The sequence below is a fragment of the Theobroma cacao genome, chromosome 7 (genome assembly GCF_053813885.1).
Source record: "Theobroma cacao isolate CCN51 chromosome 7, ASM5381388v1, whole genome shotgun sequence".
NCBI classification, from domain to species: Eukaryota; Viridiplantae; Streptophyta; class Magnoliopsida; order Malvales; family Malvaceae; genus Theobroma; species Theobroma cacao.
The window spans coordinates 12,305,367-12,370,529 of NC_142645.1; the positions used below are offsets into that span (position 1 = coordinate 12,305,367).

Consider the following 65,163-nt stretch of genomic DNA (forward strand, 5'->3'; position numbering starts at 1 on the left):
TAAGTAAACGTATAAACATATTTAGTAAGTAATTTGAATTTTTATGATGCAGACAAATGGATCACACAAGTTACATAATTCTATCTAAAGTAAATATAAGTCATTTATGATCTTTTGTATGATCATCTAATTTTATGTTCGGGTCATTTTGAATCTAAATAATTTTCAAGTTTGAAATGGATGAATTCAAATTATTAATTTTTGGTAATTAGATCAAATTGGATTTGAATTCAGATCTTATAGTAAACATGTAAGGCTTTTATTATAAGGATCTTATACTAAACATTGGGACAAATTTTTTTTAACCATCAAAGATAAGGTATTTTTCAAAATAATATTTTTCTTAAATTTTAAGTGTTTTTAGCTTAGAGAAAAGATTTTTAGATAAAATTATCCTTAATAAAACTTTCTCATATGCAAGAGCACATGAAAAAAATATTGTTATATGTCATGTTGAAAAAAAAAGTTATCACACGTCATGTTGATAAAAAAGTTCTTATACGTCATGTTGAAAAAAAATTGGTACACGTCATGTTAGAAAAAAAGTTTTTACACGTCATGTTGAAAAGATATTATTGTTATACGTCATGTTCAAAAAGTTGTTACATGTCATGTAAAAATATTGCAATCATCTCCTAAAACCTTTACAGATAATAGAAAACATTTTTCCTACAAAGCTATTGAACATTATTTTTAAGAAATCATTAAGAAGTGACATAAAGTTTTACTATTCATCAACAAAATTATCTGGCAAGGACTTTTCATGAATTTTTTATGAGATTGTACCAAATCAAAGATGGATGGAAGCAACCAAAACACAAAAACCCTTTTTTTCCCTAATCTTCTGTTTCTTTTTTTTCCCACTTTCCCTTTATTTCAATTTTGCACCGAATTTGAAAAAATTGAAATGCTTTGTTTATTTCAAGATTGATGGAAAATCTTGAACCATTCTTTTCCTTTCCTCTGCAACCAAAATCAAAAATCATTTTTGTCCTTGTAGTTGTTTTTTACCTTTTTCTTGTTTATTTTTTCCCACATTATCTATATTTCAATTTTGACCTGTAGATTAATAACAATATGACGAGATGATAAGAAATAGGCAGAGAGAGATGGCGATGCTGGTAAAATTAAAGAGAGCTAGATAGTAAGAGAGAAAAATGAAAAGCACAGTAGACGAATGATGGGAGAGAAAAGTTGGAAGCATTTAATTTGTTCGAAATGGTTTTAGAGGTATTTTTATCCTTTCATGGCTAACATTGGGTAAAAATAGTTAATTTCATATTGAAAGCTATTTTTGAAATAAGCTTATGAGGGTGATCATTTTTCACAATTTCCTCAATAAACATATAAGGCTTTTAAATATAATGTATTGCTAAACAAAAAAAAAAAAAACCCCAAGTTAGTTCCTATATGATAGGTAATTGTTCAATTTAGTTCATATACTATTGAATTTTGTTCAATTTAATTCATGTACTATATAATTTTGTTTAATGTAGTCTTTATGACATGGCACAAAAAAAATTCGAAAAAAATATTTTGGGTTTGCCATTTTAACATTTTAGACCCATGTCATCATCATATCAACAAAGTATGAGACGTTAGCAAAGTAACAATGACATTGGATGGCGTTAGGAGAATGAACTCGATTGCACAAAATTTTAAAATAAAGGGATTAAATTGACTACTTTTAGAATAGAGGAACTAAATTAACAAAAATTTCATAATATAGAGAGTTTTGAGGTATTTTGACCATCATGAAATAAATGCTTTAAAAGTTGTTGATTTGGGCCTTGGGGAGGTTTTTTTTTATCACTTCGGCGGAGAAATAAGAAAAGCCCTAATCAAAAAGCTGTCCAACAATTGGACATAAGAAATTAAGAAATTTGACGCTTGGAAATACTTTTGGATTTCTATTCATTACATTTTTATCAGCAAGCAAAAGCAAAGTTTTTGTTCCCCAACAACTGCACATAAAAATTATACATGAATATATATTTTTTATTTTAAATAATAATTATATATAAAATACAGCTATTTCTAAAATGTAATACTACTTTATTAAATGAATACTATGAAGTGATTTGAAATGAAAAACTATTCATAAAATTTTTAAAAAAGAAACTTTTCTATATGATGCGACTACAATGAAAACCAGATTATTCAAAATCATGCAAATCAAAAAGTAAAAGATTTAGTCAAAATTAAATTCTTTTTAAGGGAAAAGTGATCACGATCACTTCATTATCATTTTTTAAATTTTGGCAAAATGATAAAAAACTTTTTTCATAAAAAACCTTCTTTTTCTTTTTTTATTTTTTTAATTCAAAGAAAAAGAAGGAAATGAAAGATATATCTCTTTTATTCTTTTTCTTTCTTTTTTGTCTTTTGTTTCTTTTCACGTAAAGAAAGAATTGAAAGAAATATCTCTTTTTTTTTCCTTATTCATTCATTTTTTGTGATAAAAAGAATAAAAAAATTCTCTCTTTTTTTTCTCTTTCTGTATTTTTTACGGAAAAAAGAACTAAAAGAAAAGAAAGATTATTCATGATTTTATACATGGTTTTGCAATTGGATTAATTCTACAATAATATTTATATCTATAGATCCGTGAAAATAGATTAATTCTTTATAGACATGGTAATAAAAATAAATAAATATTATAGACATGGATTAAGTAAATATTCATAATCTTTTTTTTTTCTGAGTTTCCTTTCGAGGTTGTGATATAACGACAATCCAAAACCCAAAGCAATGGCCAGCAGTGTTTTTTCTTCAAAAAGAATTAATCCATGGCAAATGAATATTATTATTTGCCATGTCTATAAATGCCATGTTTTTAATACTTAAAACATAAATCCGTGACAAACAGTACGTGGTATGAAAAAAAATGATATTTTAACTAACAATTAATCAACAGTTAATTAGAAAGAATTTAATTCAATGTAATAAAAAAATAAAAAATTATTTAAAATTTTCTAAATAGTTAACAAATACTTTTAGGTATGATGAAAAATAAAAATAATTGACATATTATTATTCAAAGTGATGATTTAGAGATGTTAGAAAGGTGATATGGGTGTATTTAAGGGAGTTATTAACAATACAGTTAAAAGAGTATTAGAATTTAGAGGAAAGGATTGAAAAGAAAATCTGGGGAGTTACGATGCAGTTTTACTTGTAAACAAAGGCAGAGAGAATGGGGCTAGTAGGGGTTTCTGCCCTCTAAAATTTTAAAATTTAATAATTCTTTGTTTTTTTTTTTCAAATTTTATAATTTTGCTCTTTATTTTTTAAAAAAAATTAATAATTTTGTTCTCACAAATATTGAATTTTTTAATTTTATTTTCTTAAATATGAAATTTAGACTCTACCACTACTTATAAATATGAAAACCATAGAAATTGTGAAAGGAAATTAAAAATGAGAATAGTTGGCCCAACACCAGCACCAACAGCATTGATTAAATAAACAAAGCAAGAAAACAAAATGGAAAACTCACCTAGAAAGCCTCAATTGTTTACTGTTTGTTTCAATGAATTGGCTTTACAATAATCCTTCCTGTTTTGTCTTGTTGCTCCCAAAACAAACACCCACTCTCTCTCTCTCTCTCATGCTTTACTATATAAGTATATTTAACTTTTCTCTCCCAATATCTTCTTGTCTTTATCTTTTGCTGTTTGTGGATTTGTTTGAGAAGGACTTCAACATAAATTCCAGTTGGGCAAGGCCCACCGACACAGTTGGTCCACACTGGCCTGCCCCAAATTAATCATGAGTTATGTTTCTTTTCTTTTAGTTCCTTTTTTCGTAAAAAATACAGAAAAAAAAAGAGAAAAATTTTTTTATTCTTTTTATCACAAAAAATAAATATTGGGTTCGGTGGATTTATAGACATGGCAAATAATAATATTCATTTGCCATGGGTTAATTCTTTTTGAAGAAAAAAAAATGCTCACCATTGCTTTGGGTTTTAGATTGTAGTTATATCACAACCTCGAAAGGAAACTAAAAAAAAAAAAAGATTATTCATGTTGTTGATGATTTAATTTCGACCCTTGAGTAATTTTTTAATTATTAATTAAAAATAATTAAAATAACAATTAAATAACAAAATAATCTCTTAAAAACGACGTTGCCACGCACCATTCCGTTTCATATTATTAGTTGCTATATTCTTACAATTAAGACAACAAGTAGAATATTACTATATTACTAACAAACTGTTGAAAAGAATAAGTAAAATATTCTTACAATTAAGATAGACAAACACAAAGATCTCATCAAAAGATGCGTAGATCTTAACCTTCAAATAGTCGTTCTCCCCTCCCTTTTGCCAATAATTCACTCAGAGCCATGACCGCATTCAACCAAGGTCACAAACCATTTGGGTTTTCCCATTTGAAGAGCAACCTATCCCATAGCCACTCCAAATATGAATCCAAATCCATAACCAATCAAAACCACTTGCAATCCCATACTCATCGCGCGAGTTCATATGGATGGTGGTGGTTGTCGTGGCTCAGCACTGCTGCAACGTATAGAGAGTGGAGGTCCACACAATCCCTTATTTCCTTCATATGAACCATTTCCAAAGGTGCTGAACTGCTTGCCTTGTGGTATAGGTCCAACAAGTTGATTATTAGAAACGTTGAAAAAGGAAAGCAATGTCAAATTCACCAACTCCCTTGGAATTTGTCCACCCAACTTATTCGACGAAAGATCTAACGATTCAAGTTGAGTCAAATTTCCAAGCGACGGTGGGATATGACCAACGAGATTGTTATGAGATAGGTCAAGTGCTCGGAGCGAACTAAACTCTCCAGTAACTCTTGGAATCTGTCCTTCAAAGTTGTTTCCATGAAACTTATTCTTCTTCAAATTCAACAATGACAGACTTTTGCCGAAGGTTCCAATACATTGTGGGATGATTCCACTAAAGTTATTATGAGACAAATCGAGAATCTCAGGAAACTTCATACTGCACACACCAGAAATTTCTCCAGCCAAGTGGTTGCTTGAAACTGAAAAGAATCTGATATTGTGGGGTAGTATTGGTAGATCACCTTCAATTAAATTGGAATGGAGGTCAAGAAACTCAATATCTTTCCATGGAAATTTGTAAATTTGGCCATAAATTCTGTTGTTGGAAAGATCTAAACTTTTCAAAACTTTTGACCCTTTTAGAAAATTAGGAAATTTACGGATGTTGCAAGATGATAAATTCACATACTCAAGATTGGGTAAAACAAAATTGACGCTGCTATTGGAGCTTATTAGTGAGAGGGCATTAGATGAAAGCTCAAGCCAGGTGAGATTTTGAAGCTTTGAGAACATGTCCAAACTTATTGTACCATTTAGACTATTTGAGGATAAATCAAGAAAACGAAGATTCACAAGTTTCGATATTGAGCTTGGAATTTTTCCTTGAAAGGTGTTATTTTTGAAATTTATATAATCCAAAAAACTTTGTTGGAATTCATTGATATGACCACTGAACTGGTTGTTTCCAAGATTTAAAAAATTTAAACTTGGATGAGTATAAAGCCAAGATGGTGTTGTACCGCTAAGTAAGTTATCAGATAAATCTAGAAAGCTGAGATTTGGAAATGCGTTTGGATTATCAGGAATGGAACCTTCTAGTCGATTATTACAAATCTGAAGAAGTCCCAGTTGTGTGAGGCTTGTAAGTGAAGAGGGAATCGTACCACTAAAATTGTTATATGGAAGGAATAAAAAAGTAAGGTTAGATAGATTTCCTAGTGATCTTGGAATTGATCCTGAAAAGTTACAACCAATGAGACTCAAACCCTGTAATGACTTTAGATTGCCAATTGATTCAGACAATTCTCCAGAGAAAGACGTAAGAGATGCATCCAAAAACTCAAGAGGACTACCCCAATTGGATTTTGGAAGCTGACCAGTGAGACTAGGATTGCTATCCAATGTGAGGTACTTGATGTTGGGAAGATTGAGAATGTTCTCTGGAAATGTTCCACGTAAATCACAACTAGTGAGACTAAGAGATGTGAGAGAATAAGATAGATTCATGAATGAGTTAGGATCAACCAATGACATGTCTATTCCCTCAAGAAAAATGTCTCTTACCTCTGTTAGATTCCGAACAATTCCGCTTAGAGTGGATTGTTCAAGTTTCAGAACTGGTTCAACTGCTGCAGAGAGAAGACCAAAAGAGGAAAGATCCAGGGAAACTAATTTGGATAGGTAGGAGATTTCATAGGGAACTCGGCCGGAAAACCAAGAATGGGAAAGGTCGAGGTGTCTTAAGCTTGCGAAGAGACCAACCTTGGATGAAATTTTGGATTTCTTAAAATCATTGAAAGATAAGTCAAGCCTTTGCAAGTGTGAAAGGAGGAAGAGGCTGCTGTTTGAAGGGAGGGTGCCGGAAAGCCAGCTGCAACTGAGGTCAAGGCTGATTACTTGACCGGTGATGTTGTCACAACTGACTCCATCCCATAAGCAGCAATCTATACCCTCCTTCCACGAGTTGGTCTTAGGATAAGATCTAATGTCATTAATCTCACAATCTTTGGAAGCAGTTTTGTTGATGGAAAAGAGGGCTTTGAATTGGATCAAGGCAGCACTTTGGTCATGAGAGCACAATTGTGTTGCTGAAGAAGAAGATGAAGAGGATGAAAGAGTAGCTTGATAACTTAGAAACAATAGGAAGCACAGTAACTGATAGAAGATTGGCGAGTATCTCATCTTGTTAATTCAAGGGTTATGTATAATTGTCATGAATATTTATAATAAGTATAGAAGACATGTTATGGCATCGAATAGAAGACTTGTTGACCTCAAAAGTCTTTAGCAAGGATAACATTTTGTCTCAAAGAAGAAAGAGGAAAAGCTAGAAAGGATTGTTCGGAGAAATGAGAGTAGACCTGCCGCTATCTTTCCTACAGTCTTGGGGTTGAATGAACCAAGCAAGCATTTTTCATTTTACTTTTTTCTTTTCTAACATGTAATTAGAAAATGCTCAAGTATTCCTATAACACAGCAATTGAACCACCTACCTCTGCATTACACCTTACAACAACGATTTTTGCTTGCTTTTGTGACTGGAATTAATGTTACGATTTTCCACTATGAATGCTAAAAATTTTAACGATTGTAAAAATTAAATCTTAAATTATTTGGTTTTAAGTTCTGTCCGAGTATCATAGCCGAAATCTTGAACGTAATTTGGAAGGACATTCTATATTTAGAAAATGTGGTATTCCAAGTTCAATGACTGAATAGACAGGATTGAAATTTCTTCATATGTCTTAATCTTGTGTTATGGATCTCCATGTCCAAAACAAGGTTCTTCTCACTTAAGTTTAGATTAAGATCTTTAATATTTTATAACTTAACATCTTTAAAGTGGTCTTTAGTCAAGCTAAGTAATATTTTTTATGAGATTATAACTTAACATCTTTAATCTTGTATACTCATAGGCTGCCAAGTCAAACCAAAGTCTTGCAATGCAGTAAGGATGCCAAAAGATTGTATTAGCACATTTACTATACCCTTTTTTTTAATATAATTTGTTTTTTCAAAATTTTAAGAATTAATTTAGTTGAGATTATAGGGTCCTGTTCTAATTCGTAGTGTAGTTGTGAGGATGAAGATAAAAGGACTTGCTGGGAAGCAGAAGACTCGTTGGCATAAAAGAGAAAGCCTTCAGCCAGAGAATTCAAATACAGGTTGTCAATCAGACAGGGCAAAGAAGTTGCGTTTTGGAGTCATGTGATAACAATTATAGCCTATTATTAAGCTCATAAATGAGTTGCATGTTCCTACAGTGTTGATATATCACTTACTTTCTATACCTTGGGGTTGGAAATCATGATTAAAAATTTTGAAAGTTTTACTCTAAAACTGATGGAGATTTATTTCCCTGGATTCAGAGATTATTCTCCCCCAAGACCAGGTCAAGTCATGTAATGTTAGAAAATTTGACCAAGACTTTGTGGTTTTTTGTCCAAGAATTATCATTGCGTGTGGCTTGGGGAAATTGGACGTAGGATTCTCCATTTAGAAAATTTGGCGGAATCCATGTTTAATAATCGAGTAGACAGGATTGAAATTTATTCATATATCTCAATCCTCTAACAGCAACCGCGAAAACGAGAGATTTGCAGCTTGCTTTTGTAATTGCGGGACCTTATCTAATATCATTGTAACAAAGTACTTTTCTGTGTTTAATTATCGGACCTCCAAAAATTTCTTTTCCTATAAGTCAAGCAAGTCTTTCAAAGGTTAATTTCTATTCCATGTGTGGGGCAGTGAAACAGAGGACTAACACAAAACTTTTGGCATTGAAATTACTTGTCCATACAGAAAATAAACGAAAAGCATTAAAACTAGCAAGAGATTTACAAATATAAATATTGTTAATAATGGTTAATTTTGAAGGTTTTACTCTGAAACCGATGGAGGTTTGTTTTCACGGATCCAGAGATCTTTCTCCCTCAAGTTTGACCAAGTAAACATGTCAGCTACAGTCAAGTTATGTTAGTTTGGGTTGAAACTTTAATTATCATTTATAATATAAAAAGAGTGCAATAGTAGATTTTGATTAATATTTATTTTCTTAAGAGTTGTTTTACAACGTAATATTATAAAGAGAATAACGAGAACAATTATAACAAGTGAAATATTATTTCATGTAAAATATTAAAATAGGTAAAGTACTATTTCACTCAGAACAATTAAAACAAGTTAAGTACTACTTAACGCAAAATAACTACAATAAGTGAAGCACTGCTTTACACAGAACAATTAAAATAAATAGAACATTACTCAATGCATATCAACTAATGTAAGTGGAACAACTACTTCACATAGTGAAAGCAATTTGGAATAAGTGATAAGGTTTACAAATTACTTTCATCTTAAGATGATTTAAAGAGTTTGGCTTGATAACTCGATATAGAGGTAATTAAGAGTTTAATTTGGTGACTCAGATATTTGAATTTTCTTCTCTATTGCTTTCAATAAATCATTTTACTTATTTACAATGCTTTTTCTCCCTTTCACGAAGAACCCCTTTACAAATACCGTAAGGACCGGGGTTAATTGACATGATCTGTCCCAACTGCCAATTCATTAGCAAAAATCTTGACCAAGACATTAAGGGGTCCATCCATTGCCGAAGACGATAAGGTCTATGGACATATATGTCGTCATTGTCACAACTCCCAAAATTTCTATTCCTATAAGTCAATCAAGTCTTTCAAAGATTAATTTATAAATCTTTGTGTATTGTTTTTAGTCCATTTGATGGGCTGTGAAAAATAATCCAGTCTGTTCTGGGCAGTTTGATTTCCTTTTTCTGATGTTTTGTGGTACTGGATGGAGTCCATGTATTATGTGTCTCCATATTATTCATCAATAAATTCCTGCTATTCAAAAAGGAAAATGCAAAGGACTAACACAACATTTTTGACATTGAAATTATTCATGCAAAAAGATTCTAGCTTGCTTTTGGGACTGGAATTAATGTTCAGAATTTCCATTATGAATGCTAAGAATTTCCATTATTAATTTTAGCAAACCTAAATGGTAGAGGCATTTTTAAAGAAAATTTTCCTTGACCATGCATTAAAAAGAAAAGACTTTATTTTTTTTCCTTTTATAGCAAAAATCTTGAATTAAAAAAAAGTGTCAGTAATGAAATAGAATAAAAAAGAATAGATTTTCTTTTTGGGTGTTATGTTGAAACCAAATAAGTCTTAACACGATTATTAATGAGAAGTTGGGGTTCACAATAAACAACACCATTATTTATTGTGATAGAAGTGACATTATTTGTCTCATTATTACAGTGCTAACTATAACAACTTAAATTAACTATAATATGATATATGAGAATTATCATATAAACTATCTGTAAAATTTTTAAATTTTATGAATGAGATTAAAAAGTTTATCCATGTCCCTATAAGTTAAATAGGTTTTTTAATAATAAATAGCATCAAATTAATTTTAACTCCAGTTGTACTTGAAATTAATTTTAACTCCACTTGAACATGAAATTAATTTTAATATTATGATCTTATACATGAAAAAAAAGAGGTATGACATGTGAACTGAAAATTCCTAAGAATATCAAACTTTTTTTTCTTTTGTAAATTTTTGTATGATTTATAAATCTAGACAGTCAATTTGTTCTTGTATAGAGTTATGATTCTCACCCATCAGAAAATTCATCAACAAAGAAAGAGAAAGATTCTAATACATCAAATCCTAACTATTAATCTAATTAATATTGATTTTGTTGTCAAATCATGTATTAAGAATTAGATACATTTATTAATTTTAAATTCCTTTTATGGTAGATCCTAGATTAGTATAAATTAATTATGCATAAAATTAAGCAAATAACTCTTTAAACTTTTAAATTTAGGTTTGAGTCCCATCTTATGTGGGTTTAGTTCAACATGGTATTAATTTGTTAATCTATTTAATTTTGTACATTGGTTTTTTATAATTGAATTTACAGTTTGTTTTTTGTGAAGAAAAAGAGGATTTGTTAGTCACTAGACCTTACCTGCCAATAAAGTCTATGTATATGTAATATGCCGAATGGTGAATGTTGAATATATATCAAACAGTTAGTCTCAAGACCTTATTTTAGATGCCACTTAAGTCATTTTGTTGATTGAGAAATCTGCACTAAATTAATTACACTGCACTTCTTGAACGGCATTATGACTCCAAACGTACGCTTAAGAGATTAACAAATAAGCTAGTAATTAAGCTACATTGTTTTATAGTACCAAACATTTGACTCATTAGTTGGTGTATATTCCCTTTGCTTAGAGAGGAGGGTTCGAATCCCCTTCCCCCAATTTAAAAAAAAAAAAGCTATGTTGTTTTATAGATATTCACACCAATGACTTAATTATGGACTTTTCAATATATATATGTTTGTAATAAACTTTGGTGTCTCGGATATATCTTTTCACATCATAATATACTTTTAGATTTAGAATTTATTTAGATTTCATTTGATTAATACTTTTATTATTTATTATTTGCTTAACCTTCATAAAACAGATAAGGAACAATCATTTTAAAGTTATGGGTGAAAGTGAGAGCAAGGCAGAGGTTAATGTCATACCCTCGTCCTCCTAAATATCTAATTTTTCTTCCAAATCTCTAAATAATTTTGAATGGTCTTAGCAATGAAAGCTTTCTCTAAATAGTTTTGGCCAATAACAATGATGAAGTAGCTTTAATTATATCCAGATTGTCATCAAACGTTCCCTGCCTTTGTATTGCATTTTATAGTGTTTTACAAGATTAATTAAAGACATTAAAGAATGATAAAGTAGTTTTATAACTTTCTCTAAAGTTATGCCGAAAAACAATATAACCAATAATTTTCCTCAAGTTGTCAATTTCATTAAAAAAGTATCATTTGTCTCATGGTCCAAACTTCTAATTGCACATCCAGGAAATTGCCACTTCGAAATCAAATTCAACTATCATAGTTTTCGAACTAACCCAAACTGAAGAAATAAACAGCTAAAATGCATAATTAATGGTCATCAATTCCACAAAATTAGAATCCTATACTCACTACAAAAAATCCTACTAATTCTAACAGAATTTTTTTGTCAAAAATAATCAAAATTTCATCGAAATTGACTTTTTTTTTTAATAAATTTTCAACAGAAAATTCTGTTGAAAATTTCATCACAAAAGAGGTTGATGGTTATACATCTTTTGGTTGGAAATTGGTCGAAAATTTCTGATGAAAATATTCTATCGAAAATTAATTTGTTTAATATCAATCAGTTGAAAAGACTAAAATGTTGAGCAAGACATAAACAGAGGGGTCCATCCTTTGGCAAAGATGAAAAGCTCTATGAACATATATGTTGTCATTTTTACTTTATGAATCTCTTGTATTGATTTTATTCTAATACAGAGGAGGGGACTAATACAACACTTTTGGCATTGAAATTATTTATTCAAAAAGAAAAGCATTAAAACTAACAAAGGAGTTACATTTTCCACCCAAACCCCTAAAATTATCAAATTAAAAAAATAGAAGAAATAAAAATTAATATTCTTAGAATCACTACTCTCTCTGTCCTCTATTATTGAAATTAATATTCTTAGACTTGTTATGGCATAGAATAGAAGACTTGTTGACCTCAAAAGCTTTGAGCAAGGATTGTTCAGAGAAATGAGAATACACCTTCCGCCATCTTTCCTACTACAATTTTCCTTCAAAAAGAATAAATAAGGAGGCTAAAAGGGAATTCTTCGTTCAACAATTATGATTAGTTGTTGTGGATTGTCCAGTGAAAAACGTTTAATTTGCTTCTAACGTCGACTTGGGAATACGTTGCTCTTTTTGCGTCTAACGTGTCCAATGGGAGCATTGTGCTTTCTCTTTGTAATTATTTTTAATTATATATTTTTTTATTTTATATATATTTTATGAAATTTGACAGATTAAGTCGATGTCTCTTAATTTGTGACACCCACTTGATCACTCTCGTTATAATATATAAATTATTTAAATTTTTAAAAAATTATAAATGAAAATAATAGAATTATTGCAAATGAAAATGAAATATTGTAAAAACTTAACAGACTAAAGTGGAAATTATCTAGAGAATTGCATGTTGAAGTTAGCAATACTGTGAAAAACTATTTTTTTATATTATACACTCTTCCTTTTTTAACTTTTTATTATTAATTGATAATTCTTTAATTTTCTTTTATAATAATTTATTTTTACGACTCAAGGGGTACGTGTAATGACTGAAATCAATTAGAGTGGTTGGGCTAAAACCATGAGAGACTTGGAAACCCAATCACACCAACTACAACTTTTTTCAAATTCAAACTGAAAATGATGATTAAATTTCTCTCATATAAATAGAAATTCCTTGTTGACTTGGGAAAACGTTGCTCTTTTTTCTTCTAGCGTGTTCAAGAGGGGCATGGTGCCTTCTTCTTTGTAATTATATTGGGGCCTCCATTGCCTACCCAATTTAAGCTAGTGGCTCTTTTAACATGTAAGATTTAAGACATAAGAATATAAACCCGAGACTTGACTCATGCCCTTGTTTTCCACAACATTGAATACTTAGTTAACTAGCCTTTCTCACATGTACTATTAGGATGGAAGCAAAATTTTTTTTACTATACATTTGAATTTTAAAAAATTTAAAGGATAAAAATAACTTATATTAAATATAGAATTTACAATCTCAATCATAAGAAAAGTAAAAAGAATATATTTATTTTTATTTACAATCTTGACTAAGACTTAATGGTTTTTTTGGGTCCATGAATCATTCTTCCTTTGACGTGCCTGGAACGCAATTGGAAAATGTGGTATTCCAAGTTCAATAACTGAATAGATAAGATTGAAATTTCTTCATATATCTCAGTCTTGTAATACCGACCACATAGGATGAAAATAGATAATTGTTTTTTTTTCTTCATTAACTTTTTTAACAAAGGTACATATTAATTATATGAAAAGTTTATATTAACAATTAAATAATTTACGTTACATAAATTCATAATTTTTTAATATCAGAAGAATTTTTTTTGTATTTTTTTTTGTATGATTCACAAATCTAGACGATCAATCTATACTTGTATAGATTTGAGGTTTTTCAGCATTGTAAAGTTAATTGATCAAGAAAGAAGAAGATCTTAGTAGATTGAATCTCAACAGTTAATATTGTTTCCATTGTCAAATCATGTATTAAGAATTAGTTACATTTTTAATTTTAAATTTCTGTTATGATTGATCCTGAATTAGTTAAATTAATTCTACATAAATTTAACAAATAACTCTTTAAATTTTTAAATTTAGGTTTGAGTCTCATCTTATGCAAGTCTCAACATGGTATTAATTTTTTAATCTATTTAGTTTTATTCATTGGTTTTTTATATTGGATATAATTGTAATATTAACTTGTAAATGTCACAAACAAAAGGATGGCTGTGAATTTACAATTCTTTTTTTTTTTTAAGAAAAAGAGGATTTTCAGTATGTGTCTAGTCGCTAGACCTTACATGCATGCCAATAGAGTCTAGGTATATGCCGAAAATGTAGCGTGTATTTAATGGTGAATGTTGACTACATATCAAACAGTTAGTCTCTAGACCTAATCCTAGATGCCATAAAGTCATTTTGTTGACTGAGAATCTGCACTAAATTAATTACAAGGACGATTTGCAACACTTCAATTATGTGACATCCTTCTTAATGTAAAAAGTTGAGTACCAAATATTTAGGTTGCTGCTTGAACAGCGCTGTAACTCCAAACAAACTGTCACGACCCGAAACTCCCATCGGGTCCATGACAACCGCCGTGACGTCCCGATAGACACTCATTACCCGAAATGCCGATCGGAACCCCGCAAGGCTTAGTATCAGCTTCCGCATCTCCCTAGTGAGCGACAGTTATTAAATCTCGCATTCAAGAAATCATAAGTCGTTTTCAAATCAAAACAATAAAATATTATTTTATTCACCAAAAATTTTTAGTAGCATAATATGGCGAATAAAATTTAATCCAGTCTACCGAGACCAATCTAAAACTGTTCAAATATTTCATGCCAACCCCAAAAATTTAGCCATCATGCTACCATAGTGTCATAAGCCACAATTTCAATAACATATAAAATCATAAATTTCAACACAGTCTCCATATACTCATTTTTTTCAAAACAATATTTGATTTCAAAATCAGTATAAATCTCATTTTTTATAAAAAAACATTTTAATTGGAAAACATAATATTTTATAATTTAAACTCACCATTCAATAAAAGCATTAAACAAGTATAATTACTCTAGATATTTAAGACGATAAATTGTCCACTCATAGTGTTAGGAGTAGAAATACTCCTATTTTCAGTCCACGGGTACAGTCCTTTACCCGTATCCAGTGGCTCACCACCTAGCCATAATCCATGACACATATTCCAATTAAATTGTGTCTAACAGTCATAAGGTATTTCAGGCTCAATATATATGAATGATATGAAATGAAAAATGCACGGGTAGCCATCTAGACCTAGTATTGGCCGAAGTCGATTTTTCATCCGATAAATTGGCCAATGCGTCCAATTTCACTCCAACTTGCTCCATTTCTTTTCCAATTCCTCAATTCACCAAAAACTATTATTTCTTAACCAAATCACCTAGAATAACATCCTATTCTTCCTCATTATTCACTTAGAGAATTCAGCTATTGACGGGCACCAAACCTTTGGTGGTTTTCTTCACTTGTTTTCATGCTACACATCATTAATCACTTAAAAATACTAACATACCTAAAAATCAAACCAATCCAAGATCATTCTCTCTCCATACCCATTTTGACCAGCCATGAATTCACCATGAAAGCATGCTTTTCAACCATGGAAATTAAGGAAAAATGCATGGGTAAGGTAAATCACTAGCAAAATCAAAGAAATTTTACCTTTGCTTGATCAAAATCCTTGAATTCCAACACTTTCTCTTTGATTTTTCCCACCTAGGGTTTGTTCTTCCTTGGTTTCTCTTCTCTTCTGGTTTGGCTGACCACTATTGGAGAAATGGGCTGATTTTTATGCCTTTTTATAAAGAAATAATAAAATAATAAAAACATGACACATGGCATTTCCTTATTGGTTCAAATTTTAAATATTTACTTTTAATTATTTAATTCTCCACCACACATTTCTCATGTTTATCCATTTCCATGATAAATAAAATCCCTTGGTCTTGACAAGTGTCGGGGGTAAAAATTTACCGATTTGCCCTCGGGGTGGCAAAATTACCATTTCGCCCCTATACTCCAAATTATACCGAAATTTAAAATTTTTCACTTCTAAACCTCAAATCATACTCAAATCATATTCCAATAAGTCAAATGGGGCCAAAAAATCTTTTCTAAAATTCCCATTTTGTCCATAGGTGGCGAATGATCATTTTGCCCTTGGATAGTGAAAATTTCGATTTAACTCCAAATTGATCCTCGAACTCCAAATCATTATTTTAAATCATTCATGGACTGTGAAACTCTTAATTTCACCTTAAAATTCCTATTTGAACTAATTCGAGGCTTAATCGACTAAATGGTACTATTGGGGCAATATCGTCTTTTAACGATTTCTTAAACTTCCTAAATATGCAAACATTCTATTGAGCATGTAAATGACGTTGTAATTATTTTATAGAATAGGGTTTGACAACACTAACCCCCTTAAATTAAAATTTTGTCCTCAAAATTTCTCTTATTAAATTCAAAGGAAAGGTAGGGTATTATCTTTTATTCGATGCTCAACTTCTCATGTTATCTCCTTTATAGGGAATCTTGAGTTGCTCCTCGTATTTATTTCCAACTCAACTTGAATACTTCACTTATATCTATTATTACCCTTTAGAATTTGATCAGCAATAATCCTCTTAATCATGAGTCTTTATGTCATTTAGGATTACGCTAGGTAGTTTCCCAAGATAAAGAGTCTACGCAGCTTCCTATTTATAATTGGTGCTGCAGTCATTGACTATAAACAAGACTCTATGTCAACTCCACTATTTCGTTGTTTACCACAAGAGTTGCTTCATTTAATCACTTTTCATTCAATTGAGTTAATACAAGAATTATAAATCCTCATAGTAATCCTTTATAGTACTCATTTTCTATGCCACCATCGTAATCCTTTATTCACAAATTCGTTACTTAACATTGATGTCCCTTCTCGTTAATCTCTCATCCTCTTTATTTCTTAAGATTTGACTTTGATCAATACATTATTGATCTTAAAACTCCACAAGGTAATTTATTTCAATGTAGTCGTTGGAATCTACTTAATTAAAACAAATCTTTTACTTTTGGACTTACTACCTTAGTCGTTCTCAACGGCTTGGCTCCTTTTTAAGTCTATACCACAATTAGCAAAGTAAATTTTCTATTACAGATGCATGATCGGGATATTGACCCAACATATCTATATTATCTATATGATATGCCACAGTTATCCCTTAGGGCATATTTCACTACCAATATTGATATATCTTTACCATGATAATTTCTCGAATAAATTAAAACTTGTGGGCGAAAACATACTTTACAATTTATATCTCCCTCTATAAGCATCTCTAAAAATCCTCATGTACTATGTCCCAACTTAAGACAGTCTTCCCATATGGTTCAATAGATCACAACTTCATCACACGCCTAATGATTCATTGTTTATAGTATCCCACTGTTCTCATAGTCGTAACCGATTATATTTCTCATCTTAAAATTTTTACGGTATCACCTTCTAATTCCCTTCATACTCAAATTTATAATCTTTGACTTAACCCCGTTAACTGGTGATCAATTAATAGTACTACAAGGTTCAATCGTTATTAAATCTAATAATTGCTGGAACCATTAATGGCTTCCTATTTCAACCTTTAGTACTTATTTAAAATAATCAATCTTGCCACTAAGATAATTATTCATCCTCAATATTTATATTATTAATCTACCTTTGTCATACTAAAAGATTTTTATACTACTTTTGTCATTTAAATAACTACTCCATCAGCCGTTTATATTATACAAGATAAAAGTCAACTCCTAAGCCTTTTATACAGGGGATTATTATCCTTCTTATACTATATCTGCCTAGGATTACAGTATTACAAGCTTCAACAAGGCACTAAACATCTTTAGGATCATTATCATCTTGATCTTTTTTCGAGTCCGTTTCAAGTTTTCCCTTTTTCTTCTCTTGCCATTTACTTACATCGCTCCCATAGCCTGGGGGAGAATGTCTAACGACAATCACTTAATCTCTTATATACCTTGAAAACGAACATGTCTCTATATGCAGACTCATGCATTCTATTCAACTTAACTTAACTTGGGCCACGTAGTGTCAGTGCAGATTTCTTAAAACAACTTTAAAACCAAATATTCTGATTTTTAAACCCAAAATCATGCTCTGATACCAACTGAATTGTCACGACCCAAAACTCCCATCGGGCCCATGACAACCACCGTGACATCCCGATAGGTACTCATTACCCGAAATGCCGATTAGAACCCCGCAAGGCTTAGCATCAGCTTCCGTATCTCTCTGATGAGCGACAGTTATTAAATCTCGCATTTCAAGAAATCATAAGTCGTTTCCAAATCAAAATAATAAAATATTATTTTCCAACTCATAGAGGCATTTTCATCGTTTTTCTTCGAATATACCGAAACTCGCCAAAAACATGGTGTAAAAGCTAAATATGTTCATACATTAAATCAGATAACTGAAGTATAAAATTACTTTTACAATAACACGTGGGCCCCCAACTGACCAAAAGGTGTAGGGCTACGAACCATTTCTTTCTAGGATGCAACTCCGAGATTAATTCTCGTCTTAATCAACTATCACTAAACTGTCATGAGCCTGAAAAATGGATAGGAAGAGGGGTGAGATTACATAATCCCAGTGAGTAAACAATTACCATCAAAAGCATATAAAGTCGAGTAGATAGAGACAATATAAAAATGTTATATCTCAATAATGTTCATAACGCAAAATTCGTTTCAATCTATACCAAACAATTTCTTTTCGTCAAAATTTCCCGACCTATGAATTTTTTAAACTTGGCCCCTGCCAGAATCATTCTCATGGGTACCTTCGTCAAGGTATCCCACTAAGACCGCCAAGGCTGTTAAATGTCCCAAACCCATAAACATGTTTTCACATCTGACACACAGTCGTTCCTTGGCGTTGGCTGAGTCTCACTCTCACGTGGTGGCCCGAACGTGAGGTGCACTCAAATCTTACCTCAGGAGATACTTCATCCAACATCTCCCCCCGGAGGTAAATATATAATTGGGTTACCGTGCCCTTCTCATAGGCAGTCCACGAACAACCTCCACCACTGCAGTGACCGTTTAATATACCACCAGACCCATAAAATTTCCAGTAGCATAATATGGTGAATAAAATTTAATCCAGTCTGCCGAGACCAATCCAAAATTGTTCATATATTTCATGCCAACCCCAAAAATTTAGCCATCATGCTACCATAGTGTCATAAGCCGCAATTTCAATAGCATATAAAATCATAAATTTCAACACAGTCTCCATATACTTAATTTTTTCAAAACAATATTTGATTTTAAAATCAGTATAAATCTCATTTTTTATAAAAAAATATTTTAATTGGAAAACATAATATTTTATAATTTAAACTCACCATTCAATAAAAGCATCAAACAAGTATAATTACTCTAGATATTTAAGACGATAAATTGTCCACTCATAGTGTTAGGAGTAGAAATACTCATATTTTCAGTCTACGGGTACAGTCCTTTACCCGTATCCAGTAGCTCACCACCTAGCCATAATCCATGACACATATTCCAATTAAATTATGCCTAACAGTCATAAGGTATTTCTGGCTTCATATATATGCATGATATGAAATGAAAAATGCACGGGTAGCCATCTAGACTTGGTATTGGCCGAAGTCGATTTTTCATCCGATAAATTGGCCAATGCGTCCAATTTCACTCCAACTTGCTCCATTTCTTTTCCAATTCCTCAATTCACCAAAACTATTATTTCTTAATCAAATTACCTAGAATAACATCTTATTCTTCCTCATTATTCACTTAGAGAATTCGGCTATTGACGGGCACCAAACCTTTAGTGGTTTTCTTCACTTGTTTTCATGCTACACATCATTAATCAACTAAAAATACTAACATACCTAAAAATCAAACCAATCCAAGATCATTCTCTCTCCATACCCATTTTGACCAGCCATGAATTCACCATGAAAGCATGCTTTCAACCATGGAAATTAAGGAAAAATGCATGGGTAAGGTAAATCACTAGCAAAATCAAAGAAATTTTACCTTTACTTGATCAAATCCTTGAATTCCAACACTTTCTCTTTGATTTTTCCCACCTAAGGTTTGTTCTTCCTTGGTTTCTCTTCTCTTCTGGTTTGGCTGACCACTATTGGAGAAATGGGCTGATTTTTATGCCTTTTTATAAAGAAACAATAAAATAATAAAAACATGACACATGACATTTCCTTATTGGTTCAAATTTTAAATATTTACTTTTAATTATTTAATTCTCCACCACACATTTCTCATGTTTATCTATTTCCATGATGAATAAAATTCCTTGGTCTTGACAAGTGTCGGAGGTGAAAATTTACCGATTTACCTCCGAGGTGGCAAAATTACTATTTCGCCCCTATAGTCCAAATTATACCAAAATTTAAAATTGTTCACTTCTAAATCTCAAAACATACTCCAATACTCAAATCATATTCCAATAAGTCAAATGGGCCCAAAAAATATTTTTTAAAATTTTCATTTTCTCCCCAGGTGAGAAATGACCATTTTGCCCCTAAATAGTAAAAATTTCGGTTTGACTCCAAATTGATCCTCGAATTCTAAATCACCATTTTAAATCATTCATGGACTGTGAAACTCTTAATTTCACCTTAAAATTCCTATTTGAATTAGTTTGAGGTTTAATCGATTGAATGGTACCATTAGGGGCAATATCGTCTTTTAACGACTTTTTGAACTTCCTAAATATGCAAACATTCTATTGAACATGTAAATGACGTCGTAATTATTTTATAGAATAGGGTTTGACACAAACACTAAGAGATTAACAAATACACTACACTTCAACATTTTTTACCTATGGTTGTCAAGAAAATTGCAGCCATAGGTGAAAATTTTACTATCTTAGCTTAAGGTTGCACTTAAAAAAAGTGTAATTTTAACTAATGTATGGAAAAATTTGGCTGCACTTTTTAGGAGATTTTGCAGCAAAATTAATATTCACCCATGTATTGCAGCAATTAAAATAGACAGCTAAAAAGTGTAGCAACACATACAACATTCTAATATACAATAAAAAGGTGCAAATTTTATAAATTTTACAAATTTTAAAGCAACTTATAAAATATAAACCATGCAAATTTTACAATCAATACTGATCATTTAAGAAATTACTAAGTAAAACTACAGAGCACATTGGAAATATATCAGAGCTCTTCATATAAATTTGCGAAGGAGTTAGCTTTTCCTTGCCAGACATCAACAGGTATTAAGAGCCAAGATGTCCACCAATCCCAAGGTTTATGGAGGCCAAGTGTATAGTGAACAACACAAAGTTCACTCTCATCTACCATCCACTGCACAATTCATAAAGAGATGAGGATACTTAACCAGAAAATAAAAAAATCGTAAGCCAAGAAAAAAAAAGAATGTTGTTCCTTTTTCGTTTTTGCAAAAGTTCCATCGATGTATAGTTAAAAGAAGAAAGTCCTGACAACCAAAGAAAAGAACTGAAACAAATCGTCATGAGTTAAAAACAAGAGAAAGTCCATAAAATTCTGTTATCATAATGCATAAAGTGAGGATTCAAATAAATGAAAAGCAAATTGCCAAAATGAATTTAAAATTATACATAATCAGCATATTGTAAATCTCAATTGCTTGATTACAAGGCAAAGATAGACAGAAAGGAAATAGCAACCTGCTTGATCATGTTCATCATCATGGTTGAAAATACATTTTCTTCTCTTCTATTAAAATTCTAGGTTGATTGAATCTTGTAATTGGTCTCGTAACCAACTCAAGCTTCTCTACAAACTCCGGTTACACTTCAAAAATTGAGCATATACTATTTTTTTTTACTCGTTCCTCTATATCTTTTTAAAGGAGTTTTTATTCTAATCTTTTTTTGATAAGCTGATTTTCATAGATAGTAAAATGAGCTGTACAAGGTTAGAAGCGAGACAAAACGAAGCTTCATAACCAAGACATGAAAAAGAGGAAGCAATCTGCTTCCATCAGCTTAGCTACAAGCAAGCAAACATCTATATAAAATATCATCATACAAAGGTGGCAAGGACCTACAATTTTGCCAAAATTCATCACATGCAAAAGCAGCTTGTAGGCATCGAAAATTTAGAGGCCAAAATCTCGAAGCACAAAATAGATGGTAGAGACCAGCAGAACTTGACATCTGCAAGCATTTCTTTAGAAACATTATTAAGAAAGAACTAATTTTCTTTTTCGGTGTTATGTTGAAACCGAATAAGTCCTATCACCATTATTAAGGAGAAGAAACATGATGGTGCTCTTTAGAAGTTGGGATAGGAAAGGGGTAGGAAATTGCTATAGATCTCTATTCGGGTTTGAATGATATTATCTGTCCCACTATTATAGCAAGAATCTTGACTAATTAAATATAATTTTTAATTGCCATTCAAAACATATAATTTTTAATTGTGCATATAATATTATAAAATAATATACAAGAATTATCATATAAACTATTTGTGGAATTTTTAAATTTTATAAAAGAAATTGAAAGGTTTTTTGTCAAACCCTGTTCTATAAAATAATTACGACGTCATTTACATGCTCAATAGAATGTTTGCATATTTAGGAAGTTCGAGAAATCATTAAAAGACGATATTGCCCCTAATGGTACCATTAAGTCGATTAAGTCTCGAACTAGTTCAAATAGGAATTTTAAGGTGAAATTAAGAGTTTCATGAACCAGAGATGACTCAAAATGGTAACTCGGAGTTCGAGGATCAATTTGGAGTCAAACAAAAATTTTCACTATCTAGGGGCAAAATAGTCATTTGTCACTTGGGGACAAAATGAAAATTTTCAGAAAAGATTTTTTGGCCCCATTTGACTTATTGGAGTATGATTTGAGATTTAGAAGTGAAAAATTTTAATTTCGGTATAAATTGGAGTATAGGGGCAAAATGGTAATTTTGTCACTCCAAGGGTAAATCGGTAAATTTTCACCCTCGACACTTGTCAAGACCAAGGGATTGTATTCATCATGAAAATGGATAAACATGAGAAATGTGTGGTGGAGAATTAAAGAATTAAAAGTCAAATATTTAAAATTTGAACTAATAAAGAAATGCCATGTGTCATGCTTTTATTATTTTATTGTTTCTTTATAAAAAGGCATAAAAACCAACCCATTTCTCCCAAAGTGGTTGGCCAAACCAGAAGAGAAAAGAAACCAAGGAAGAACAAACCCTAGGTGGGGACAATCAAAGAGAAAGTGTTGGAATTCAAGGATTTGATCAAGCAAAGGTAAAATTTCTTTGATTTTGCTAATGATTTACCTTACCCATGCATTTCTCCTTAATTTCCATGGTTGGATTGTATGTTTTCATGGGGAAATCATGGCTGGCCGAATGGGTTTGGTGAGAGAAATGATGTTGGAATTGTTTGATTTTGAGTTATGTTGGTGTTTAGAGTTACTTAAGCATGTTTAGAAACAAAACAACAAGAAAAGAATCCATTTTCCCCATGAACCTTCAATGGCCAAACCCTATGTGAAATGTAAAAGTAATGAATTGATTTTGTGATCAAGTGAATTGGTTGAAAAATTGATGAAATGATGATTTATGGTGAGAAAATGGAATGGGAAAATTTTTAGTGATAGTGCACCACAATGACTAAAATTTTCAAGAAGAATTGTGAGGGTTGTTAGGCTGAATTTTAGATTATTGGAATTGTATTTAGTGAATTGAAATATTAGAAATGAAATGGAGCAATTTGGAGCCAAATCGGAACAATTGTCATTTAATCGAGTAATAGGCCGAATTAAGTCAGTACCGCAGTTAAGCGGTAGTCGGATAAGTTGCATATCATATCATGCATATACACCGAGCCTGAATTGATTTTATAATGGTCAAGCATTAATGTGGTGAATTATGTATTGTACATTGTGGATAGGTGGTGAGCAAATTACACTGGTAAAAGTACAGAGATTGTGCTTGAAGACTGGAATTAAGAATACATCGACTCCTAGAACTGTGAGTGGACAATTTATCGTCTTAAATATCTAGAGTAATTATACTTGTTTGATGCTTTTATTGAATGGTGAGTTTAAATTATAAAATATTATGTTTTTCAATTAAAATGTTTTTTTTTAAATGAGATTTATACTGGTTTTGAAATCAAATATTGTTTTGGAAAAATTGAGTATATGGAGACTGTGTTGAAATTTATGATTTTATATGTTATTGAAATTGTGGCTTATGACATTATGGTAGCATGATGGCTAAATTTTTGGGGTTGGCATGAAATATATGAACAGTTTTGGATTGGTCTTGGTAGACTGGATTACATTTTATTCGTCATATTATGCTACTGAAAATTTTATGGGTCTGGTGGTATATTAAACGGTCACTGTAGTGGTGGGGGTTTCCGTGGACTGCCTATAAGAGGGGCACGGTAACCTAAATATATATTTACCTCCGGGGGGAGATGTTGGATGAAGTATATCCTGAGGTAAGATTTGAGTGCACCTCACGTTCGGGCCACCACGTGAGAGTGAGACTCAGCCAACGTCAAGGAACGGCTGTGTCAGATGTGAAAACATGTTTATGGATATGGACATTTAACAGCGTTGGCGGTCTCAGTGGGATACCTTGACGAAGGTACCCGCGAGAATGATTCTGGCAGGGGCCAAGTTTAAGAAATTCATAAGCTGAAAAATTTTGATGAAAAGAAATTGTTTGGTATAGATTGAAACGAATTTTGTGTTATGAACATTATTGAGATATAACGTTTTTATATTGTCTCCATCTACTCGGTTTTAGATGCTTTTGATGGTAATTGTTTACTCATTGGGATTATGTAATCTCACCCCTCTTCCTATCCATTTTTCAAGCTCAAGACAGTTTGTTGATAGTTGATCAAGACGAGAATTAATCTCGGAGTTGCATCCTAGAAAGTAAGGGTTCGTACCCCTACACCTTCTTGCTTAGTTGAGGGCCCACGTGTCACTGTAAACGTAATTTTATATTTCAGTTATCTGATTTAAAGTATGAATGAACATATTTAGCTTTTACACAATGTTTTTGACGGGTTTCGGTATTTTTGAAAAAAAATGACGAAAATGCCCCTGTGAGCCAGAAAATAATATTTTATTGTTTTGATTTGGAAACGACTTATGATTTCTTAAAATACGAGATTTAATAACTGTCGCTCATCAGGGAGATGCGGAAGCTGATGCTAAGCCTTGCGGGGTTTCGATCGACATTCAGGGTAATGAGTGCCTATTGGGACGTCGCAGTGGTTGTCACGTGCCCGATGAGAGTTTCGGGTCGTGACATTTTTACTCTATACTTGTATAAACTTAAGGTTTTTCACCTATTGAAGAGTTAATTGATTAAGGAAGAGGAAGATCATAGTAAATTGAATCCCAACAGTTAATTTGATTAATATTGTTTCTATTGTCAAACCATGTAGCCAAAGAAACTCTGTGATTTCTGCTGTGTCATAAGAATTAAATTGAACAAAAATATATAATATAAGGACTACAATGACTAAATTGAATAAAATTGAGATGTTGAGAGACTAAATTGAAAAATACAAATCTTTAAACAGATTATTGATATACTTATTAATAAGCCAAATATTTAAGTATAAAAGAATTTATGGTGTTAAAATATATATATATATTTTCTTACTTGATTATTTGATTCTAGAATATGTATATTAATTTATCATTTTTACAAAAATTATGTTTAAATTCTCCTTCTATAAAAAAAATTTAAAAAACTTTCATATTTAAAGTCAAATTTAGATGAATAACTTGTATTACGTTAAAATAAAATAATATAAATTGACTAAATAAATTGTTTTTTCTTTTATTTGTAATAGTATAAAAATTTGAAAATTATTTACTTGGTTTTAAATTGAGCTAAACTCAAATTAGCAAAATAGGTTGATTTAGTTACAACTTTCACAATTTACAAATACCCATTCTTTTGAAATTATTTAACTTTTACCCAATTTATCTTTTATTTCAATTTACTCAGTTTCTTATAAAATGATTTTATTTAAGTTCAAATACCACAATCAAATTTTGCCAAATTTAAATTTAAATTATTAATTTGGATCTACAAAAAATTTATTAATAAAAGAAAATGGTAATAATTTTATTAATAAATTTATTTATAAAATTTTTTTATAGAAGGAGAATTCAAAATTAATTTTTGTAAAAAAGATAAATTAATGTACATATTTTAAAATCAAATAATCAAGTAAGAAAAAATATATATATATATATTTTAACACCATAAATCTTTACACTTAAATATTTAGCTTATTAATAAGTATATCAATAATCTATTTAAAGATTTGTATTTTTTAAATATTTTTTCAATTTAGTCTTTCAACATCTCAATTTTGTTCAATTTAGTTCCTGTACTATATATTTTTGTTCAATTTAGTACCTATGACATTACAAAAATTTTTTTTTTAAAATTTTTTTGATCTGCCACATGGCACTGACATGTCAGCATGTCAATGCTACATCAGTATTGCCTATGTCATCATATTAGTACCACGTGGTATTGCCACATCATCATCTTAACACCACGCCAGTGCTAACATCATCCCATTTAACGGCGAAATTGGATGCTGTTAGAGGAAGGGACTAAATTGAAGCAATTCTCAAAATCAATAGATTAAATTACTTCTATTTTGAATACGAAAACTAAATTGAACCAAATTAGAGAGTACAGGGAGTAGATAGGTCTTTTGACCATTTACAAATCTAGACAATCAATTTATGACATGTTAAGCTATTTAGTTTTGTTCATTAGTTTTTAATATTGATTTATAATTGTAAATGTCATAAACAGAAAGATGGCTGTGAATTTTCAACTTGTTTTTATTATATGTCACGTAATTGAAGTTACATGTCAATAAAGGCTATGTATATGCTGAATGGTGAATGGATATATCAGACAATTTGTCTCCAGACCTTATCTTAGATGCCACTAAATTCATTTTGTTGATTGAGAAATCTATAGTAAATTAATTACAAGGACGACCTGCTACACTTCAATTACATGATATCTTCATTAACATGGAAACTTGAGTACCAAACACTGCACTTCTTGAACGGCACTGTAACTCCAAACGCACATTAAGAGTTTAACCAATAAGCTAGTAATTAAGCTACACTGTTTTATAGATATTCACACCAATGACTTAATTATGGACTTTTCAATATATATATGTTTATAATGGTGGTGATTAAACTTTGGTGTCTCGGATATATATCTTTTCACATCATAATTAATATACTTTTGGATTTACAATTTATTTAAATATCGTTTGATTAATACTTTTATTATCTGCTATTTGCTTAACCTTGATAAACACATAACGAGCAATCATTTTAAAGTCATGGGTGAAAGTGAGACCAAGGCCAAGGTTAATGTCAGACCCTCTTCCTCCTAAATATCTAGTGTTCCTTCCAAATCTCTAAATAGTTTTGTATAGTCCTAGCAATAAAAGCTTCTCTAAATAGTTTCGCATGGTCTTAAGAAAGAAAGCTTTCGCTAAATAATTTTGTCCAATAATAATGATAAAGTAGTTTTAATTATATCTAGGTGGTGTTGAATTGTGATAAATAATGCAGTCATCAAGTGAAGTAAAATACGTACTGTATGTTTTTCTTTTATCAAGGTAATTTTTCTCACCGGGCTTTTCTTGATAAAATTTTTAATGAAACAATATTTCAAAAGCATGAAAAGAAGTATAAGACATTAAACAAAGAAGTAAAACTTAAAGTCTGATTCAACAAAGACTTTGATTTCTCCACCTTTTAGGTCCAGAAAAGAATTGTCGTTGGTAACATCAAAATGATAAATTAGGCTTAAGAAATGTTGACGATAAGTTGCTGGTTGTACCATCAGTTTGCATCTCAGAAGTTCTGAGCAGTCCATTTGCTTCTTTACCGGACCCAACTCTATCCCTCTCACTCTACTTGCAAAGTTCAAAGAGCATATGGTCTCAACGAGGTCATTCTCCTGAGGACTGCTTTGTACAAACATAAGTGTCTTTGAATCTCCCCCTAACAAACATAAACCTAATTATCAGGCTTTTTACTTCTATCTCTGTAGAAATTCTATGACCGAAATAACAGAAGTTTGACCATGAAAGTAAAAAAAATAAAGGAAATTTTAATCTTGACTTGTTTTTATCATTTATGTCACAGTAATTTCCTTGTAGGGGATATAAAGATAAAAATTTACCTAAAGAGTCTTGAAGCAAGTGTGTGAGCTTTGAATTCCTGCATGATTAAACTCATCTCTGTATTTTTATAACCTGGAAGGAATGTGAGGGCTTTTAGTAGCACGAGCAGATATGACATTGCCGAGTGCAGACAAGGATCTGTTAATATTTTGAGTTTCCTTGAGTCTTTCTCCATGCACTTCTGGTTTTGCTACTCGTTCACTTCCAGCTAGGTCCACCAACCATAGCTTGCTCTTTGTGCATTCCCCATTCAACAAATTCTCTCCCTTAACCATCACACAATGTATGCTGCATCAAGAGCGACCCATAAGCTGGCATTTAGCTGTGTTTAAACACATTTTGTGCAATGAGTACTGAATTTAAAATCAACTGCAACAGACAGACCAGTGGGATCTACTGCGATGCTCATTGGCATTGGTTGAGCCAACAGCCCTCGCATTACTGCCAGTCTGTAGGACTTCCCAGACCTCATTCATGTTCTTTACATGTGCTTCAACGAGCCCTGGGACATGATCCATTCCTTCACCCACTTGCCTTATTTCAAGTCTACAAGTAGCCACATCAATGTGAAAGATTTAGCTATTTGAAAATTCATAAGAACAACTGTCCTTGGTAGCAGTCATTATATCATAGTAATCAGAGAGTAAAAGGAAAAATGTTGGGATAATCATTAATCAATCCTGAAGTCTCAGTCAGCAAATGTTGCAAAGTCACCAATATTACACACTGAATTTAGCTAGGGACAAGCACATAATTTTATTAGTTTATGATTGAGAGTTCATGGAAACTTCTTCCTCTAACACCTGAAACAAATGCAAAAAGAAAATCTGTACTCAAAACACTTCAGCATGACAATAACTAAAATGTATTGATACTCTTTGGACACAGTTAATCTCTCATCACGATGAATTAGCAACAAAAAGGATGTATGAAACTCAACTAACAAAAGTTGGCACAACCATTCTGGAAAAGAAAAAATGTCAAAGAAAAAAGGCTAAAACAAAATTACCCCACCTTTTTTGGCACCGAGCCTTGCTGAGTGCCTGAAACCAGTAAATCTCTTATCAGTTCATTGTATACTTCTAAGACACTGACTGATATCTCATATCGACGCAACTTCTGCCGCTCATTAATTATGCGAAACAATGCCTCAAGAGTCCCAAAATTTACTGTAAAAGTTTTTCCTATGCCTGTCTGTCCATAAGCAAAAACGCAGACATTGTAGCCATCCAGAACCGATGTAGCAAATGGAGCTGTGTCTTGGAAAACATCAGCTAAAAGAAACCAAGCAACAGAAGTAAATTATTATAAATATTCATTGAAAGAATCATTAGTAATATTTTGCGGTAAGCCCAAAACTGCTCCTAGAAATGGCATTACCTTGGTCTGCTTGAGGGCCAAAAACAGCATCAAACTTAAAGATTTTCCTCGGAGCACCATTTGATAATACAGTGAGTTCACCATCTTTTGCAGATTCAAAATCAACAGCCACTGAAAATTTTGAGTCTCAAAATTTTCAACCTATTTCAGACTTTTATATGGAAAATCGAATGTGGCTAACCTTTCAATTCTAGAACCTTGTTGTAGAGTTCTTTCCTTTCTTTGGCCCCTCTGAGAAAATTAATCTTGAGATCTTCATGCAAATCTGCTTGCTGGTTTACTTTTGGAAATATGATAATAGGATTATAAAAGAGACTAAAATGGATTCATGAGGTGATTAAAAACTATAAAGTATGATTAACGGTGCAGGCTAAGTGCTAACTTACTTCTGGAGAGAATTGAAGAGCCAATTTCATTGATATCCTTGAAGCAATAATTATACATGGATGCCTCCTCAGATAGCTTGATGTGTTCCATTTTCATTATCTGCAAATTGGAACTTCATAATATTTTGAAATTAAAGTTCTAGCTTTGTATAAATTATAGTTGCATCATTCAGTTCCAATTTTATGCCTTCAAATTTCTGGTCATGTCCCTCAATGATGAGAACCATCTGCTCTTCTCTTTCACTTCTCCCTCAGTTGCTAAGGCTATAAATGGATATAACAGCATTTGTTACTTATGCAAGCAAGTGCTAGGCAGTTACAGGGTAACAAAAGTTAAAAAAAAAAAAAGTTCATACCTAATGAGCCAACATGCATTGATTTGCGCATAAGCTCACTTTGGAGCTCCTGTAAAGATTTGCACGCTTCTCGACACTCTTTACTCTTAAGTTGGTTCTCCCTCTTAAGCCCTTCAAAGGCTCTCCTCATCTCTGCTATTTCCTTACTTTGGCGCTCATAATCTCTTTGCAGCTTTTCTTATTTTACTTCTACCCCACAGTCACTCATATCCTGCAAGCAATCAATATTAAATGATCTCAAATTTTCTTTACTTCCTATTTTCAGCTGTTCCATTCGAACCTTGAAAAAGTAATGTTCCATTACTTCTAGCGACTCAGATCTCTCAATTCAGCCTCTTTAAAACCTGCTGCACAAATTTGTTTAGTAAAAGTTTGAGCTCTTCTTGACTTCAAGCCGAGGGCAAATGTTTTTCTGAAAAACAATAAATAAATGGTTTGTAGGGAACTATTTCCTATCAGGAATGTTGCAAACATTTATGGCTTTTAATATGAGGTTTGTCCCATAGAACCTTAAATAAGTATGCCTACATTTTAAGTTTTAGACAATATGAATAAGCAGAGAGAACAAAGATAAGTATCCAAACTACAAACTTACTTGCACGAGAATCTTTCCTTACAGTAATGCCACATACAATTGGACACCTCATTAATCCTTCAAATCTAATGAGTAAGCCCCTACCGCTATCAACAAATGTTTTAATGTTAGATATAACCAGAGGCTTATGTGCACCTACCTGGCCATATATGTCTAGGCTGGACACAACTCACAATACGTTCAATCAAACTTGATCAAATAACAATACTAATCACTTAGTGTGATTTAGATCGGCAGCATAAAATCTGGTTTTTTCACCTTCTCTTGTTGTATAAATACATCAAATACTCTAATTCCAGGTGGACCGGTAGTGAAAACTATTTCTGCAAAAAGCAGATCAACGTTGTAAAAACCAGACTCCAATGATGAAAACTTGTATGAGAAGTCACCAAATTGCGCTGTATTGTACAATGAATTTCCCACTCCATCTCCAACGACACTATCAGTCCTTATAACATCACCACCAACATAACAACCGCCGTCCGAATAAATGACACCATCTAATTCCACTGCTCCATTTATGCACCTTGCATTGATGCTTATAACAGGAAGGTGTTCATGCTCCTTGTGTACATAGTCTGCAGTTCCTGGTAATGGAAGCAGCACAAAGGAAGAGTCCGGGGGCATTTCTTTGTGGAAAGTTTGGCAGACTGTGGAGAACTTTGCAGTGGGAGTTTTGTGCTTTACTTTAGTATCAGATCCATCAATGCCATTCTCTAAAGAAAACTCAATTGGAATATCGGGTGATCCGGTACATACAACAAGGTCTGGCAATGATAGAGAAAATCCCAACATGGACCGGCCTGAAACCGAACATAAATTCATTTACATCCTTACAACACTAGGATGCAAAGAACAAACAAATCATTTCTAAGCAAAGGTTGTTTACCATCAATTTTCTAATTGGCGTACTAATTGCTTTTGAACTTTGAGTTTGCCAGGGAACATCTATATCTAAATCAACAAAAACAAACCAAATTTAATTGAGAGATACATGTAAGGAAGGAAAATTCCAACCCAATTTTGTTTTAATTGAGAGACACATGCACCTAGCATTGAATTAAAAGAAAAACAAAATTCTTCAACAAGAAAAGAAATTACCAGAATTTGGGTGAGGGGAAGAATCTGAATCCAGCATAGACGGATTAACAAAGGAATAACAAAACCAAATTTAATTGAGAGATACATATAAGGAAGGAAAATTCCAACCCAATTTTGTTTTAATTGAGAGATACATGCACCTAATATCGAATTAAAAGAAAAACAAAATACTTCAAAAAGAAAAGAAATTACCAGAATTTGGTTGAGGGGAAGACTCTGAATCCAGCATAGACGGATTTAGTGACATGGCTGCATCAGTATCAGCCAAGGTGAAGAATAAAAAATGAATGAAATAACATGAAGAGGGGAAAGTACTGATGGGTTGGATTTAGTGAAATCTTGCAGTTAGAGCTGTGTTGTTGGCAAGAAACGTCAGCGAGGAGAAGTGGGTCAGTCCACAGCGGAACGTTGATATGTTCCATGGCCAAAGAAAACAAAGGAACTCTGTGATTTAAAGTGACCTTTAGTTAAGCTAAGTAATATTTTCTTATGAGATCATTACAATTATGAGTAAAAATTTCAATTATAATTAAATAATTTTCTTATATATCACATATTACATTCATAAAAGAGATTAATAAATAAATCAACATAAAATTGAATTAAATCTACATACAACATCACTTGAACTTGAGACCTAAAGATTTCAAGACCTTCTCCCTATTATTGAGATAAAGCTTTGTTGGCTAAAAATAAATAATATTAATCAATAGAAAATGGATATAAAAAAACTTGCAGTGTTGGTGTAAACACTGCAAATGATTACCTAAAAATAGAGAAATTTAGCAAAAGATTAAGCAAATCAAGGAGTAGCCATTCACTGCAAATGGTGCTAAATAATTGCTATGAAAAGAATAATACTAATCATATATAGTAAATTGTACAGGACTAAATATTTAATTAGTGAACATGCAAAGATCAGATTCATTTGTAAAAACTTTGAAGCTGTGATATATATTTGTCTTTAAATAATATGTATAAGCCAAAATTAACATATATATTGTTCTTAACCTAAAAATTTCAATTATAATTAAATAATTTTCTTATATATCACATATTACATTCATAAAAGAGATTAATAAATAAATCAACATAAAATTGAATTAAATCTACATACAACATCACTTGAACTTGAGACCTAAAGATTTCAAGACCTTCTCCCTATTATTGAGATAAAGCTTTGTTGGCTAAAAATAAATAATATTAATCAATAGAAAATGGATATAAAAAAACTTGCAGTGTTGGTGTAAACACTGCAAATGATTACCTAAAAATAGAGAAATTTAGCAAAAGATTAAGCAAATCAAGGAGTAGCCATTCACTGCAAATGGTGCTAAATAATTGCTATGAAAAGAATAATACTAATCATATATAGTAAATTGTACAGGACTAAATATTTAATTAGTGAACATGCAAAGATCAGATTCATTTGTAAAAACTTTGAAGCTGTGATATATATTTGTCTTTAAATAATATGTATAAGCCAAAATTAACATATATATTGTTCTTAACCTATGTTTTTCTTTAACTGTGAAGTCAAACAACTGAGCTTGATTTAATCAAAAGAAGCTATCAACAGCTTGACAAAAAAGAGCAGTTGAGGAACAAGAATTAACGTACCTGCAGTGTCATTGATGATTACTATCTCCTTGTTCGACTAGTGCGAGCATTCTTGTTTGACTTTTTTGGCCTTCCATGATGTTTGGCTTCAACCAAGCTCACAATCCATTTGGGTTTATCGGTGTGGAAAACAGCATATCCCATAGCCACTCCGAACATAAATCCAGACATGTATCCCATTAACACAACTTTCCACCCAAATCTAATTTCAGATTTTGAGCCATCTTCTTCGTCTAAGTTTAAAGATGGTGGCTGTTGTGCTTCATTACTGCTGCAATATCTTGAAAGTGGAAAACCGCATAATCTGTCATTCCCTTCGTAGGAATTGTTCTCAAACGTATTAATCACCTACAAATAAAGAAATTTAGTAAAAAGAAAACAAATCAATGAGTAGCCATTAACCACAAATGTCGCTAAATAATTACTATGAACAGAATAATATTAATCATAGTCAAAAAAATAGGACTAAGTATTATAATTTGTAAAACTTTGAAGTCTGTCATATATATATTTGTCTTGAAATAATATATATATATATATATGCCAAACTTAACATATATATCCTTACCAACTTTCGTTTCTTTAATTGTGGAGTCAAACAGCTAACCTTGATTTCACCAAAAGAAACTATCAACAGCTAAATAAAAAGTGCATTTGATGAAGAAGAATGAACGTACCTGCAGTGTCACTGATGATTACTAACTCCTTGTCCGACTAGTACGAGTAGTCTTGTTTGACTTTTTTGGCCTTCGATGATGTTTGGCTTCAACAAAGCTCACAATCCATTTGGGTTTACCGGTCTGAAAAACAACATATCCCATACCCACTCCAAACATAAATCCAGACATGTATCCAATTAGCACAACTTTCCACCCAAATCTAATTCCAGATTTTGAGTGATCTTCTTCTTGTAACTTTGAAGGTGGTGGCTGTTGCACTTCATTACTACTACAATTTCTAGAGAGTGGAAAACCACATAATCCATCATTCCCTTCATAGGAATTGTTTTCAAATGTGTTGAATTGTTTGCCTTCAGGTATGCGCCCAACAAGTTTATTCTTGGAAAGGTTTAGGGACGAAAGCATTGTCAAATTCAACAATTGTTCTGGAATCTTTCCATCGAGCTTGTTCGAGGATAGGTCTAACCATTCAAGATTGATCAAATTTCCAAATGATGGTGGAATATGACCAATAAGGTGATTATGAGAAAAGTTAAGCCCGATGACTGAACGAAGCTTTCCAATAACTCTTGGAATCTCTCCTTCAAACTTGTTATTTGATAGATCAATGATTGTTAATGTGGCAAAAATTTTCATTAATTCAACCTCTTGCCCTTTTTCGATCAAATAAACAGAATAAGTGTAGAAGTTATTTGTTTCCTTATCCAAACCCCCCATATAAGGCATGACATCTCTATTTTCTTCAGCATTCATCATAGCCTTGAAATTTTCTATGTACCCAGTTGGCAACTGTCCAGTAAAACTGTTGTTGGAGAGGTCCAAAATTTGCAACTTACCAAAATAATGCATATGCCTTTTGCTATTTATGGAACCATGCATTTGATTTGATTTCATTACAAGAACTTTTAGCTCTTGAAGAGTTCCCAACCAATGAGGGAATGTAGCATTGATCTTGTTGTTGCCAAGATCTAGTACTTGTAGACTTCCACAATTAAGGATGGATCGTGTTAAAGGCCCCTCCAATTGATTAGCATTCAAGTTCAGATTCTTCAACCGACATCCCCTTGCAAATGTTGAAGGAATAGTTCCATGAAGTTTGTTCATCCTTAGATTCAATATCCAAAGTCTTTTGCTTAATTCTCCAAAACAATGTGGAATAATTCCATTGAAATTGTTGTGAGACATGTCTAAAACTTCAAGATAACTCACATTGCATATGAGATCAGATATCTCTCCACTCAGATTGTTATTTGAGATTAAAAAAATAGATGTGTTCAAAGGTGGAATCGGAAGATTTCCTTGAACTAAATTGAAGCTTAGGTCAAGGATTATGATTTTCCTCCATGGAAGTTGCTCTAATTCTGTCATAGAGTTGTGAGATAGATTTAAGTAAAACAAAGAGTCTTTCCCAACATCCCACATAAATTTGGGAATCTTGCCAGAAATTCTATTATTGGAAACGTCTAAATACTCCAAAACTTTTGAGCCCCTTAAAAATTGGGGGAATTGATTGACATCACAAGACGACAAATCCAAAAAATATAGACTTGGCAATGTATAATTAGCACTGGTATGATTAGAGTCGAAGTATATATTGTTATATGAAAGAGCAAGGTATTGGAGATTTTGGAGTTTTGAAAACAGGACAGATTCTACAATTCCACTAAGATTATTTGATGATAAATCAAGCAAAGTAAGGTTCACAAGTTGAGATATTGAAGATGGAAGTGTACCGTTGAGAAAATTAAAAGATAAGTCTAGAGTGATGAGATTAGGAAAAGTAGTTACCTCATTTGGAATGGAATCTTGTAGTTGATTGTGAGAGATGTCCAAGAATTCAAGATGAGTTAGGTTTGTGAGTGAAGATGGAATCTGTCCACTAAAATAATTATTTGAGAGGCTCAAGTAATTGAGTTGCGAGAGATTCCCTAATGATCTCGGAATTATTCCTGAAAAGTTACATTCTTCAAGACTCAATTCTTCCAAGGAAACAAGGTTACCAATTGAGTTAGGCAATGCTCCAGAAAAATTCGTAGAACTTAAATCCAAAACTTTCAATGAAACTAAATTGCCAATGGAAGTAGGCAATGCTCCAGAGAGGGATGTGCCACTTAGAACCAAATATCTCAATGAAACTAAATTGCCAATGGAATTAGGCAATGCTCCAGAAATATTCGTAAAACTTAGAGCCAAAATTTCCAATGAAACTAAATTGCCAATCGAATTAGGCAATGCTCCAGAAATATTCGTAAAACTTAGGGACAAAATTTCCAATGAAACTAAATTGCCAATGGAATTAGGTAATGCTCCAAAGAGGGACGTCGTACTTAGATCCAAATGTTTCAATGAAACTAAATTGCCAATGGAATTAGGCAATGCTCCAGAGAGGGGCGTGGAACGTAGATCCAAATATTTCAATGAAACTAAATTGCCAATAGATTTAGGCAATACTCCAGAAAGCTTTGTAAAACTTAGATCCAAATCTTTCAATGAAACTAAATTGCCAATGGAATTAGGCAATGCTCTAGAAAAATTCGTAAAACTTAGAGCCAAAATTTCCAATGAAACTAAATTGCCAATGGAATTAGGTAATGCTCCAGAGAGGGACGTGAAACTTAGATCTAAATCTTTCAATGAAACTAAATTGCCAATGGAATTAGGCAATGCTCCAGAGAGATTTGTAAGACTTAGATCTAATAGCTCAAAATGGTTGCTCTGGTTGAAGTTTGGAAGATAGATTTTGAGTTCCTGGTTGTATCCTAAATTGAGCAACTTGAGGTTTGGCAGGAGAAAAATGCTTTCTGGGAATTTTCCTTGCAAATCACAATCTTCAAGACTAAGAGAGCTTAAAGAAGAAGATATATCCATCAAGACATTAGGATTAATAGAAGACATGTTGATTCTATCAAGAAACAGTTGTCTCACCTCTGTTAGGTTCTGAACAAGCCTTGCCAAAGTACGTTCGTCTAGTGCTTGAGGATAATTCCAAGAGAGATCAAGTGAAACCAACTTTGACAAGTGGGAGATTTGGAGTGGAATTTGTCCTGCAAAGACTGACTCCGTGAGGTTGAGTTGCGTCAGACTTGTAAACCGAGCAAACTCAGATGACATCTTGGAATGGTTAAAATCGTTATGAGCGAGGTTAAGCTTCTGCAGGTGTGGGAGATGGAAAAGACTACTGTTGGAAGGAATGGCACCATATAACCAACTGCAACTGAGGTCAAGGCCAATCACTTGGCCTGTTATATTGTCGCAAGTGACTCCATCCCATGCGCAGCAATCAGTCCCTTCCTTCCACGAATCAGTCTTAGGATAAGATGGAGTGCCAATAAATTCGCATCTCCAAGAAGCAACTTTGTTGATGGAAAAAGAGCTTTTAAATTTCATCAAAGCTGAAGCCTCATTGTGAGAGCATGGGGGAGTTGCTGAAGGGGCAAATGAAGAGGATGAAAGAGTAGGCTGAGAACTCAAGCAAAAGAATAGTAGGCAGAGAAGCTGATAGAACATTAGTAAGCACTCCATCTTTCTGATTATAGTTATGAGAACAGAAGCATGTAGTATACTTATAGGCTGCCAAGTCAAACCAAAGTCCTGCAATGCAATAAGGATGCCAAAATGTTTGTTGAGCAAGACATAAACAGAGGGGTCCATCCATTGCCAAAGATTTGTTACCAAGTAAACATGTCAGCTACTGTCAAGTCATGTTAGTTTGGGGTTGAAGCATTAAATCATCATTTGTAGTATATAAAGAGCGTAAGGACATTGGTGGGGTCAATTGACATGTTCTGTCCCAACTCCCAATTTATTAGCAGAAATCTGGACCACGACATTTAACAGATAAGGTCTATGGACATGTATATGTCCCCATTGTCACAACTCTCGAAATTAGTATTCCTATAAATCAATCAAGTCTTTCAAAGGTTAATTTACAAATCTGTGTGTATTGGTTTTAGTCCATTTGCGGGGCTATGAAGAATAATGCAGTCCGTTCTGGGCAGTTGGATTTCCTTTTTCTGATGTTTTGTGGTCCTGGATGGAGTCCATGTATTATGTGTCTCCATTTTTCATTAATTAATTCCTGCTACTCAAAAAATAAATTATTTATTCAAAGGAAAAGCATTAAAACTAACAAGGGATTTACAATTTAAGACTGCACTTAAAAAAAGAAGTAGAATTCAAGTAAAAACAATAGAAGGCAGAGAAGCTGATAGAACATTAGTAAGTATCCCATCTTTCTGATTCAAAGGAACTTCAAATATAATTATGATACTCGAAACATGTATAACATGTATACTTATAGGCTGTCAAGTCAAACTCAAGTCTTGCAATGCAATAAGGATGTCAAAAGATTTATGGACGATTGTATCAGCATATTTTGTCTATACGCTTTTTTAATATAAAAAAAATTTCAAAATTGTAAGAAATAATTTAGTTGAGATTATAGCGTCCTGTTCTAATTCGTAGTGTAGTTGTGATGATTAAGACAAAGGACTAGTTGGGTGGCAGAAAACATGTTGGCATAAAAGGGAGCCTTCAGCCAGAAAATTCAAATACAAGTTGCCAATTAGACAGGGCAAAGAGGTTGCGTTTTGGAGACATGTGGTAACAATTATAGCGTATTCTTAAGCTTATAGAACGAGTTGCATATTTCTATAGTGTTGATATATCACCTACTTTCTATACTTTGGGGTTGGAAATGATGATTAATAATTTGGAAGGTTTTACTCTGAAACTGATGGAGATTTGTTACGTTGGATCCAGAGATTTTTCTCCCTCAAGACCAAGTAAAACATGTCAACTCCTGTCAAGTCATGTTAGCGTGTTAGTTTGGGGTTGAAACTTTAATCAGCATATGTAATATATAAAGAGCGTAAGGACCGGGGTCAATTAACATGATCTGTCCCAACTCCTAATTCATTAGCAGAAATCTTGACCAAGACCTTTAAAAGAGCTTGTCTTGGTCCATCCATTGCCAAAGACGATCAGCTCTATGGACATATATGTCCTCATTGTCACAACTCTCAAAATTTGTATTCCTATAAGTCAATCAAGTCTTCCAAACGTTAATTTATAAATCTCCGTGCATTGATTTTAGTCCATTTGTGGGGCTGTGAAGAATAATGCAGTCCGGTCTGGGTAGTTTGATTTCCTTTTTCCTGATGTTTTGTGGTCCTGGATGGAGTCCATTTACTATGTGTCTCCATTCTTCATCAATAAATTCCTGCTATTCAAAAAAACCAGAAAAATGCAGAGGACTGATACAACACTTTTCGCATTGAATTTATTTATTCAAAAAGAAAAGCACTAAAACTAACAAGGGATTTACATTTTCCACCCAAACCCCTAAGCTTATCAAATTCAAAAAATTAAAAGAAATAAAAACTGGTTTTCTTAGAATTATAGTGACTACTCTCTCCTCTATTATTGGGAGTGCTACAATTAATTGATAATGCAGGAACTTTTAGTTTACCAATCAGTCTAAGAATAAAATTTAGTTGAAACTGTAGCATTCTATTTTAATTTCAAATCGGGGGTTGAACATCAATTACTCAAAGATTTGTTATGCCATAGAATAGAAGACTTGTTGGCCTCAAAAGTCTTGAGCAAGGATAACATTTTATCTCTTTCAGAAATCTGAATTGAAAGAAGATAGAGGAAAAGGTAGAAAGGATTGTTCACAAAAATGAGAGTAGACCTTCCACCATCTTTCCTACAACCTTGGGGTTGAATGAGCAGAGCATTCCTTGAGTGTTTATCAGCAATTCGGGACTAGTCATTTTTCTTATTTCTTTCTAACTTGTAATTGGAAAATGTTCAAGTATTCCTACGTTGTTAGAAAGTCAGAAAGGCATTATACACAGCACTTTAATAACTTACCTGTGTCTTATATCTTACAGCAACAATTTTATCTTGCTTTTGGGACTGGAATTAATGTTAAGAATTTACATTATGAATGCTAAGAATTTCTGATCAATAATTATGTCTGTTAGTGATATATGGTTAGAGGCTTAGAATCATTATTAATGAGAAGAAACATGATGGTGCACTTTAGAAGTTGGGATATATGTTGAAACCTATAGGTTATGTAATAATTAAATAGACATGTGACTATGGTCTCTACTTGTAATGTTTACAAAGTCCATCAATAGCATATAGAACAATAGTCCATGTATGTATTTATCCCTTTAAATTTTATATCTCAAATTTTAAAATTCTAGATTTGTCTTTAACTATGAAATTAATTTTAATATTATGATCTTATACATGAAGAAAAAAAAGAGTTATGACACGTTAACTGAAAATTCCTAAAAATATCAAAAGGATTTTTTTTTAATTCTTTTCTTGTATGATTCACAAATCTAGACAATCAATTTAGACTTGTATAAAGTTAAGGTTTTTCACATGTTAGAGAGTTAATTGATCAAGGAAGAGGAAGATCGTAGTACATTGCATCTCAACATTTAATTTGGTTAATATTGTTTCCGTTATCAAATCATATATTAAGAATCAACTATGTTTTTAATTTTGCACCTGAGCATTTAGCTCATTGGTTGATGCATGATCCCTCTGCTAAAAAAATAGAATTTAAATCTCTCTTCCCCAATTATATATATATATATAAACTACATTTTTAATTTTTAATTTTTGTTATGGTTGATCCTAAATTAGTATAAATTAATTCTACATAAATTTAACAAATAACTCTTCAAACATTTAAATTTAGTTTTGAGTCTCATCGTCTCATCTTACATGGGTCTAGTTCTTTTTTTTTTTTTTATGTTAGAAATTCACGCAGGGCCCAGCTATCTTGTTAAATTTTATTAATTACGAAAATTTTTTATGGGTCTAGTTCTACATGGTATTAATTTGTTAATCCATTTAGTTTTGTTCAAGGGTTTTTTATATTAGATTATAACTGTAAATTTTTTTTTTGTAAATGTGATGAACAAAAAGATAATTTTGAATTTACAGCTTGTTTTGTGAAGAAAAAGAGGATTTTTAGCACGTATCTAGTCTCTAGGCCTTACATGCATGCAAATAAAGTCTATGTTATATACCGAAAATGTGACATGTGTTTAAGTGAATGTTGAATATATATCAAATAGTTAGTCTCTGGACCTTACATGCCAATAAAATCTATGTATATGCCACAAATGTGATATATATTCAATGGTGAATGTTGAATATATATCAAATAGTTAGTCTTTGAACCTTACATACCAATAAAATCTATGAATATGCCAAAAATGTGCCATGTATTTAATGGTGAATGTTGAATATATATCAAACAGTTAGTCTCTGGACCTTACATGCCAATAAAGTCTATGTATATGCCGAAAATGTGACATGTATTTAATGGTGAAGGTTGAATATATATCAAATAGTTAGTCTTTGGACTTTACATGCCTATGAAGTCTTTGTATATGCCGAAAATGTGACGTGTATTTAAGGGTGATTAATGTTGAATATATATCAAACAGCTAGCCTCTGGACCTTACATGCCTATAAAGTCTATGTATATGTCGAAAATGTGACGTGTATTTAATGGTGAATGTTGAACATATATCAAAGTCTGTGGACTTTATTTTTTATTTTTTTAATAATTGGGGGAAGGGAAGAAGGGAGATTCGAATTCTACTTTTTAGGCAGGGGGATCAAGCACCATCATTGAGTCAAATGTTCGGGTGCTCTATGGACTTTATCTTAGATGCCACTAAAATCATTTTATTGATTGAGAAATCCATACTAAATTAATTACAAGACGACTTGCTCAGTACTTCAATTATGTGACATCCTTATTAATGTCGAAAAGTTGAATACCAAACATTTTTAAGTCATGGGTGAAAGTGAGACCAAGCCAGAGGTTAATGTCATACCTTCTTCCTCCTAAATATCTATTGTTCCTTCCAATTCTCCAACTAGTTTTGCATGGCCTTAGGAATGAAAGCTTTCTCTAAAAAGTTTTGTCCAATAATAATGTTAAAGTAGTTTTAACTGTGATAAGGGCTAAACTGTTTCTAAATCACACTTTCCATGGCTTTGTATCCAATTGTGCTTTTTAATAAAAGAGCCTTGCTCAGACATATTTTGTTTATGTTTCCCATTTTCTATGGTTACATTAGCTAGATAAAACTAGAATGATTTACCTTTATTTTTGTCAACCATGATGACTGTTTTTGAAATTACTCTTAAGACAGCAGAGAAATAAAGGTAGCAGAGCAACAAGCTATCAGAAGTCTGTTGCTCTAAATAGCTAAGGAATAAAGACCCAAAAATGCACCGGATTAATAAAAGGCTAAGGAAGAAAGAAGAAGCTTCAAACTGCACTGTTTTATTAAAGATGTAATTAATTAAGTCTTTTAAATTCTAGTTAGGTTAGTTAATAGGAAATTAGTTATGCTATTTTGTCCTTTTCTCTTCTACTCTATATATATATATGCAGACTTTGTAATTTTTTGTTGATGGAATGAATATGGAAATTCCCCAAACCGTCATACAATGTTTGACATGGTATCAAAGCAGATGATTCCTGGAAAAATGAATTTCTTCATTCCTTGAAACGATGGCTTTTCATCACTGGTAAAGTAATTTCTTATCAGTCTCATAGATTATTCATCAATTCTTAGCTTTTGTTTATTCGATCCATTGTTAGTTGATACCTGTATTAGGTTTTTTCTTTCAATCATGTCTGAATCAACTGAGTCAAGTTTTCAAGGATCACAAATCACATTTCAAATTTCACCCACTGGAGATCCCCAATCTCCTTATTTCCTTCATCATACTGACCATCCTAGCTCAGTCATCATCAACCCCAAGCTCACCACTACTAATTACGTAGCCTAGAGTAGATCCTTTCTTCTAGCTTTCTCAATCAAAAACAAAATGGGTTTCATAAATGGAACCATCCCCAAACCTCAACCAACTGATCCTTTATATCCTTCTTGGATACGCTACAACAATCTCACTATAGCTTGGATGCTTGATTTTATCACACCTCAAATATCATCAACCATTTTTTACATGGATTCTGCCCCAGATATTTGGAACATTTTGAAGCAGAGCTTTGCACAACCTGATGACACCAGGGTATGAAATCTACAATTTACCTTAGGCAATGTAACCCAAGGAACACGATCTGTTGATTCTTACTTTATTGAACTTAAGGGTATCTGGGAAAAGTTGAGGAATTACAAGCCTTTACCTCTTTGTGTGTGTGGGAAATGTAGTTCGGATTGCTTCAAGAAATACTCTTATCAATATCAGAAGGACATAGTTTTTAGATTCCTCAATGGCTTGAATGACTCTTTCTCAACTGTTGGGTCTCAAATTATACTCATGGACCCTATACCATCCCTTGACAAGGTGTATAGTCTTGTGTTGAGAGAAGAAGCTCAAAGAAACTTACTGTTTCAAGCTCAGCCAGGACTAGAATCCTCAACAATGTTAACTGCCAGTGATGGAAAGAAAAAATTTAAGAAAGACTTGGTGTGCTCACATTGTGGGAAGAAAGTTCATCTTAAGAAAAAATGCTATAGATTGGTGGGCTTTCCTGAAGATTTCAAATTCACCAAATCCAAGGCAAACTCCAAAAGAGGGAAGTCTATAGCAAATAATGTTACCAGTATGAATGAGGATGAATCTGCAGTGGTGCAGCTAGACCAGGAACAAAATTCAGCTGGAAATGGAACTATGTCTTAGATATCAGTCATCAAACAGCAAGTTAGTAGACTAATTGAACTCTTAAATGAAAATGGGATCACATGTTCTGATGGTAAGACTTCTTCACAAAATAGTCACCAAAACAAACTATCCTTGGTCAATTTAGCTTTTGCAAGTACTATCTCAAATCATCAATGTTTCAATAGTTGGAATAACATGCCATTGATTTTAGACAGATTAATAATCTCATGTTTAAACAAAACACCTGAATCATGGACTCTGGTGCTACTGATCATATCTAAGAAATTTTTATCATAACATGCTAAAAACGTTCACCCTACTCAGCTTTATCATCTGTCATATGTAAAGAGCGTAAGGACCGGGGTCAATTGACATGATTTGTCCCAACTCCCAATTCATTAGCAGAAATTTGGACCAAGACATTTAACAGATAAGGTCTATGGGCATATATGCCCTCATTGTCACAACTCCCAAAATTAGTATTCCTATAAGTCAATCAAGTCTTTCAAAGGTTGATTTATAAATCTGTGTGTATTGGTTTTATTCCATTTGTGGGGCTGTGAAGAATAATGTAGTCCGTTCTGAGCAGTTTGATTTCCTGTTTCTGACGTTTTCTGGTCCTAAATGGAGCCCATGTATTATGTGTCTCCATTCTTCGTCAATAAATTCCTGCTATTCAAAAAAAAAAAAAAAGGACTAATACAACTCTTTTGGCATTGAAATTATGTATTAAAAAAAAAGCATTAAAACTAACAAGGGATTTCCATTTTCAACGCAAACTCTTAAAATTATCAAATTAAAAAAACTAAAAGAAATAAAAACTAGTGTTCTTAGAATTATAGTCAGTAGTCTCACCTTTCAATAACTCTTTCATCTGTTATTGGTAGTGCTATAATTAATTGCTAATGAAGGAACTTTTAGTTCACCCGTCAATCTAAGAACAACATTTGGTAGATCAATTACTCAAAGAATGGAAGACTTGTTGACCTCAAAAGTCTGAGCAAGGATAACATTCTGTCTCTTTCAAAAATCTGAATTGAAAGGAGAAAGAGGAAAAGCTAGAAAGGATTATTCACAGAAATGAACGTAGACCTTACGCCATCTTTCCTACAATATTGGGGTTGAAATAGCAGAGCAATTGAGGAAAATGTTCAAGAATTCCTACGGTGTTAGAAAGTCAGAAAGACATCCTATAACACTGCACTTGAACCACTTACCTCTTCCTTATAGCTTAAAGCAACTATTTTAGCTTGCTTTTGGGTTTGGAATTAATGTTAAGAATTTCCGTTATGAATGCTAAGATGTCTGAGCTACAAGTTGATCAATAATTATGTATGTTATGGTTAGAGACTTAGAACCATTGATTTGCTATTTGAGTGTAATAATGGTAGTTGATAACGAGGCTAGAGTACAAGTTTGTGAAGTTTTTTATTAAAAGTAAATAAACAAAAATTCAAATTCGTAGATCTCATTACAAATGCAAATAAAAATCATAACTGTAGACACTGTAATTTTGCTTAGACAAACAAAAAAGAAATAAAAATTAAAAATTAATTAATTAAATAACTAGACACAAAAAAAAAAAGAGAGTACTGGCAGGGCACGGACACACCCTGCCAGTACCAACCAGGCACCACTACAGTGCTTCGCGTTTGGCAAAGGTAGTGGGACGACACCCATTGAGAGACAAAAAAAACGAGTATAAAGGGAAGGGGGCACTGTACCAGTGGGAGAGAGAAGAAAATCGGCAATCAAAAAACCCTAGTCTCTAGCAGTAAAAAAACCACAATCCAAAAATCAAAAAGAATACCAAAATATACCAAAAAATCAGAAAATATACACAATGAGAGAGGGAGAATGGTTGGGTTTTTTGGGTGAATTTTGGTTGATTTTTAGGGGGATAAAGCTTGGGTATTTGCCGCCGGTTAGAGTGGGTAAAGCTTGGGTTAGTTGCCGCCGGTTAGGGAGGATAAAGCTTGAGTATTTGCTACCAGTTAGAGGGGATAAAGCTTGGTTAGTTGCCACCGGTTAGAGTGGGTAAAGCTTGGGTTAGTTGCCGCCGGTTAGGGAGGATAAAACTTAGGTATTTACCACCGGTTAGAGAGGATAAAGCTGGGATCTATGCCGCCGGTTTGTGAGAGAGTCAAGGCGGGGTAGTGTTGCCGATGTTGAGAGTGTAAAAAGAAAGGTTGGGGGGTTGAAATTGAAAAAGAAAATAGAGAGTGAGAGAGAGAGATTAGCGCCACGGGGTTAGCAGTAGTGAGATTCAAAGGTTTGCCGCCGTGTGGGAGGAGGAGATTTGGGGTTGCAGCTGTTGGTGGGGTGAGTGAATAGAGGAGCGGCAAGGGTAGAGAGAGGTTAGAGAAGCTGCCGGCCATTAGAGAGAGGAAATAAAAGCAGGAAGTGAAAGAAAGAAAAGGAAAGAAGAAGCTTAAAGGTCAATGGGCAAAATGGTGCCGTTTTGCTAGTGAAGTTTTGGTGCCATAAAGGAGCTAAAAACGGTGTCGTTTCAAAAGAAGAAGAATACTCTTTTGGGCCTCAAACAGTGTGTTCGGGAAGAGGGTCTAGTGGGCTGTCCTATTGTACTTGGGTCAGCATCTGAGCCCAAGTAAGGTAAAAATTTTCACTTATTCCTTTATGGGCATTTTGTGTCTTGTGTTGATTGGACTGAATATGGGTTAGGCTAAATCATTTAGTATAATGTTTTAAAGTTTTAAAAAATATTTAAAAGCATAAGAATTAATGCAAACAACAAATATAAGGGTGAATATTAATGGTAAAAGAAATAAATTTAAATAATTCGTGAGTCATAAAAATTTAAGATTTAACATACATATATAGAATAAGTTAAAGAATAGTTAGAAAATTAATAAATTTACTATAGTCTTAAATATATATATATATATATATATATATGAATAATCAATAAAAAATGAAATAAGTAGGAAAGACATGATAAAATGAAAAGGAAAGATAGAGAAGAAGATATAGAAAGTAAGTGAATGAGCAAGTAAAACGTAAAAAAAATAAAATAAAATAATAGTAAATAATAAATAAAATAATAATAATATAGCTTTATATAAACTAGAGAGAGGAATACAAATGAGGAGAGAATGAAAATAGGATAAGATAAAGAATTATTAATAAAATAATTATTTAATTTAATACCGATGATGGGATGATTGGTCGGGACACGAGGAGTCGCAATCTCGGGCTAATTTTTTCTAGATTTGGAATTCGAATTAAGGCTCCACCAGGACGATGGGAGGGTCTCGATTTTGAGATTTTGAGATTTTTATTTTAAATAAAAATTTTACTACGTAAAAATTAGTTAAAAAAATTTTAAAAATATAAAAATAGATGCTATATTTAATTTGTCCAAAAGATAATAATAATAATAATAATAATAAAATTTGTGAAAATATTAATACCCATGACAAGAAATAAAGAGATGAATAACAAAAATTGTTAATGGTGGGAATAACAAAAATTGTTAATGGTGGAAAATTCAAAATAATAAATAACATGCAATTAAAGTTCAAATACTTTGTGGTATAAAATATAATAGGTTAATAAATGATATAAGTTAGTTAATTAGAAGGAAAAAAGGATAAAAAATAATAATAATAAATAGATAAAAAATAAAAATAAATAATAAAAAAATAAAATAAAAATAAACTTCACAAACATAACATATATTTCTATTGCATCATGCATACCATGGCACGTAGATATTTTTGTTTGCAAGCATAAGTCCCGATGATGGGATTTTTCGAAGATTTTGTGAAGGCGAGTTTCTTTTGGAAAGCTGCCTAGGTGAAAAGATGTTCCCGGGTCCCACCAGTATAATGGGAGGGCTCGAGAAACATTTTTAATAAAAAGGCTTTTGCTCATATTAGGTTTATTATTCACGAAAATATTACTTTTAAAGAAAAAACGTACGGTAACCCCGATGATGGAAATTATTCGTTGAATTTGCGAAGACGAATTTCTCAGATAATTCCCTAGGTGAGAGAATACCTCGAATCCCACCAGTATGATGGGCATATCCGGGAAAATATCCTCGATAAAAGGTTATTCGTCCGACATTTTTAATCTCACATCATCTTGCCTCACATTTGCATTCCATTCTAGGTAAAATAGAAGATAAAGTAAGCAAATAATAACTAAGGAAATATAACAAAAGCCCTATAGGATAATCTAAAAATGGTACCGTTCATGAAACGGGCATCCCAGGGGTGCTAATCCTTCCCCGAGCATAACCGTACTCCCGAACCTAGATCTAGAAAAACGTAGACCAATTTAAGATTCTCTCGGCGGGCTTAAATTTAATTAAGACTCTGCCGATTAGAATTGAGTCAATAGGTGGCCAATCACACATAGTAAAAAAGGTTGGTGACGACTCCTAGTTATAGAGTTTTCACTCGCGTCTGGCGGTCAGGTTCCAGGACCCGAATGTTACGACAATAACAAAAACTCGAAATTGCATAGAAATGTTTACCAAAACTAATTAAATCATTGATTTGCCATGTGATATATGGTTAGAGACTTAGAATCATTGATTTGCCAAGTGAGTGTAACGATCGCAGCTGATGACGAGGCTTGAGCACAACTTTCTATTTCTAATTTCATTCCTTTTATCTTGAGACACAAGACATTTGGTTACTTTTGTTAAGGGATAAGACCTTAAATCCAGTTTGTGAAGTTTTTTGATTAAAAATAAATAAATAAAAATTTAAATTCGTAGACCAAGTTATAAATGCAAATCCTCTACTCCCATAACAAGAAATCGCAATTGCGTTGAAACTTTTAGCAAAATCAAATGGTGGAAGCATTTTTAAAGAAAGTTTCCCTTGACCGTGCAATAAAAAGAAAATGACATTATTTTTTTTCCTTTTACGGTTGAAGAGAAGGCAAAAATCTTGAATTAAGAAAAATGTTGCAGTAGTGAAATTAATAGAATAACGAAGAATAGATTTTCTTAACACCATTATTAATGCGAAGAAACATGGTGGTGCTCTTTAGAAGTTGGGATAGAGAAGGGGGTAGGAAATTGCTATAATAGTGACATTATTTGTCCCATTTTTGGTCCATGAATCATTCATCATTTGACGTGACGTGGCTTGAACGTAATTGGAAGGGTCTATCTCCATTTAGAAAATGTGATATTTCAAGTTCAATAACTGAGTAGATAGGATTGAAATTTCTTTATATATCTCAATCTTGTAATAGTGACCGCTAAAAGACAGGATGGAAATAGATATTTGTATTTGTTTTTTTAATTTTTATGATAAGGTTACATATTAATTATATGAAAAATTCCATTCAAAAAAAATTATATGAAAAAATTTATATTAACAATTAGGTAACTTACATTATATACATTCATAATTTATATTAACTATAATAACTTAGACTAAAGTGATATGGATGAGACACACAATATGATATAAGCCAGAAAGGGAGGGAAAGATTAAAAGCAGAGGGGGAAAAATGGAAAACATTTGAAACGAATTTTTTTTTGGTGTAAAATGAAAGAAGTACATTTGCGAGAATAAGGATTCAAACCTAAGGTTTATAGAAGTGGCGTTTTGGAGTCATGTGGTAACAATTGTAGCGTATTCTTAAGCTTATAGAATGAGTTGCATATTCCTACAGTGTTGATATATCACTTACTTCCTATACTTTGAGGTTGGAAATGATGATTAATAATTTTGAAGGTTTTACTCTGAAACTGATGGAGATTTGTTACGATGGATCCAGAGATTTTTCTCCCTCATGACCAAGTAAACATGTCAACTCCTTTCAAGTCATGTTAGCGTGTTAGTTTGGGGTTGAAACTTTAATCAGCATGCGTAATATATAAAGAGCGTAAGGACCGGGGTCAATTGACATGATCTGTCCCAACTCCCAATTCATTAGTAGAAATCTTGACCAAGACATTTAATAGAGCTTATCTTGGTCCATCCATTGCCAAAGACGATCAGCTCTATGGACGTATATGTCCTCATTGTCACAACTCCCAAAATTAGTATTCTTTTAAGTCAATGGAGTCTTTCAAAGGCTGCGCATTGGTTTTAGTTCGTTTCTGGGGCTGTGAAGAATAATGCAGTCCGTTCTGGGCAGTTTGGTTCCCCTTTTCTGATGTTTTGTGGTCCTGGATGAAGCCCACATATTATGTGTCTCCGTTCTTCATCAATAAATTCTTTCTACTCAAAAAAAAAATATTTATTCAAAAAGAAAAGCATTAAAACTAACAAGGGATTTTCAATTTCCACCCAAACCTCTAAAATTATCAAATTAAAAAAAATAAAAAAAATAAATTTCTCTCCTTTTCAATATCTCTTTCCTCTATTATTATTGATAGTGCTATAATTAAAAACCAAATAAGTTTTTAAAAATTTCCCTTGACCGTGCAATATAAGGAAGACTTTTGTTGACTAAAACTTGATGTTTTAATGTGGTTAAAACAATAACTGAGTATAACATGTGACAAGTGGAATTCCAAGTATTACAGCAAGGCTATATAGGTTATGTAATAATTAAATAGACAGGTGACAATAGTCTAACTCTACTTGTACATTAAATTAAATTTAATATTATGATCTTAAACAAGAAGAAAAAAAAGAGTTATGATATGTTAACTGAACATTCCTAACAATATTAAAAGTCTTTTTTTTTTGTATGATTTACTAATCTAAACAATCAATTTATAACATGTTAAGGTATTTAGTTTTGTTCATTGGTTTTTTATATTAGATTATAATTGTAAGTGTCATTAACAGAAAGATGATTGTGAATGTACAGCTTTTTTTTTTTTTTTGAAGAAAAAGAGAATTTGTTAGACGTCACTAGACCTTACATGCCAATAAAGTCTATGTATACGCCGAATGATGAATGGAATATATCAGATAGTTAGTCTCTGGACCTTATCTTAGATGCCACTAAAGTCATTTTGTTGATTGAGAAATCTGTAATAAATTAATTACAAGGAGAACCTGCTACACTTCAATTATGTGGCATCCTTATAATTAACGTGAAAAGTTGAGTACCTAACACTGCACTTCTTGAACGGCACCGTAACTCCAAATGTACACTAAGAGATTAACAAATAAACTAGTAATTAAGCTTCATTGTTTTATAGATATTCACGCTAATGGCTTTTTAATATATATATATATATATATATATGTCTATCCAATAATAATGATAAATTAGTTTTAATTATATCCAGGTAGTGCTGAACTGTGATAAAAGCTAAACCCTTTCTCAATCACACTCTCCCTGCCTTTGTATTACATTTTTATAGTGTTTTACGTGGTTAATTGAAGGCATTAAACAAAGAAGTAAAAGTTGGAATCTGATTCAACTTGGTAACCAAGACTTTGATTCTTCCTATTTTTTTCTCGTCCGTGAAAAGATTATTACCTCCTATGGGTTAAATACTTGATTTTCATAAGATTTATTTTTTTTATCAGTAAAAAAAAAAAAAACTTATTAATAGTGAAAGCTAAAACATTATTAAAATCTTCAAAACGAAATTAATCACAGAAATATAGATAAAAGACTTTAAGAAAAAATGAAAAAAAGAAAATCAATGTCCAAAACGATGACAACCCACTCGAAAAATCATCTCAACTCAAAGTTATCATCAGGCATGAAACATTTCATCTTGATCAACACCAAATTTAACAAGAGAGTCCACCAAATTGTAAGCTTCTCTAAAGTTATGCAAAAAACCAATAACACCAATAATTTTCCTTACGTTGTCAATTTCATTACAAAGTATCATTTGTCCCATAGTCGAAACTTTTTATTGCACATCCAAGAAATTTCCGCATAGTTTTTAAACCAACCTAACCTAATGAAATAAACAGCTAAAATGCATAATTTTCCATCGATAGTTTTGTTTTAATGGAATTCCGTTGGTAATTTCTCAAGAAATTTGGTCAGTAATTTAATTTATTCATGATTAATAATAGGGAATTTCGTCAAAACCTACAGAATTCTGTAAGTATTTACTAAAGCAATTTCATCGGTACTGTAGTCATTACTTACAGATTTCTGTTGAAAATTACCAACGAAATTCTATCGGTAATTTACTCATTACCTATGGATTTTTGTTGGAAATTACCAACAAAATTTTATCGGTAATTTAATCATTATCTACGGATTTTTGTTGGAATTACCAACGGAATTCCTTCAATAATGTAATTTACTTATCATCAATAATTATGTTTGTTAGTAATATATGGTTAGAGAACAATAAAATTTCCCTTAGCCATGCAATAAAAAGAAAAAGACTTTATTTTTTATCGTTTCTGGTTGGAGGGAAGGCAAAAATCTTGAATTAGAAAAAAATGGTTCAATAGTAAAATAGAATAAGAAAGAATTGATTTTCTTTTTCGGTGTTATGTTGAAACCGAATATGTCCTAACACCATTATTAATGAGAAGAAACATGATGGTGCTCTTTATAAGTTGAGATAGAGAAGGAGGCAGGAAAATGCTATGGAAGATCTCTATTCAGGTTTAAGTGACGTTATCTATCCCACTATTATAGCAAGAATCTTGACTAAGACTTAAATTTTTTATTTTGGTCCATGAATCATTCAAAGTTTGACGTGGCTCGAACGCAATTGGAAGAGGCATTCTCTATTTAGAAAATTTGGTATTCCAAGTTCAATAACAGAAGACAAGTTTGAAATTTCTTCATATATCTCAATCGTGTAATACTGACCACTAAAAGATAGGATGGAAATAGACAATTGCTTTTTTCTTTTTAGTTTTTTTTCTTGATAAAGTTACATATCAATTATATGAAAAGTTTATATTAACAATTAAATAACTTACATTATATATATTCATAATTTTTTTATATTGCAATACTAATTATAATAACTTAAATTAAAGTGATATGGATGAGTCACACCATATGAAATAAGCCATAAAGGGAGGGAAAGATAATAAGCAAAGGGCTAAAAAAAAGGAAAACATTAATTTGAAACAATTTATTTTTGGTACAAAATAAAGAAGTACAATTGCGAGAATAAGGATTCAAACTTTGTTCTTCAATTATTGAGCCAAACTTAAATTGTCACTTAAAAAAACAAGTTTTATCAACAGAATCCATTTTATTGATAACAATTCATTGGCAATCATCGACAAAACAATATTGCGAGGAATACCAACAAATTATCAACAGAAAATGCCAACGAAATGACATTCGTCGGTAATATAAGTACGCACATGTCATGACCCGGAACTCCCATCGGGCCCGTGACAGCCGCCGCAAGGTCTCGATAGGCACTCATTATCCCGAATGCCGATCGGATTCCCGCAAGGCTTAGCATCAGCTTCTATATCTCCTCGGTGAGCGACAGTTATTAAATCTTGCATTTCAAGAATTCATAAGTCGTTTCCAAATCAAAACAATAAAATATTATTTTCTGGCTCATAGGGGCATTTTTGTCATTTTTTTTCGATAATACCGAAACTCGCAAAAAACATGGTGTAAAAGCTAAATATGTTCATACATATTTTAAATCAAATAACTAAAGTATAAAATTACTTTTACAATGACACGTGGGCCCCCAACTAACCAATAAGATGCGAGTCTGTGGACCTATAATTTTGACAATGCAAGGCTAATTGAAGTCCTTGATGCAATCGGATATCTACCGGCTATCTCGAACCTGAAATGTGTGGAATTGAGGGTGGTGAGATTATAAAATCTCAGTGAGTAAACAGACACCATCTAAACTATCTAAAAGCGAGTAAATGGAGACAATTAAAAAATAATTAACTTCGGTAAATTTTTCACATCACGAATATTCATTTCAACCAAATAATCAATATGGCTCGTGAATTACTCAAAACTTGGCTCATGCCAAATCCTGTACTCGATGACACCTGGACTAGGGGTATCCAACCGAGTCCGCCAAGGCTGTTAAAAATTCATATTTCGCATAAATCATATTTTTATTTTGAAACATAGTCGTTCCTTGGCGTTGGTTGAGTCTCACTCTCACGCGGTGGTTCACGTGAAGTGCACTAAAAAAGCCCACCTCAGGAGACACCCTACGCGCCTCTACGATCGAGGTGAGAATATAAAAGAGTTTACCGTGCCCCTTTAATAGGCTGGCCCACGGAACCCCCCACCACTGCAGTAGCTAATCTTTTATCTACCATCTGATTTATAAAATCTTTTTCTGCATGACATGACAATTTATTGTAACCTAGCCTCTCAAGGCTAAATACACAGTACAAATAATTCTAACACCAAAATCAGTTTAGCCATTCATGCTCATTTATTGTCATAAGCCATTCAATTTAAAACCATAAATTTACAACACAAGCAGACAGTCTCCAATTACTCTATTTTCAAAACCAGTATTCGATTTTCCAAAAAATTTATAAAATCATTTTATAAAATCACAATTTCTCTTAAAACATAGCAATTTACCATTTAAACCCATTTTTCATAAAATCACACAATTGTATAAAACTACTCTAGATAATTAATACGATAATAAGTTTACTCACAGTTTCCAAAAACTAAATTCGGGTACTCCAACTATTACTCCTCGAGTGCGATTTCTTTGCCCTTGCTAGAGGATTCGCCACCTTGACAAATTGTACAATTAAGAGGTTTACTACTTTGGTACTAAACCAAAATAAACTAATTTATACTACTAATGCATGATATGAAGTGCAAAATGTCTAAATTTTGCCTAAACGAGATGTTAGCCTATTTCGGTCTTTTACCCGATAAATCGATATATGCATCCGTTTAAACTCCAAATTAAATTTTTTCAGTTTTTATACCTCAATTGCACCCAAATTGACTTAATGTTCCTCAATGTGGTGCAAATTATCAGTCCCGATAGCAAATTACGAAAATACCCCTAGTGGGTAAAAATTCATATTGTTGCTCCAAAAATTTTCATTATTTTTCTAGGCTCATAATTCATCATTATTCATCTTAATTCCTCAAATAAACATCAAGATCAGCAGCCAATATTCCCCTAGAAAATTCAGTATAATGGGTTTCAATGGGAGAAAATTATTTCTCTAGCTTATTTTTGCTATATTTCAATATAACCTAACTAAAATCACTTAATTCAATTAAAATCAACCAAAACTCAAGTTCAAAACACATCCATGGAGGTTTGGCCAGCATGGGTGTCCGTACCCACTTTCTAATTTTGCATGGAAATGAGAAAAAAATGCATGGGTAGTGAAAATCACAAGGAAAATCAATGAAATTTATCTTTTTAATGCTTGATTTCTTGATTTCTCTTGATTTTCCCCAAATTTTTCAGCTAGGGTTCTTATTTCTTTTCTCCATTTTTCTCTCCTGGTTTGGACAGCTGAAGAAGATGAGAATTCTGGAATTTTGACATTTTTAAAGGCTAAAATAATATAATATTATTTTATTCATTTTTTTTGTTTTATTAATTCCTTAAATTCTAGCCATCCATTTATTTCCAAATTTTCACCATACACTTGTCCCACATATCTATAGCTTAGATAAAATTCTCAGACTTATCCAAAGTCTTGGTGGAGTAATTTTTTAAATTTACACTTTTGCCCCCTTAAAAGTCAAAAATTACATTTTTGCCCCAAAAACTGAAAAATTGCCCATAGACATATTTTTCATCCCTTATACTCATTCCATTCTCCAATTTGTCAAATTTGATCTAAATTCTCTCAAAATCTCAAATTTTTTCTGTGGGTGGAAAAATTACGATTTTGCCCCTACACTCTAGAAATCATCGAAATTAAACTTTTTCACTGCCAAACCCTCAAATTATACTCCAATACTCAAATCATACTCCAATAAGTTAAATGGGGCCAAAAAAAATCTTTTCTAAAAATTTCCATTTTGTCCCCAGGTGGCAAATGACCATTTTGCCCCTAGATAGTGAAAATTCCAGTTTGACTTCGAATTGGTCCTCGAACTCCGAATTACCATTTTGAGTCATCCCTGAACTGTGAAACTCTTAATTTCACCTCAAAATTCCTATTTGAACTAGTTCGAGGCTTAATCAACTTAATGGTACCATTAGGGGCAATATCATCTTTTAACGATTTCTCGAACTTCCTAAACATGCAAACATTCTATTGAGCATGTAAATGACGTCGTAATTATTTTATAGAACATGATTTGACAGCACTACCCCCCTTAAAATAAAATTTTGTCCTCAAAATTTCACTTGTCAAACTCAAAGAAAAGATGGGGTATTTTCTTCCATTATTTCCATGTACTTCCTATTTATCTCACAGGTATGAAATATCAATCTTCTTAATCATATTAATCCATGTCGTACGGCTTAACCAGGCTATAGATCACATTTCCTTGATATTATCTCCTTGACTATTTCCCAGAGTCTTTTATGTTCACATAGTTCAATTTCTGATAAAATTTCTTATCATGATACTACCTACATCACTCATCATATATTAAGTTTGAATCTTAATTCACTAAAAATCATTCTTCATTTTAGTTGATCACAATATCAACCCCACATATGTGTATATGCCTTATAATCCCATTTATGCTTCCAAGATCTACCTTGATTTGATCATTGAATACGATGCAATATCATAATTTCTCAGAGTCATCCTTTTGTCCTTAATCATCTTTCATGCCTTTATATTACCTTGTATCTTTCTTGCATTACGATATTGATTTGCCACTTAAGACTCAAACTCATTTGAATCATGTATACCTCAAGCATTTTCGAATTCCAATTTCCATAATGTATTAGGAAAATTGCATTATCTAACTTCGTTTTCAAGGTTAACTTCTATCATCCTTTGTTCTACTCTTTCATATAAATATAACATCATTCTTCCTTAACCAATTTAAAAATTGTACCTGAAATTGTAAAACTTGAAACTAGATTCTCCTCAAGTATTTTTCAATATTAATATGAATATCACTTTCAGCTTACAGCTTTCTTTTTATAATCACATAACTTAGTGCTTGCTTTCACAAGATCCAGAGCAAAACTTCTCTTAAGTATTTCATTGGGAATAACTATCTTAAACTTATGTCTCACGGCATACGATCACTTAACTTGTGACTTAGCCGTTAAGCTCCTCAACAAGTTTTAAAATCACACATCTTATACTCATCTTGTATAATGTATAATTCTTCCTCAAAGGTATTTAAATATTCTTGAAACACTTAATCACTTATTTGCTCTTGCATACTCCAAGTATATCATTTCCATAAAGGTATACCCAACTACTTATATTTCAATTTATCTCCAAGAGTTTCTAGCATGTCACCTAGTTTACTTGTGTTGTTACTAATCCTTTCCTTTCAACAAAGTTAAGACAAGATCAGTATATTCTCATAGCAATATTCTATATCAGTTCATTTGCTATATCATTATTGAAATCTTTATTTACATTTTCCTCACTTGGTATTGATATCTCTTATCAGTATCTCATATATTCATCTAATCTTTCGTTCGCTTCCTCATTAGTCTTTAACAAGACTTAATCTCTTATCTTCCTTATTTCTTAAGATTTGACTTCAGTCATCATATTATTCGTCTTAACACTCCCCATGTTAATTAATTTTTTTTTTATGTAACCATCTCAAAAACTCTCTAACTTTTCTTTTTCTTACATGCCAATATACAAGGCAATAAATAAACTTTACAATTTCACTCATCATCTTTATCTTAATACCTCCCAAATGCACTTAAGATTCCAAACAACAAAGCTTAGCATGAAAACCAATGACCATTCCTGAACTCGTAAGTTTCATCTTCATGCCACTCTCAATTTGCTCATGCTTACTAGCCATTAGGGGTTCTTAACGCGACAGCGTTTGATAGTCAGTACTGTGATGTTGCAACTGTTTGAATTCACTTTATCCCCGCAACTCTTCTACCTTTAAAGCTACTACCTCAATTATTCACAATCGTGTGGCTTCCCTCTAAGTCTATACCACAATTAGCAATACTAACTTTCATCACAAGTACGCGATCAGAACATTGATTTAATGTCTTTATTTTATCACTAACATTCATATATCTTTACCATAACATTTAGTACGAGTTTGCTTAAGCAAAGATCTCCAAATTTATTCATAGCTACATGTATCTCAGATTGCACATCACTTATCATCAGTCAATAAATCCCACTTTAGAATACTCTTTCCATATTGTATAGTAACTTCACCATATAGTATCACGACACTCTGTTCCTTCATTCTACTATCATGCATACTCCACAAAATTTAATTAGAAGATTCACGTACCTTAACTAATGCTAATTCTATTTAATCATATCTTAAATACTCCAAACTTGTAAATTACAACTCCAAGTGTATATCCATATATTGATAATCCTTATATATTTCATGAGAACTACAACTTACAAACTAGCTTTCTATCATATGCACACTATTAGAACATTAATTTCAACATGTTTAATTCTCCTTTGGTGATATGTTAAGATCATTCTTGGATACATTTTCATATTAACATTGATATGCTTTTACCATAGCATTTAGTGCAAATTTGATAAAGAAATTGTCTCCAAATAACCCTTAAATACATAATTATCAAATTGTATACCACTAAACATCAAGATCTTGACTTTATTCATCAATAATCAATCAAATTTATTAAGTGAATAATTTACTTAGTTATTACACCTTGCCTTTGCAATCATAAGATCAAAGTTGTCCTAAACTTAGGATGCAGAAGTTCTCTCTCTTAGAGTATATCCAAACATCAACATTTTCTAAATTCCTTGCTCTAGGGAGATCACCTTTAAGACTGATCATTCGTATTATAGGCCACACTTTGAACCGAATAAACTTTTAAATTGATCTTTAAAGTAATTCGTATATCAATCTCAATTATAGAACTTCATATGGCACTTAGACTAGATTCGACATATCCAAGTCATTTAACCTCAAGCTGTCAATTCCACATCTAATCCTTTAGTCCCTTGGCTCCTCCTTACTATGTATAGCTAAGTTCAAGCTCATCCTTAGAGCAGATTTGTTTACTAACTTCTTACTTCATGACCACACATCAATTATAGTAATCATTAGTACTTACTCTTGAGTTAGTTCACGTGCTTATATCCATGAACTATAATAGATCCAATCAATTTTTAAAATCTCACAATTGCTTAATTGAAATCAACACCACTTTTATATGGGCATAACACGCTCAATTAACATAGTGTTCTTATCTTCATGCACATATGTATGAATTTACTCTTACCTCAATGCTTATTTTGTACACTCCACCAAATGAATAAATTATCACGGCTTATTTGTCCAATTCCAAATTTCTCCATTCATAATCAGAGGGATATATCATTTCATTAGGAGCATTCGTTTTAAGATCTCTCCAACACTGGCTCATGTCACGGGTGGCATCTTAAATCCGAACAACGACCCTACTTATGACATTTGCATGACATTAACAAGGAAGTAAATTACTGGGAACAGGAGTTCCTATAGCTCCCATAAGATCAATAAGAAAAAACAAAACAAGTTTAAACAACTCCAAATTCTATATGCAGATGCACGTATTCTATTCTACCTAACCTGACTTAACTTAACTAACTTAACTTAACTTAACTTAGGCCATGCAAGGTTAGTGTGGATTTCTTAAAACAACTTTAAAACCAAAAACTTTAAAATCCAAAGCTTTAAAATCAAAATTCCAGATCTTTAAACCATGCTCTGATACCACTTTAATTGTCAAGACCCGAAACTCCCATCGAGCCCGTGATAACCATCGCGACGTCCCGATAGGCACTCATTACCCAGAATGCCGATCGGAACCCCGCAAGGCTTAGCATCAGCTTCCGTATCTCCCCGGTGAGCGACAGTTGTTAAATCTTGCATTTCAAGAAATCATAAGTAGTTTCCAAATCAAAACAATAAAAAATTATTTTCTGGCTCACAGGGGCATTTTTGTCATTTTTCTTCGATAATACCGAAACTCGCCAAAAACATGGCGTAAAAGCTAAATATGTTCATACATATTTTAAATCAAATAACTAAAGTATAAAATTACTTTTACAATGACACGTAGGCCCCCAACTAACCAATAAGATGCGAGTTTGTGGATCTATAATTTTGACAATGCAAGGCTAACTGAAGTCCTTGATGCAATCGGTTATCTACCGGCTATCTCGAACCTGAAATGTGCGGAATTGAGGGTGGTGAGATTATAAAATCTCAGTGAGTAAACAGACACCATTTAAACTATCTAAAGGCGAGTAAATGGAGACAATTAAAAAATAATTAACTTCAGCAAATTTTTCACATCACGAATATTCATTTCAACCAAATAATCAATATGGCTCGTGAATTACTCAAAACTTGGCTCATGCCAAATCCTGTACTCGGTGACACCTGGACCAGGGGTAACCAACCGAGTCCACCAATGCTGTTAAAAATTCATATTTCGCATAAATCATATTTTTATTTTGAAACATAGCCGTTCCTTGACGTTGGCTGAGTCTCACTCTCACGCGATGGTCCACGTGAAGTGCACTCAAAAAGCCCACCTCAGGAGATACCCTACGCGCCTCTACGACCGAGGTGAGAATATAAAAGAGTTTACCGTGCCCTTCTAATAGGCTGGCCCACGGAACCCCCCACCACTGCAGTAGCTAATCTTTTATCTACTACCTGATTTATAAAATCTTTTTTTGCATGACATGGCAATTTATTGTAACCTAGCCTCTCAAGGCTAAATACACAGTACAAATAATTCTAACACCAAAATCAGTTTAGCCATTCATGCTCATTTATTGTCATAAGCCATTCAATTTAAAACCATAAATTTACAACACAAGCAGGTAGTCTCTAATTACTCTATTTTCAAAACCAGTATTCGATTTTTCAGAAAATTTATAAAATCATTTTATAAAATCACAATTTCTCTTAAAACATAGCAATTTACCATTTAAACCCATTTTTCATAAAATCACACAATTGTATAAAACTACTCTAGATAATTAAGACGATAATAAGTTTACTCACAGTTTTCGAAAACTAAATTCGGGTACTCCAACTATTACTCCTCGAGTGCGATTCTTTGCCCTTGTTAGAGGATTCGCCACCTTGACAAATTGTACAATTAAGAGGTTTTCTACTTTGGTACTAAACCAAAATAAACTAATTTATACTACTAATGCATGATATGAAGTGCAAAATGTCTAAATTTTGCCTAAACGAGATGTTAGCCTATTTCGGTCTTTTACCCGATAAATCTATATACGCATCCGTTTAAACTCCAAATTAATTTTTTTCAGTTTCTATACCTCAATTGCACCCAAATTGACTTAATGTTCCTCAGTGTGATGCAAATTATCAGTCCCGATAGCAAATTACGAAAATACCCCCAGTGGGTAAAAATTCATATTGTTGCTCCAAAAATTTTCATTATTTTTCTAGGCTCATAATTCATCATTATTCATCATAATTCCTCAAATAAACATCAAGATCAGCAGCCAATATTCCCCTAGAAAATTCAGCATAATGGGTTTCAATGGGAGAAAATTATTTCTCTAGCTTATTTTTGCTATATTTCAATATAACCTAACTAAAATCACTTAATTCAATTAAAATCAACCAAAACTCAAGTTCAAAACTCATCCATGGAGGTTTGGCCAGCATGGGTGTCCATATCCACTTTCTAATTTTGCATGGAAATGAGAAAAAAATGCATGGGTAGGGAAAATCACTAGGAAAATCAATAAAATTTACCTTTTTAATGCTTGATTTCTTGATTTCTCTTGATTTTCCCCAAATTTTTTAAGCTAGGGTTCTTATTTCTTTTCCCCATTTTTCTCTCCTGGTTTGGACAGCTGAAGAAGATTAGAATTCTGGAATTTTGACATTTTTAAAGGCTAAAATAATATAATATTATTTTATTCATTTTTTTTGTTTTATTAATTCCTTAAATTCTAGCCATCCATTTATTTCCAAATTTTCACCATACACTTTTCCCACATATCCATAGCTTAGATAAAATTCTCAGACTTATCCAAAGTCTTGGTGGAGTAATTTTTGAAATTTACACTTTTACCCCCGTAAAAGTCAAAAATTACATTTTTGTCCCAAAAACTGAAAAATTGCCCATAGACATATTTTTCATCCCTTATACTCATACCATTCTCCAATTTGTCAAATTTGATCTAAATTCTCTCAAAATCTCAAATTTTGTCCATGAGTGGAAAAATTACGATTTTGCCCCTACACTCCAGAAATCACCGGAATTAAACTTTTTCACTGCCAAACCCTCAAATTATACTCCAATACTCAAATCATACTCCAATAAGTTAAATGGGGCAAAAAAAAAATCTTTTCTAAAAATTTTCATTTTGTCCCTAGGTGGCAAATGATCATTTCGCCCCTAGATAGTGAAAATTCCGGTTTGACTCCGAATTGATCCTCGAACTCCGAATTACCATTTTGAGTCATCCCTGAACTGTGAAACTCTTAATTTCACCTCAAAATTCCTATTTGAACTAGTTCGAGGCTTAATCAACTTAATGGTACCATTAGGGGCAATATCATCTTTTAACGATTCTTCGAACTTCCTAAACATGCAAACATTCTATTAAGCATGTAAATGACGTCGTAATTATTTTATAGAACAGGATTTGATAGCACATAAATAGTAAGATGGAGTGAAATTTACTAACAAAAACTATCTATCGATAATAGGTTACAAATTAAATTTGCCAACCATGTTACCAATAGATTACCTAGTTGGTAATGTGGTTAGACATTGGTAGGCTTATCAAAGGATTTGTTGATAGAATTTTCGTCGATATTTATTTTTTAATTACAGATGAAATATTCCGTTGGTGATTTAGTCAGAAATAAATCTTAAAATTCACACATGAGATTTCCCCCCCATTTATGCCTATTTTAATTACAAACGGAATCTTCTGTTGCAAATTCGACGATAATTAAAATAAAAATTCGCACACAAGATTGTTTCCTCCATTTATCCCTATTTTAATTATCAACGAAGTTTTCTATCGGTGAATCCGTCAGTAATTAAAATAAAAATCCCCATGTAGGATATCTCTCCCTTTGCTCTTCTATCCCTTCTCCTCTTTATCTCGTTCGCTTTCCACATAATCCTATTGGCCGATCATTCACCCCACCTGAGTGCGCTATCCACCGACGACAAACCCACCCTTGATGGCCGACAACCCATGTCGACCACTGCACAGCTCTCCCACTTTCAGCTCCCTTTCCTCACTTTCTCCCTCTTTTCCCAATTGCTTGTTCGATTGCCCTTGATCGTTGTTGAACCTCCCATCCAGTCAGCATTCATCTTCTCCTTTCTTGTATTCATTTCACTCATACCCAAGCTGGTAAGATTTTAGTTTTTAAGGATTAAAAATTTTTTGATTTAGCTTGCTTGAATTTTACTAATTGCTTTGGGGTTTTAGAGATTTTTTTATGAATTAATATAATCGTGATTATTTGTTTGAATGTTGCTGGCATTATTGTTGATTTGTTGTTTCAAGGTAAATCGGTTGTTGATTTGTTGCCGGCATTTTTTTAGCTTAGGGTTTGAATTTAGGGTTTGTATATTAGGTTCGATTTGTTGTGGGCATGATTTGTTTCTAGCATGATTTTGGGAAAATATTTTGTTGTATGTTGCTGGTTGAGTTTATGTTGTTGTGCTTTGGGAAAATATTTTGAAGTTATGTTGAAAATATTTGGGATTTGTTACTATTTGTTGGTTGAATTTTAATCAAGCAAAATTTGCCTGATTAAAATGTTTGCTAGTTGAATTAAAATGTTGGCAGCTTTAACCAAAGTATAGTAATTAAGTAAAATTACTATTTTTTAGTAATTAAGCAAACTTCCGTAATCTAGTAATTGACTAAGCAAAGTTTAGTAATTAAGCAGATATTTAAACTAATGGAATTACATTTTAGTAATCAAATGGAATTAAGGAAATGGAAAATTGATTTAGGAAATAAGTAATTAACTAAATTAGTAATATTATTTAATTTAAAAATATTTAAATTAATTAAGGCTTTATTGAATTAATTAAATAATTAAGTTAATTAAGTAATGTAATGTATTATAAGTATTTAAGCAATAAATTAATTATATAAATTAATTAATTGTTTAGGGTTATAATTACAAAATTTTACTAGTTTTGAAGATTCATGTATTTGTAAATAATCATTTAATCAATTAATTAAATTAGTAATTTAACAAATCGAATGACAGCAATTAATCAATTCAAAATGTATTAGTAAATTTAGTAAAATTTAAAAGAATTTCCACTAATTAAGATTTTTAAATTAATTAAATGATTTAACAAACCAAATGAAAAAAAGTTTTTTTGGAAGTGCAAATGAAAAAAAGTTTTATTAGTTAAGCAATTAAATAATTCTAGTATTTAGTTGGATTTTGTTTTTAATTGATGTTTGTGTTAACATCTAATAACGGACGACATCATATATCAATTATAATATTTTTCTTAGAATAGAACGAGATAGGAGTTGGATATATTACTGAGTCAATTTGAGTGGAGTTTTTATGATAAAATGTCAAACCCTGCTTTGTAAAATAATTATAATGTCATTCACATACTCGATAGAATGTTTGTATATTTAGGAAGTTCGAGAAATCGTTAAAAGATGATATTGCCCCTAAGGGTACCATTGAGTCGATTAAGCCTCGAACTAGTTCAAATAGAAATTTTAAGGTGAAATTAAGAGTTTCACAGTTCAGGGATGACTCAAAATGGTAGTTCGAAGTTCGAGTATCAATTCGGAGTTAAATCGAAATTTTCACTATCTAGGGGCAAAATCGTAATTTTTCCATTCACGGATAAATTTTGAGATTTTGAGAGAATTTAAATCACATTTGACAAATTGGAGAGTGGTATCAGAGCAAAAGGAAAGATAACTCTATTCTTGGGAACTCTCGCATATGATCTATGGCGAAGTATGATTATCCGTCCAAGAGCTTGGAAGAGGAGGGAAGGGACTGCTCCCGGTGCATCTCGGAGTGAAGTGCACCTCTTGCCGAGTGTTCTGATAGGTACCATTGGATGCCATTATGCCTTGAGGGGTTGAGTCGAATTCAATTGGTATCAGAGCATGGTTTAATGATCAAAGATTTTGGTTTTAAAGCTTTGGATTTTAAAGTTTTTAGTTTTAAAGTTGTTTTAAGAAATCCACACTGACACTGTGTGTCTCCGAGTTAAGTTAAGTCAAAT

The 65,163-nt window shown here is 32.2% G+C and overlaps 4 protein-coding genes and 1 pseudogene across 8 annotated transcripts; 1 reads left to right on the top strand and 4 right to left on the bottom strand.

The window, feature by feature from the left end:
• Positions 1–4,118: 4,118 nt before the first annotated feature.
• On the bottom strand, positions 4,119–6,744 carry LOC18594638 (receptor-like protein 6). Its single transcript, XM_088808571.1, has one exon. It carries the CDS (start codon positions 6,721–6,723, stop codon positions 4,492–4,494), a length of 2,232 nt encoding a protein of 743 aa, XP_088664697.1. The 5' UTR covers positions 6,724–6,744; the 3' UTR covers positions 4,119–4,491.
• A 20,595-nt stretch (positions 6,745–27,339) lies between these two features.
• Positions 27,340–30,364, bottom strand: LOC18594639 (kinesin-like protein KIN-14Q; annotated as a pseudogene). The gene is made up of 10 exons (XR_016027423.1): positions 30,228–30,364; positions 30,059–30,135; positions 29,872–29,971; positions 29,667–29,765; positions 29,486–29,596; positions 29,276–29,379; positions 29,120–29,148; positions 28,490–28,651; positions 28,105–28,393; positions 27,340–27,923 (listed from the first exon to the last, which is right to left on the bottom strand). The product of XR_016027423.1 is annotated as a kinesin-like protein KIN-14Q (transcript).
• Positions 30,365–30,822: 458 nt separating this feature from the next.
• Positions 30,823–31,917, bottom strand: LOC148761695 (kinesin-like protein KIN-14Q). The gene is made up of 2 exons (XM_088808052.1): positions 31,712–31,917; positions 30,823–31,625 (listed from the first exon to the last, which is right to left on the bottom strand). Exon 2 carries the CDS (start codon positions 31,615–31,617, stop codon positions 31,048–31,050), a length of 570 nt encoding a protein of 189 aa, XP_088664178.1. The 5' UTR covers positions 31,618–31,625; positions 31,712–31,917; the 3' UTR covers positions 30,823–31,047.
• Positions 31,711–37,777, bottom strand: LOC148761696 (receptor-like protein 6). 4 transcript variants are annotated; one of them, XM_088808050.1, is made up of 5 exons: positions 34,221–37,777; positions 33,544–33,891; positions 32,116–32,367; positions 31,924–31,947; positions 31,711–31,776 (listed from the first exon to the last, which is right to left on the bottom strand). In XM_088808050.1, exon 1 carries the CDS (start codon positions 37,743–37,745, stop codon positions 34,242–34,244), a length of 3,504 nt encoding a protein of 1,167 aa, XP_088664176.1. In that variant the 5' UTR covers positions 37,746–37,777; the 3' UTR covers positions 31,711–31,776; positions 31,924–31,947; positions 32,116–32,367; positions 33,544–33,891; positions 34,221–34,241. The 4 variants fall into 4 exon arrangements, with proteins under 4 accessions (XP_088664176.1, XP_088664177.1, XP_088664174.1 ...); XM_088808051.1 differs by lacking the exon at positions 31,924–31,947 and having other exon boundaries at positions 32,116–32,274; XM_088808048.1 differs by lacking the exon at positions 31,924–31,947.
• A 5,329-nt stretch (positions 37,778–43,106) lies between these two features.
• LOC148761697 (uncharacterized) lies at positions 43,107–43,922 on the top strand. The gene is made up of 2 exons (XM_088808688.1): positions 43,107–43,310; positions 43,389–43,922. The coding sequence occupies exons 1-2, from the start codon at positions 43,107–43,109 to the stop codon at positions 43,920–43,922; spliced, it is 738 nt and encodes a 245-aa protein (XP_088664814.1).
• Positions 43,923–65,163: the final 21,241 nt, after the last annotated feature.

What these genes read in the sequence shown, in the direction of transcription:
- LOC18594638 (XM_088808571.1), bottom strand. Translation starts at nt 6,723, where the DNA reads ATGAGATACTCGCCAATCTTCTATCAGTTACTGTGCTTCCTATTGTTT.
- LOC148761696 (XM_088808051.1), bottom strand. Translation starts at nt 37,745, where the DNA reads ATGGAGTGCTTACTAATGTTCTATCAGCTTCTCTGCCTACTATTCTTT.
- LOC148761697 (XM_088808688.1), top strand. Translation starts at nt 43,107, where the DNA reads ATGGGTTTCATAAATGGAACCATCCCCAAACCTCAACCAACTGATCCT. An exon ending in CACAACCTGATGACACCAGG is followed by an intron (nt 43,311 to 43,388) that starts GTATGAAATCTA and finishes ATTGAACTTAAG; the next exon opens with GGTATCTGGGAAAAGTTGAG.
- LOC148761695 (XM_088808052.1), bottom strand. Translation starts at nt 31,617, where the DNA reads ATGTTGGGATTTTCTCTATCATTGCCAGACCTTGTTGTATGTACCGGA.